The sequence below is a fragment of the Juglans microcarpa x Juglans regia genome, chromosome 4S, assembly GCF_004785595.1.
Source record: "Juglans microcarpa x Juglans regia isolate MS1-56 chromosome 4S, Jm3101_v1.0, whole genome shotgun sequence".
Lineage (NCBI taxonomy): Eukaryota > Viridiplantae > Streptophyta > Magnoliopsida > Fagales > Juglandaceae > Juglans > Juglans microcarpa x Juglans regia.
The window spans coordinates 9048832-9120920 of record NC_054601.1 but is presented as its reverse complement, the minus strand read 5'-3'; the positions used below and the strand labels follow the sequence as shown (position 1 = coordinate 9120920).

The following is a 72089-nucleotide window of genomic DNA, read 5'->3' as shown; positions in this document are numbered from 1 at the left end:
TTGGTCTGCATATTTTTTATTCAAACTTTAGATGAAAGCCAACTCAAGTAACTACATCATATGGAATAATAGTATGGGCAGGATCAGAAAATAGAGCTGAAATTTACTGTGGATATGATTCCTGATAAGTTAATTGATTTACGATATGTGGGTAAAATTGTGTCTTTATGCTGTTCGGATAAATTGCTCATCCTCACCCACTATCATGTGCAGCTTTATCTTTTTGTTTGTTCCTTGGTATTTTCTGGAGAAGCCTGTAATGGAAGTTTCACAGATTCAGTTCAATTTTTGGATATTCTTCTCAAACGCACTTTGTGCTCTAGCTTTGAACTTCTCAATTTTCTTAGTAATTGGTAGAACTGGAGCTGTAACTATCCGTGTTGCGGGAGTATTGAAAGACTGGATACTCATTGCCCTTTCAACTGCTCTATTTCCCGAGTCTATGATCACTAGTCTCAATATAATTGGTTATGCGATAGGTATATCTTTGTTCTGTTATTAGTTTCAACTTTAGGGGCCTGTTTGGGATTGCGTTAAAATCTTAAAAAGTGCTTAAATAGACTTAAAAAGCTCTTTAACAGAAAAATTAGGTTGTTCGGATGTTACATATTAAAGTAACTTTTTTTTTTTTTAATCTCAAATAAGCTGAAAAGTCAAACGTGCTTTTCCGGATAGTCCGGAATGTAGTTCAAATTTTAAAAAGATTGTCAATGGGCAAAAATACCCATACAACTTTCAAATAATTACAACTTTTTAAACTTTTAAGGATATGATCATAATCTTTAAAAAATCAAATGATCGTCATTTCTACATCAGAAAGCACTTTTTTAATTTGTCTTCAAACAAATGTAACATGTTTGAAAGTGCTTTAAACATATAGTTACCAAACAGTATATAACTTTTTAATAATAGAACTTATTACTTAAACTAAAAATTATAAGCCCTAAAGCTATAAACTATATTTCCCACCGCAATCCCAAACATGCACTAAAACTTTCTAGCTGGGACTTAAATTGACAACTATGAAATTAATTTCGTCTTTCTGCAGCTCTCTGTGGTGTCATCATTTATAATTACTTGAAGGTCAGAGATTCTCGTGCATCTCAATTTCCTCCTGAAAGCCTCCCAGATAGAGCAGTAAAGGTTAATATTTATTCTGTGCTACTCTCATAATATTTTTTTTAGTTGATAACTTTCTCTCAATTTTCAAAAAGCATTCCCCAACATCTGAAAATCTGATTTCTGTCGTTACAAGTAACCTTTCGATCTTATGCATTCTTCATGTTATGAAGGTTATTATTAGCACTTTAATCTTAAGCCACCTACCTCCAATTTAGCGTCCACTTTGGATCTGTAGCTATTTGATTGAACTGCTTTTATGTCGGGAAGTTCCTTTAAAAGAGGCAGTTGAAGTTGTGGAACTGCAGTTATTTTATGTTTTGATACAAACTAGGAAAGACCACTAAGAAAGACTTGAAAAAAATCTAAGGAAGATGTAATTCTCTTGTGCCAGTTCTGGAATGATTGCTTATAGTATGCTAAATAATGATCTTATTATGTTCTTATTGTTTCCAAACTTTGCAGGAGTTTAAGATGGAGAGGAAAGAATCTGATGCATATGTCCCCGATGACGTAAACAACAACAACAACAACAACAACGATGGAAGGATTGGATGGAATGCTTCCATTCCCGGTTCAGAAGTGGATGAAGAAGCTACTTTCATTCCTCCCTCGAAACTGTCGCATCTTGGGAGAAGCCAGCTTAGTAGCCATACATCTTAGAAACAGAGGAAGAATAGCAAGGAGCATATAGTAGGCTATACTGATTTAATGTAAAGACTCGGTCTGAGGAAGTAGTCAAGGAGTGATTTATTGGTTGTGTTATGTCATATAGGAGAAAAATGAAGACAGATGGAAGGAAAATGGAGAGTGGACCAGAATGACTCCTTTTTTTCTTGTTTGGTATGGAGGAAAAAGGGAAGGAACAAACATGTGGGATGTGGATTTTCTTTCCAGGTCAACCAAATTTTATTGCCTCGGATGTGGAAATCTAGAGGAAAAATGAAATGAGACAAAGAGAAGATGGGTGCAATGACCATTTTTTCCCCCTGATTAGTTCTTTACTTCGAATATGGGTTAGAGAATACTATTTTGTATACGGACACAGTTTACTTCCGAATTGGGTTGGAGGAAACTTCCTGTGAACATGTGACAATTTCATATTTAAAGTTAAATACAGCTAAACCACAGAGAGAGAGAGAGAGAGAGAGAGAGAGAGAGAGAGAGAGAGAGAGAGTTAAATAATCCTAAAGAATGGAAATGGAAAATTGAAAAAAAAAACCCATGTTGGGATGGAATAAATCAGCCACTAATAACAAGCACTACCATTTAGTCAAACATTTCCAATATAATAGTTTCTTTAGAAGAAAAAGAAGGTAAGGGTTACCATTATTTACCGAACAGTTTTAACTCAATAGATTCTAATTCACCAGAAAATATAGGAAAAAAAAATACAATTCAGAATATAAATGTGTTGTAAAGCCACACACAAACTAACACAATTTTATATAATTTGTTAGATTTATTTTACAATAAAAGTGATTTTATAATCAAATGTACTATTTTATACCACGTCGGTTTGTAGATTTATTTTTGTGAAATTTCTTTGTAGTTAAGTCATTTCTCATATTTTAAATTGTTCATTTCAAATCAATAAGATTTTATTTGTAGATTGTGTCAAAATTTGATTTGCAATCTTAATTAATTTATAAGATAAATTTATTTTATAAACTTATTTATAAATTAAATTCTATCATTTTTCATCTGCAAATATATATATATATATATATAAAATTTTTTAAAACAATCTGCAAAGATGATTTTTTTTTGTATTAATGGCTCTTTAAAGATAATTTGAGTAATAATCATGATTAAGAAGGCAAGGGTTACTGATTATTAACCTAATTACATATTACGAGCGGAAGAAGTGGAGTCTTCGCGTGGGCCCCGCCCATGGAGTATATTGTCTTTGCCCACACCACGGTCCGCACCTCCAAAGTGAAAGACACTTGATAGCAGTTTAGTTTGCACTTTGCAGAAACACCCAGAAACAGAGAGCGCCGATAAACGACAAGAAGAAGAAGAAGAAGAAGAAGAAGAGGCGGTTTATGCTATTTTGTGTGCGGCTCCCTGACCTGTGTTGAGAATGGTCGGAGATGTAAATGGAGGCGGACTCGGTTCAACGCTGTCGTCCCCAGCGTTGGCGGAGGAGCAGTACGTCAAGGCCAAGACGTCTGTGTGGTGGGACATAGAGAATTGCCAAGTTCCCAAGGGCAGCGACGCGTACGCGATTGCCCAGAACATCAGCTCCGCGCTCGCCAAGATGAATTACTGTGGTCCCGTCTCCATCTCCGCCTATGGCGACACCAACGGGATCCCTGTATCTGTCCAACAAGCCCTCTCCAGCACCGGCATCGCCCTCAACCATGTCCCCGCTGGTACTCCTTTCCTTCCCCCACCTTAAAATATGTTGCGTATCCTCTTCCCCCCATTCTGATTCTGATTGTAGGGGAGGACGGTCGTCCTTCAAATTATTTCCGATCTGGATTTTCCGAGTGTCGCATCGACTTTTCATTTCTTTCGACTAATTTTTGTTGTGAGAATTTGGTTTATTTCTGCCTTTTGACTTTCGAGTTCAAAATCAAATACACGCCTGGTTTATTCCGTGCCAATTATGCCAAACTAGCATTTCTGCCTCTTTGTTATCGATTGATGTAGCTACGTGTATACTGGTTTAGCTTTTAACTCCACTTGTTGATCCTTAAATCTCATGTTATGTTAGATTATCGTCTTATCGATGATTCCTTACTGCACATCCAATTCATCTAAGAATAACCCTAGTTTTGCAAATTAAAGCGGAGATTTTGTGTTCGGGCGTGACGATGATCTTGGATTCTTTTCGTTTCAACGATTTTTTATTTTGTGGATAACATTTATAAGAAATTATTTTTTTTTAGCTGTCCTCAATGAAGGTTGAAGTCATAGACGATCAAGTATCTATTATTATTTATGTGAGAACTAATTTTAATTAGGCATCAATTACGTACAGTCTTTTTATTTCTTTCTGGAACTCATTCTCTGTGCAATTATTGTTTTAGAAACTTTGTTTAACTGCACTTCCAACTCTTGCAAACCTGTTGAAAATATATATACTTTCTTGAGTAGCATGTTTAATGAACTAGAAGGTAAGATTGTGATGATGTTTGAATGTGTATTTGTTCTCATTGACACGTCAAGGTATGTTACAGGTGTGAAAGATGCTAGTGACAAGAAGATATTAGTCGATATGCTGTTCTGGGCAGTAGACAACCCTGCCCCTGCAAACTTTATGCTAATTTCGGGAGACAGAGATTTCTCTAATGCGCTCCATCAACTGCGCATGAGGAGGTATAACATACTTCTAGCGCAGCCGCAAAAAGCATCCGCACCCCTGATTGCTGCAGCGAAGACTGTGTGGCTTTGGACTAGCCTCTCTGCCGGAGGACCCCCACTTTCGAGTGGTGAATCATCACAGTTTGCTAATGGTCATCATACCTCTAATCATGAAACATCTCAATACCAAGTTTCTGAACCTATTCAATTAAGCCAACCTATGACATACAGCAATTCTGAAAACCTTTCTTTTGGAAATCAAAGGCCTTCCAGTAGTGAAAGGGTTGGTGATAACAAAAATAAGGGGAGGAATGGTCGAAAAACCATAAATCAATTGAGCATGTCCAGGGCCTCAAGCATGCCAGTTTCAACTCAAGAGAGTAAAAACAATGATTACCCTTACCAACCGGAACATACAGAACCCAACCAGTTTAAGAAAGCCCCACATGAATTCTTTGGTTTCATTGAGCCTGTAGTCTCTGTAAGTCAATCTACTTCAGATTTGTTAACTGGCAGTTCTGAAATCTCAGGGAGTAATAGCATTAATTTCGTAGGTATTGCACAAAATCAATATTCTCTTCCTTCAAGGCCAAACAACCCCCATATGCAACCTCCTTTTGGACTAGAGAATCTGCATCTTGTAAATTCTCATAGTCAGGGTGGTTTTCGCCCAATTCCTCCTAGACCTGATGGCCCCAGGTTTTCAGCTCGACACACAAGTATGCCTGATATGGGTAGTCTAAGTATCCCTGAATCACCTGGATATGTTCAAAATCCTCCTAATTACCAACACCGAAGTGGAGAAGAATTTAGGCCGAACTCTACTGAATCTCCATATCCAGCTCGCGTAAATGTAACACAAAAGGGCCATGGCCCAACATTTCATCGTGATACTATGAGCAACAGGTATCCCCGTGGTTCTGGATATCGACCACCAGCATCTCCTCCTATAAATGGCGTTTCTAGTAATGGTGGCTGGGGATCTCGAGGGCGTTCACCGCCTTCTGAGTATGAGCAAGGCCTTATTGGTGTAATCCTGCTTGCCTTAAACACCCTGAAAATCGAAAAGATTATGCCTACTGAAGCGAATATAACTGACTGCATACGTTGTGGAGATCTGAAACATCGCAATACTGATGTAAAAAAGGCCTTAGATAGCGCGATTGACCAAAATATGGTAGTGAAACAGAACCTAGGTGCAGTGCAGTTGTATGTTGGTAAAAATGAGAAATTATGGAAGTGTGTGAACCCTATCGGTGGTAATCCTATGCAGTACCCAAAAGAAATATGGGATGGTATACAAAATTTTCTTGCTTCCTCAGCTGGCAGATCGGCCATGATGGCTTCTCAATGCAGGTAGAGGTGTTTAATAATTCTGTTGCTACTTTGTTTCCTGGATTAGTAAATTCTAACTGACAAATTATTTGATTTCTGCAGATATGAAGCAGCTTTGACTTTAAGGAAAAACTGCTTAGAAAAGCTTGCTTTGGGTGATGTACTCCAGATATTGAACATGGTCATTTCCTTGAAGAAATGGATTATTACCCATCACTCAGGATGGCAACCGATTACCATTACTCTTGCAGAGTCTAAAAACTGATATAGGTGTCGAAACCGGTGCTTGATTATGTCAAAATCGGTCTTGGCATCCAAAAACTGTCGTTATGATGGCTACAGGTGCAAGTTTATCATCATTTAATTGGACTTAATGACTAGAGGAACACAGGTCACACTCTTGAAAGAACTACAATATCTGAAAAGTTATGGTAGGTGGAACTTTTAGATTGTGGGTTGTGTAGGGTTAGGTTATATGCTTTCAAAGTTTACTTTGCTGAAAACTAGCTGGCATCTACAGAATGAAAACTCCCTTTTGGTAAGGACACCCGTTAAAATATTGCAATTCTCCCACAACCTGGCGGTTATAAGCTGCTCTCTGCACCCTAGTCGTGTTTCTGTTTTTTATAAAGGTTTTCACCCAAGCTACAAGGTCCTTGCCATATATTCTTAATTAGAGATACTCCTTTCTAGGCCTTGTTTCTAAAAGGTAAAGTACTTAAGAAAGGCACAAGGGAAGAGTGTTAAGCTTTTGTTCAAGTACATAAAATTGTAAGCAAGTTTCATAGCCATGGCTGTACAATCTTTGGAGCACGGCCAGTGTGATCAGGTTATGCCGATTATTGTATTTTAGGGGCCCTTGATACAAGTTCTATTGAAGACATGCTGATACCTGTTGAAGAGTCTTGAGCTGGCCATTTCGTTATCTTTGAGGAGTTTAGTTCACTTGACGGACTGGAGGAAAATCTGAAGAGAAAGATAGAAGCAGTCCCATAGATCATCAAAAAGTATATAAGGTATGCTCAATTCAGAGTTTCTTCATGGATGGTGACTCGTTGTATTGATCTTGGAAGTATGAGAAGGGTGCATTGTTTATGCAGACAGACTATTTGCACTTGTCTACAATTTCTGGATCATGGAGGGCACGACGGTTTTAATGCAGTAAAGTACAGCTGGAGCTATATGTATTTTACCTTGAAATTGATTGTATCGATTATTTCTTTGGCAGAGAGAAAATCTGGGAAGAAACGCTGATGCAATCTATTTGAAAATGTATTCTTTTACACTAGTGCTATCTTGTTGGAAATGTTATGCTTTTTCCTCCTTGGTTCCTGTTCATGTTGTGTTCTGCTACATGCAATGAGTTGCCTTATTCCCATGACTGAACATTTATGGGTCATTGGGTATGCTTGAAATTCTATTTTAGTTATTTTCTTGCTGCGGATTTTCTGTCGAGTTCCTATTTCAAAGCATAATTATAGCTCTGATTTGGGAGCATAGTTTGGCTTCCTCCCGAATATATGGAGATTGTAACTCAGGTATAATATTGTAGACTATATTTTATAAGAAAAAGGAAATATGATATATATATATATATATATGCTTATTATATATACATGCACGCCCATTTATTTCTCTGTATTTTGGAATAAAATGAGAAGAGTAATGTTACATACAGTCATGGAGTGCCCAAATGTCACGCAATCGTTTTGAAAAAGAGTAGAGTTTATTATTAAAAATTTGTTTTTTTTTTCATGTGAGTTTTATTTTTATTTACTTTTTTCAAAAGAATTGTACAGAAATTGTGCACTCCACGATTATAAATATTATTTCTCAAATGTGAGAAAGACGTGCATGCCAAACTTCTCTTCTTAAAGGTGGAGTACTGCAAAGTTTTGACATATTTTATGACTTTTTTTATTTGACATTTTTAAAGGTAGATACAATGTGAGAGTCTCGCATACTCTTTAACAAAAAAAAAAAAAAAAAAAATCTATTATTAAAAAAATAATTATTTTAAGTAAATTTTATATTTACTCATTTTTTTTTTAAAAAAAGAGTGCATAAGATTTACACATTCTAAAACTACAAATATCGCTGCTCAATTTGAAAGAATAGAGATGGAGACAATATGATCGCAGTGAGTTGCAAAGAAATCTACATTTTGAGTCTTATCTCTTTTACCTGAGCAAGAGAATTGAAATGTTGAGACTGAGACCTGAATTAAGATATATGGATCTAATTAATGAGAGTTATTCTATTCTTAAATGGTGTGTAAAATATAATATTCAGATTATTTAAATGGTAAGATTTAATTAATAAAATTTAATTTATAAAATTTATCTTTTAAATTAAATTATACTTTGTAAGCATTTTAGTACGTGTGCTCTACACACTCATTTGAGAAGATAATTTTTCGATTCGGAATAGTTTACACGGCTCTAATTGTGGGAGGTCCGAGTGGTGTTTTGTTCTTTTATTTTTTTCATTATTTTGTTTTGAAAAATGATTTATACAATCTTAAGAAAAGTTTTAAAAATTGTTTCGTTTCGGCCGAAATGGTAACCATCACGGCTACGTGGGGCATTTCGTTTTGGATAGAATTCCTGTCATTTCGGTCCATTCCAGTCGAAATGGCTGTTTCTGTCCGAAATAGCATTTTCATAAATTTTGTTAAATTTTCTTTACTTCATTTTTCAGCACCCAATCACAGAAAACACAAATTCAACAACAGTCAATTTTAAAAATTAAAAGTTAGTTAGATGGAGAGAGAATCAGCTTTAAAAATCTTGGAAGACACAGACCATATACAGGACAATTAACAATTATGACATACATACATATATATATATATATATAACAAAATAAATTGTATAGAATAACAGATAAATATAGTAGGCAAACCATGCAACACGTCACTAAATAATTGTGTGTGTGTGTGTGTGTATATATATATATATATATATATATATTTGATATTATTATTGTTAATTCCCATTGAAGTTCAATAGTAAAAAATAGAAGTTCTTGTCATTTAGGTCAGTATTTAAAATTTGAAATTGATAAATTTTGTATCATGAAGATCGAATGGAAAAATGGCTTCTGATTTTTTGCAGGGTTTTATTTCTTATTTTTTTAAAATTTTTTTATTATTTACGGATCATTTGGTGATTTAGGTTGGTGTTATTGTTATTTAGGTCAATACTTTTGGTGATTAATTCTTGTTTAAGTTCAATGGTAAAAAATTGAAATTTTTGTTATTTACGTCAGTTTTTGAATTGATACATTTTGAGCTGATAGTCAGATGATTTTCTATCTTTATGTAGTAGTATAAAAAAAAATGTCTAGTTGTCTATCAGTGTATATATATATATATATATATATATATATATATATATATATATAATTTATTCATATAACGATTATCTTGAAACGTATCGATACCGAAATATTTCGTTTCAGTACCTTAATCAGAATGGTCATTGGAATAGAATTCAAAACTTTGGTTTTAAGGCTTGCATGTCCCGCACACTCCTTTTCAAATATGTGGATAAATTTGAAATTCACAAGAAAAAATTCACACTCTACTATTTTCAAAAGAATTGCATGAGACTTACCCACTTTTAAGACTAATGGTATCTAGCATTGATATTTTGTTTTGAGCACGCCAAGTGGCTTACAAATCTGACTTGATTCACACTCTAAGATTGACGTTATCTAACAAGAAAAAATTCATATTTTATTATTTTTTAAATAGAATATATAAGACTTGCATACTTTAAGCCGGATGGTATTTAGCATTGACCTTTTGTTTTGGGCGCACCAAGTGACATACAAACCCGGCTTAATTCACGCATTGCTAATAATGATTGATATGAACGAGACGAGACGAGACAAAATGAAATGTGATATGAATCAAACGGTCATTTGTTCGATTCAAAAGGAGTTTGCAATTTCAGTGACTATATATAGTCCCTTAACGTCACGCAGACGATAATATTATATTTCCAGCGGGGACTCGCACCTACCCTTCCATCTCAATTTTTTCTTTTTATTATTTGAAAAAAAAAAGAGAAATATTTATACAAGCTCCATAATTTCGCATAAATTTTTGTAAAAAAATAGATCTTATTTTTAAAAAATAAAATAAAAATTATCTTTTTTTAATATAATTTATTAAATTTATTTATTTAAGATTTATATCTAACATCTCCTAATACTTAAAAGTGTGTATCGCCTGATGAACAATAATGAACAGTATGAATAGTAAGGTAAACAGTAATGAACAGTGATAAACAGTATTCTTATTTACGCTTCACTTCGCTTCTCTTCTTTGTCCATCTCTACATCCTCACAGCAATCCTCTTCACAAAATCACCACAAAATACCACAAAAATCATCACAAAATACTACAACAAATCACAAAATCATCGCCTACAATATCTTAATTGAATTATATGTAATGATCAATAAACGGAGAGACCCATTTCGGGAGAGGGAGTTGCGGGGAGACGAGGGCTGCCATGGGGGCTTTGACGGTGGCTTGGGTCCATGGGGGTGGTCGCCGGAGGAAGAGGAGCGGAGGATGTGGTGGAGCTCGTGGTGGCACTGGGGTGGCGCCATGGTGGCCTACGGCGGCAGATCGGGCTTGGGAAGGAGGGACAATCCGTGAAAGAGTGAGAGGGCTTGCAGAGGTGGAGGGCTTGGCTGACTTGGAGGAGCTCGGGGAGGAGCCATGGTGGCCAGGGGAGGCGCTTGGTGGAGCTGGGACCGGCACACAGCAGCGCTGGGGCCGTCGATGGCCTTGAAGCCGTGCAAAACCCATAAATGGGTTTCGTGTGTGCTTGTGGCGAAGGGGAGAAGGAGCTCCCATAACTTGGGTTCCATGGAAGGGGTTCACCGGTGAGAGGGAATGTTGTTGGTGGCGGTGGTGGTGCCAGAGGACGGCTCACGGCGGCGCAGTAACATTAAGCCCGTTTGGGCTATGCTTTGTCGAGGGAGAGAGGAAGAGAGAGCGTGCGAGAGAGAGACTGGTGTGGGGAGGCTCGCCGGAGTGAGGCGGAGCTGGTGGTGCTGGCGGTGAGGTCTGGCGACGCACGGCGGCGCCGGCTGAGCAGTGGAGCAGTTCGGCTACGGTAGGGGCTGCGTACGACGTACAATGGAGAGAGGGAAGAGAGAGAGAGGGCTGGGGAAAAGTGAGGGAGAAATAGAAGGTCTGGATATTTAATCGAGTCCATTCGTTGTAAGATCCTCAAAACGATCTAACGGTAGGAGATTAAAACACTTATTTAAAAATATATAAACATTAACTTAATTAAAAGCACTTAGAGAAATTAAGGTAGAATATTATTTAAACTAACTTTAGTGTATAAAATAATATTCTTCAGCATCAATAAATGATGAAGTCTTATTTAATATATTTAAAATGATAAAACCATTTAATTAATTAAAGTTTTCAACATAATTTAAATCTCATAATATTTTAAATAACTAAAATCATTTTAATAATTAATATTGAAATGATTTCCAACAATTATAATATTTTTGGAGCTTTTCAAGAATATTATAATTGTCGTATTTAAATTCAAACTTAATTCAATAACACTGGAAATATTCTTTATAAATATTTCCAGTACATTTAAAACACTGGACTTGCCTTAGAAGTCACATAATATCTTTTGAAACATGCCATCATAATTCGACACGCATGACGAGGCTCGCAGTCGCTAAATGGAAGGGGCAGACAATTCACATAATCTGTGCCCTCGGGATTTGCTTACGTCATAAAGAAGGAACGTACGTCAGAAAAGAGAAGCGTACGTAAAAAGGAAGGAGTAGGGTATTACATTCTTCCCACTTTAAATAAATTTCGTCCTCGAAATTTGCTTAAGGTTCTAGGGATTTGCTTAGTACTCTAGAAAAAAACACTTTAAAAAACATTTCTTTAATCACTAGATAAAAAGAAAAAAAGGGTGAGAGAGGGAAGATGTGGCTGAGTGGAAGGAGAGAGAGATGGAGAAAGAGAAGCGAGACGAAAAGGAAACTTTTTAGGATTTAAATCTAACCATTCATCATAACTCTCCAAATTTGATCGAATGGTAAAAATTTAAATACTGATTTAAATTAATTTAAAATAGATAATTAACATATAAATATCATATCATAAATAAATTATCAAATTTAATTTATAAAATATTAATCTTTCATCATTAAATAAAACATGAAATTTTGTTAAATATTTTTAAAAAAGTATAACTATATAAATAATTAGAGTTTTAACATAATTTAAATATGATAATATTCTTAATCAACTAAAGAGAATTGTTACAGCTAACGAAAAAGTAGCCCGAAAATATATCCTGAATGTGTATTTCACTTTTTTATTTTTCTTTTCTTTTTTTCATGTATTTTTTTAATTATCATAAACATTTAAAAAAAATAAAAAATTCACAACATCATTAAAAAATACTTCCTTAATCATTAGATAAAAATCTAAAAATAAAAAAATAAAAATTAGGCAAACGTCCCTTAGAGCATTCACATTGGATTAGCTATCTCTAAGTTAAAATTTAGCTAATATGATGACTTTTTGGTTTTTGACTAATGACTCAAAACTCTTACTCCACATTGAATTAGCTATTTCGTTCTCTATAATAATAAAATATTATTATTATTTAAATTTATTTTTAATATAATTTTTTTAATTTCTATAATTTTATTTATTTATTTTTTTTTTCATAATCTCAAACTCTTCCCAACAAATCTCAATAATTATTTTCTTTTTTATTTTCACAACTCTCCCCACAAGCATTTTTAGTTGAGCAACAAGTTGTGCTACTACTATTATCATTTAAACACTACCACTCTTGTTTACAATCCAACAATCTATATTTTCAACACTTACACAAGTGTTGCCCAAAATTTACAGATAAAATAAAATCACAACTGCAAACAAAACTTCTTAAGGCAACTACAAATCAAATCACAAGCTTTACAAACAGATAAAAAGAATTGACAACTCAAAAAGAAGCACTAGTCAACTTATAGTTGCTGACCACTATTGATGTCCATACATAACAGCAGCTCAAGAAGATGCTGCACACACATAACAACAGCTCATAGTTGCTGACCACATTTCTGCCCACATAATAGTAGCTCAAAAATATGATGCACACACATAACAACGACTCATAGTTGTTGACCACTATTACTGCCCACACATAACAACAGCTCAAAAAGATGTTTCATACATAACAACAAATCATAGTTGCTAACCACATACAACAACCAAAAAAATATAACAACATAAGCATATAGTTGCTCCTCAAAATTTACAAAAATTATCACAAAACCAAGAAGTTTCTATCACATATAGTTGTTACCCACAAAATATAACAGCAGCAGTACCCATGAGGCCCACATTACAGCAATACGCAAAATATAACAACAACAGTGCCCACATTACAGCCCAAAATACAACTCTTCCTCTGCACATAATGGCTGCCCAGCCACTAAAACCATCTAAAAAGTGTTCTACTACAATATTAAATAGATAACAACAACGACCCAAAATATAGACAAGAAATGGCTACACACCCCCGAAAGGTTGAGATGGAGATGGAGATGGAGATGTAGATGAAAACCGCCTCTTAGATTCCTCAAAAATTTCTTTTTGAAGATTTTGGAAATACTCTCGCTGCATTGCATTCATACCAGCAAGATCCAATTTCATTATTTTCATATCAGTCCTCCTTTTCTTTTCAGCTACTAATTCAGATCTATCAGAGTTCGCTTTGCTGGCCTCTTGCCTTCTCTCTCGCATGAACATGGCTCTATCCTCGTGCATCTGAGTTAAGGAGGCATGAAATTCAGTGTCCGAAGCTTCTGTAGCCTTCCTCATTCTCTCCCTTTTTTTCCTCAGCCTTCTTGCCTGGAGGTCTCTCAATAATGACCTCAACGTTCTCACCTACTGTGTCATCTCCTATTGGAGTCGAGTCTGCAATAGCTAAACGTTTCCCAGGTGGTTTCCTTCTTGTTGACAACATTGACAAATGTTGCTGCCATTTTGGTTGGTGTCTTAATAGACACCAACAGTGTACCATGGTGTAGCTGGATTTCTCAATCTCTCTATACATGATTTTGGCCTTTTCGATCTAAATATGCCAAGGGAGAATGTGAGAATATAATTTCTCTAAATAATTTGCATATTTGAAACAATTCGAAATTTATACCTTGTCTTGCTCCGTTGCACCACTTGGATGCAATGATTCTACTTGGGCTATAGCAGCACAAAACTTATTTGTGCATTTTTGGATCACCGACCATCGATTGGTCAGTGATACAGCAGAACGTTCTAGATTGCTAGGTTTCTTATACTCATTGTAATAATCCAAAATTCTATCCCACATTTGTGTAGATTTTTGGTCAGTTCCTCGAATAGAATCAATGCTAACGTTGAGCCAACCCGACACGAGGAGGTTGTCCTCCTCTACGGTGAAAGACACACCTCGTGCAGATTTCTTACTAGGTGGTCTTTTTTCACCTTCTAGTCGTGTTGGTTGGAGTACAACATTATCATGATTGCTACTCATTGGAGTGTTGGAGATACCTTGTTCACCACTTTCCAATAGGGTGGTGAAGAAGGGATTTTCATCAAATGTGGCGTCCATCCTTAAAGAGATTGTTATTGTACAAAATCAGACGTATATTATATGTAGATAATGAGTAAAAAGGTAAACATTAATTCAGTGAACAACCAAATCAAATGTAGTCTTGGAAAACAAAGGCAAACATTCAGCTCATGGATACATATAGTTGTTGCCCACATTATCACAGCCTATGTAATCACTAATCTCAAAACACATGCAGTAAGATCACTAATTTAAAAACACATGCAGTAAGATCACTAATCTAAAAACACATGATGTTCATATGAGGGAAAGAAATATATTGATATTTACAACCATTATTTTTATTATTTACTAATCTTTTATGCAAAGAGGAGTCTACATATTTAATGTATTCTAGTGTCTTATCATATCAATGTTTTCATTAGTTTTCCTTTTCTTTAGTGACATTTTTACTGGCAATTTTTGGTACAATACCCTCATTTGCTTTTCCTAACTTTTTATAGTTTCCATACTCATCAGATGTGAATTACTAAGCATATTTTTCTCTTCAGCTATTATATTAATTTTTTGACTACTTTAGCAAGTATGAATGAGATCTCATATTACTTCTTATAATTGATAATAAAAATAAAACAATGTATGTATGATAATATATCATTAGTTCCAAATTCCAACAAAATCAAAAACACAATTAGCTAGTATACGGTGTTGAAATCTGAGAAAAATCCACATTTGCCGTTAGTGCTGAAACATTGCTATATCTAATATCTTCTACTCATAAAGAAAAGTTAATCTGAGCTTTAGCCTTTCGGAATGTCTCTTTGTTACAAAAGAAAATTGAACTCATTCGATATGTAATAATTGTTTTAACTCAAATAATTAGGTAGTCATTTGACCATTGACTTCAATAAGTTTCTTCATGTAACCAAACAAATTCAGCAAATATTTAAAACAATATGCCCCAGGTATTAAGATTCTTGTTAATATCATTTTCTTTATCAGATTTATAAGATTGTAAGATTTATGATCTAGATTAGGATTGTAATAACTACGTTGCAGAGTATATCTTAAGGGCATGTCTTTCTTAACGATTGAATAGCCATCCCCAGAAAATACAAAATAGCCTTCTCAATCCCACCTCCACAGAGAGAGAGAGACAGAGAGAGAGAGTCTTCTTCATAGGACTAAAACCATCATCCTCTTAAAATGACACAAACATGGAATATACCCACAAAAGTGACTTTACATCAACAAAAAAACTGAAATTTACACAACCAAAAACAAATTGCAAGTGAAGCCACACGCAATCTGCTCAGATACTTGGTAAAAATATACCCCAAAAAAAAAAAAGAACAATAAAACCATACAAGAATATAAAATTCATATGATCCAGAACCCTATCTCCAAAAATACAGAATATCCTCCCAAGCCCCAGAATCTCCATCTCTAGTTCAACCAAGAACACGACCACGACCCTTCTTTAATTCACCCAAGAATATGAAACATTAAGAGAAAGACAGTAAGAGAAAACTCACCTGTGAGAAGGGGTTCAATGTGAGCAATGCCAAGGAGGAGCTGGCGACAAGAACGAGCGAGCGATGGAGACGAGCTGGAGAGAAAATCAGACAACAGTTTTTTAAAGAAAAAATGTGGGAGGAAGAAGAAATGTGAACGGTGTGGGGGAAGGAAAGGGAAATGTGAAAGAGAGAGGAGAAATACGTGGGAAAGAAACGGAGTGGAGAGAGAGGAGAAGTGGGTTTGGTGAGAAATATTCATTAAAAAATAAAATGACTGAGCTACAGTTTACTTCATATTTGAAGAATGACTGTAGATAAAAATTGGGATGAAGTTGTTATTACTAATCTAATGCCAGTGAATTTACCCACAAATTCTTCATATTTGACTGAGCCAATGCCAGTGCTCTTAGACGTTACCCTACTGCTAGTAATTTAAAAAAGAGGGATACGAGACATGTGGGGTCCTTGGTTTTCTGCTCTATTTTTTTCGAGGGTCCTCCAATTTTAAGTTTTCTTTACACGTCATAATTGTTGCCGTATCAATTATCAATTATTTTCTCCGTCGTATCATTTTAATGCGTTTAAAAGTTTGGTCTACGTACCATAAATGTGGGTGGGTAACTGATGAGGCATGCGGGGCTTCTGTTTTTCTGATATATGTGAATGGCACAGCTAGTTTGCCCGTCAAAAGTGCTTCTAAAGTGTTTAAATGTCAAGAAAATACGTAAAATTATTAGTTGTAATTTTTTTAAATATTAAAAAAAAAAACTAAAATGCACTAGGGGCATTTTGGGTCTTTTGGGGGAGAGGGGAAGAACAAACATTTTCCTATGTGGATTATGATTTATCGAGAAAAAGAAAAAAAAAATAATAAGGAATGTGGTATTATTAATTTTTTAAAAATAAGGAATGTGATATTCTAAGTAGCCTAAGAGCAGTCTCATTTGCTTATCTAAATGTTCATATTTTTCAAAATATAGGAGAAATTTGGAGAAAACTTATTTTTTCCCCTCCCATCTAGTTCCCTAAATTAGAGATATTTAGAGAATCACTATACATCCCAACTCTTTTGTTTATTCGTTTCTCGCTTTGTTGTCCTACATGATACTTTTTCTCGAGCTCTGGTTGGTATCGACCCTCTCTCGCACCGTTTGTGTCCATCAACAACAGTCCCTCCGAAGGTCTTTGATAGGTAAGTTTTTGTCGTTCTCTCATACACTGACTAGCCTCACACACTTCCAATCTCTCTCATTGGTTTCATATGAGAGAAATCCCAAGTTCGAATCTGTATACTCTATGTGCATTTATGTGTTCCATTGATTCTTTTTTAGCTGAAAATCGAAGAATGTACATTGATATCTCACATGTCTTTGTCTAAGCTTCTCTAGGGTCACCAAGTGAGATTTTGTTAGAGATTTGGAACGAAATTTAGGGAAAATTAGTTATGTGAGCTTCTTTCATTTATACTATATGTAATTTCTGTGATTTTCATACACTCCAATGAAATCTTTGTGCTATGTTTTCTGAGTTGGGTTTTCTGTGGTAACTAGCTTTGACCCACTGCGATTATGTGATTTGACTCACAATGATTATATGATTTGAGCCACTGTGATTCTATGATTTTTCCATATTCGAAGTTGCGATCGGATCTATTCATTAAAAAGAATCGATTCAATACATTTCTTATGTACCCACAGGTGTTATATTGGATTTGAATAAGATTTTTCCAACTGTGATTTTGTGATTTGAGCCACTGTGATTCTATGATTTTTTTCCTACTGTGATTCTATGATTTGAGCCACTGTGATTTTGTGATTTTTCTGTGATTACTGGCTTTGAAGCATTGTGATTATGTGATTTGAATCACTGTGATTCTATGTTATCTGAGTTGGATTTGAGCCATTGATGTGTTGATTTTGTGATTTGAGGAAGTTATTTCTGTAAAATTTGAATTATAAAGGAGTTGTTGATGTGATATTTAGCTTATACATATGTCATTTGTGATTTCTTGATTAATGTTTTGTGTTGCTTGCTTACTTGGTTCTTGTTGTTCATTGGTTATTTCCTTCTTTGTTTGGTTATACCTTTGTCATTTGCAACTTTTGGTGTTGCTTTAGGGCTCTCGTTATACCTTTGTGTAGTGTAAGACTGTGATGATGATTCAATTTTTTATTATAAGTGTAAAATCACAAGTGTTGTGAATGAGGCTCAATCAATTTTTTACTTATCCCCAATTTGTTATATGCCACATAGTGGTCCCTACATAAATGCAACAATGCAATTCAACCCAGTGAGAGAAATAAATACTTAGGACAACTTCAACCTTATTGAATCAGGGGGCTCTTTGTTTGAAATGTGTAGTCTAGGAAATGGCCATGGGTCTTGCATTTTTATGAAGAGTTAGGACTTTGATTTACATAGGAAACACTACAGTTGTAAATTACAGCCTGGAAATCACAACTATAGTAACAAAATCATGGACCCAAATGTAACATGTAACTCAGAGCCAGATAATGGTGAGTGGGTGAAGCTTGAACTGTAGTGTTTCATTTGGATATCTGATTTACGTGTTAGGATAGCTATGAATTTGGAACTTGTCATTTCTGTAGCATTGGGACTCTGATTTACCATTACCATGGTTGTGATTGGTGCTTAGTGTACTTTTTCAGATTCTGTGTTTTTTGGCATTCAATTGGGGTTGTCGTCAATGTTTTGAATACCGTTTTGGGATAGTGCCGGTCAAGGCACTGGAACGAAATATTTCGGTACCGGTACCGTTTCATGTACCGTTTCGGGATAGTCGATATATAAATAAATTATACATATAAATATATTATATTCCAAAATAATAGTCTATATATGAATAAATTATATATAAATACATATATATAAATTATAAATAGTCTAGTCTAAATTGGGGGTAAAAAAATAAGCTTGTAGTTTGAAAAAATGAAAAAAACAAAAAAAAAAAAATTAAAGGCCAAAATATCGGCCAGTACAGGCCAAAATACAAGCCGGTATTTGGGCCGGTACGAAACATATATGGTACTTGTATTTGCCTAATGGCCGGTACGGCAAATACCGGCCGTACCGGCTGATACGGTACGAATTTAAAAACACTGGTTGTTGTTGGGATTGTATATGTAAGTGTAGGGGTTGTGAAGATGGATGTACCCGAGTGTAATACCAGCAGTTGTCGTGAATGCTCATCGATCGGTATGACAAGGTAATCCATATGGCTATCTTTATTGTGAAATTTTCACAAAGGCAATTGGGTTTTGCTGCCATCCTATCTTGTGTCATTTGCTATGTTTGAAATTGTATCATTCTAAGCCTCCATGACATGTAACTATAATATGTTTTGTTATTTGGTTTTGTGCCATCTTGTGCTTCCTTGGTGGTGCTTGGTTGCTTGTGCTACAAAAGAGCTTGGTTTGTTACAGGAGCTGTGAATTTGGAAATTGTCATTTTTACATCATTGAAAATTTACATGGAGTATCACCTCAGAGTTCAATATGTAAAAATGGGTTCAAGTCTGGTTGATTTCTGTTTGATATAGGACATAATACCGCCGAGAGCCAACCAATGAGACGTTGGCCTCGTCAGGAGATGCAACCTGAGGCTGGTAGCAAAAATCCTGTGGCTTCTTCGATGGAATCTACAAGGAAGGAAGGTTGTTATAGATCAGGGCGATAATCAGGGAGCCGTTTTGGGGGTTACGACGGCATTAAAGGAGGCGGTTCCCCAAGACATGCAGACGTTGAATTCCATAAATCTAGCAAATATTATTGAGCGTGAGAATGAAGTTGATAAGGAAACGGATGCTGGTGTCACGCAGGAATTGATGAAGGTGGATGAGGGAATCACGGTCCCTCATGATAGTGTTCAAATGGGCTTCGTAAATAAAGTATAAGTCTCTGCAGTGGGGACTAGAGGCCCTGCTGATGAGCCAACAATCACGGGAATGAAGTCCAGGCAGGCCTGGTTGGGCCAGGGCTAAATAAACCCAATGTACTGGAGGGGCACAAATGGAAAAGGTTGTCCATTCTTAACAAGCAATAGCTTTCAGCTTCAATTTCACCACAACGGACGTTTTCAACTCGCAAACGAAAGGAGTAGGTGGAGGATGATGAAGTTTCGAATCGAGTTTCAAAGAGGAAGGTGGCGTCTATTATCCTCAATGATGACTCGGAGAAGTCTCACGAATTTTCATCGATGGTGGCTGGGTCCTAGCATCGTTGAGAGCCATGAAATGCCTCAGCTGGAATGCCAGTGGGCTTGAGAACCCACGCAACATTCGGGTCCTTCGAGATCTCATCAAGAAGGAAGCTCCCGATGTAGTGTTTCTTCAGGAAACTCGTTTGAAGGTACGTGAATTTGATAGGTGTAAATTTAAGCTTGGTTTTGTCAATTGTTTAGCTGTTGACAGTGAGGGAAGAAGTGGGGGACTTGCAATGTTATGGGGGAGGGATATTAATCTGTCAATTCTGAGTTATTCTAAGTCTCATATGATGCATGTGTGATTGAGGATGGATGTAGAACAATGTAGTTTTTTATAACGGGATTTTATGGTAACCCTGATTCTAGCCAAAGAAATATATCCTGGGATTTAATTCGATCTTTATGAAGAAATGAGGATGATGGGTGGTTGGTTTTTGGATATTTTAATGAAATTCTGTATCATCATGAGAAGTTGGGGGGGAGAGAGATTGCAAAGTCAGATAGAAGATTTTAGACGAGTTGTTGATGAGTGCTTACTTAGGGACATTGGCTTTAGAGGCCCTAAATTTACCTGGTGTAATGGGAGGGAGTCAGAATCAAGAGTGAGTGAATGCTTGGATAGATTCTTTGGAAACGGAATTTGTTCATGGAGGTGTGCCATACTCAAACCATACCCCATTTGCTTGGAAACGGAAGTTGCTCAAGTTGAGAAGAGGAAGGATCGATTGTTCAGATTTGAAGCCATGTGGATTGGTGAACCAGGTTGTGATAACATTGTGAATGATACATGGCATTTTGCTAATGGAAGAAGTATAATAAAAGATTTGATGTTAAGGATTGTGGATTGTGGTAGAAGGCTTCAACTATGGAATTGTGTGGAGTTTGGAAATGTTCAGAGGCAGTTACAGAAGGCCAAAGATCGACTCAAGTTGTTGCAAGACTGTGATCCCATGGGGCTGAGAAGAGAAGAACAGGAAGAGGTTCAAAAATGGTTAGAGAGGGATGAGATTATGTGGAGGTAGAGAGCTAAAGCTTTGTGGTTGAGAGAAGGAGATCAAAATTCAAAGTTTTTCCATACTAAGGCAACTCACAGAAAGAAAAAGAATTCAATTGGAAAGTTGCAGAATGAGGTAGGGGTTTGGAAGGAAGGTGAACACAGAGACCAATTGATTATTGATTACTTCAGGAATATGTTTACAGCAACAACTAGTGAGGAAATTGTGATTTTTTGGGGTCATTGATTGGAAGAGTTACTGATGAGATGAATGCTGATTTAACCAAGCCTTATACTGAAGCTGAGGTGTGTGTGTGTGTGCAGCATTGAAGCAGATGGAACCAACTACAACACCAAGACCCAATGGCATGGCACCTTTGTTCTTTCAAAATTATTGGCCTAACATGGGTAAGTCAGTTTCTACTGTTGTTCTAGAAGTATTGAATACTGGCATTATTCCCACGTCTCTGAATCATACCTTTATTTCTTTGATTCCAAAGAAGAAGAAGAACACTGTGAAGATGGCTGATCTTAGACCAATCAGTCTATGCAATATAATTTATAAATTGATTTCAAAGTTCATTGCTAATAGACTTAAGAAGGTATTTCCATGTATCATTTCAGATTCTCAATATACTTTTGTACCTGGTCAACTCATAACTGACAATGTTTTAGTAGTTTATGAGTTAGTCCATTATTTGAAAATGAAGAGAAAGGGTAAAAAAGGTTATATGTCCCTCAAACTTGATATGAGTAAAGCATATGACCGAGTAGAATGAAGTTTTTTACAGGAAGTTATGAGTATGTTGGGTTTTGAGGAACGGTTGATAGAGTTGATTATGAATTGTATTCAGTCTGCCTCTTTTTCAGTCTTGTTAATGGGGAGCCAAAAGGTCATATATTGCCAAGTAGGGGGATTAGACAAGGTGACCCATTGTCCCCTTATCTCTTCTTGCTAGTTACTGAATGGTTGATTTCTCTTTTGAAAGATGCAGCCAGTCACCATGAGATTTCTGGTATTAAGATTTGCATAAATGCCCCTTGCATTAATCACTTATCTATTTGCGGATGATAACATTATTTTCTGTAAGGCTAATATGGGTGAGAATAGGAAAATACAAGCCTTGTTAGAAAGGTATGAACATGTTTCTGGCCAAAAAATTAACATGGAGAAAACTGCTATGATATTTAGTGGCAATGTTTCAAGGGACAGACAAGAAGAGCTAATGCAGTTATGGGGTGTCTCTGAAGTGCGAAATAATGAGAAGTATTTGGGTCTCCCTCCTGCTGCTGGTCGATCAAAAACAAAGGCCTTCTCTGAGTTGAAACAAAAGGTGTGGGAGAAGCTTCAATGTTGGAAGGAAAATATGTTATCCCAAGGTGGGAGGGAGATATTGCTAAAAGCAGTGGCCCTTTCACTCCCAACTTATTCAATGAGTTGTTTTCTCCTCCCAATTAGTATATGTTCTGAATTGAAAGTCATGATGACGAAGTTTTGGTGGTGCCAAAAGAAGGATGAAAAGAGAATCCATTGCGTTGGAAAAAAATGTGTGAGCAGAAGGGAAAGGAGGACTTGGTTTTAAGGATCTGCATATATTCAACTTGTCTTTATTAGCCAAACAAGGGTGGAGGATTATGCAGGAGACAAATTCTTTGATCCATAGAGTATTCAAGGCAAAATACTTCCTTCATGGAGTGTTCTTAGATGCTGAGTTAGGTAAGAGACCTTCTTTTACCTGGCGAGGCATTTGGAAGGCCAAGAAGTTGATGAGTCAAGAGTGTTCATGGAGGATAGGAGATGGTAAACTAGCTAAGCTCTAGCAAGATTCTTGAATTCGAGGCCATCAGTCTTTGATGAAAGAAGCCATTTTAATTTATGATGAGTTTAAAGAAGCTTCTGTTGACAGTTTAATTGATCCAGTTACTATATGTTGGAACTTCTTCGAGCTCTCTTCAATCCAAGCTTGGTTATAGATATTTTAAAAGTAATGATCTATCCAAATGAGCAACCAGATAAGATGATTTGGTCCCATGAAAGGAGTGAAAAATTTAGTGTGAAAAGTTGCTATAGTTTTTTTATGTTACAATTACAGGGCTGTAGAGGGGAGCGCTCTAATGACAGGCAACAACAATCTATGTGGAAAGCCTTATGGAAAATGAGAGTTCCTAATAAGATAAAGGTATTTGCTTGGAGAGCATGCAAGGAGGTTCTCCCTTCCTAACAAAGTCTTCTTAAAAAATATGTTAATATCGAACGACCCTGTTGTTTTTGCAAACAACAAACTGAAGACATAGCCCATGCTTTATTATACTGCCCTAACATTCATTCAAGTTGGTTTTCATATATTCCTCTCATTCAACAGCTAGGAGTAAACTTACCAATATTGCAAGTAGCTTTGACAGTTTTAAAGTAGGGACAAGAGGGTGAATTAGCCTCTTTCTTTGCTATTGCTTGGAGATTTTGGTGGAGAATAAATCAAACGGTTCATGAGTAGAAAAATATTGCAGTCCAACAGGTCATTGATCATGCTCTGTCTGTTATAAAAGCTTACAATGATCTGAAACATTTGCCCAAGTGGAAAGCTTGAGAGTATTATGATTGGAAGCCCCCACCAATAGGTTGGTTGAAACTAAATGTGGATGGTGCTGTTTTTGGTGAACTTCATAAGGCAGGGGTGGGTGTGGTGCTCAGAGATGATGCTGGTAAGGTGATTTTGGCAACAAGCAAGGTAGAATTTGAAGTGAATAATGCTCAAGCTATTGAAACGTTGGCTATTTTCTGTGCCTTACAGCTGTGTGCTAGTATGGGGATTCATAGATTGATTGTGGAATCAGATTGCTTGATGGCTATCTAAGTGCTCAACAATGAACTTGTTTCTAATGCAATGTTATATCCATTATTGAGTGAAATAAGAAAGTTGTTAAGAGTGTTTGTAGAATGTAAATTTCAACATGTCTATAGAGAAGGTAATCATATTCTTGCCCGATATGCTTGGAACGTTGAGAATATCTCAATGTGGAATGAGTGTTATCCAGACTTTATTTCTCAGGCTGTTTGGCTTGATAAATGTCTGTAAACTCCTTTTATTATTGAAATTTCAGTTTTCCTATAAAAATAAATAATGTTATTGTGGTATTAAAGCATGTCGAAAAACTGCTCATACGAAGAATAACGAGGGGCACAAGTTTTTCTGTTGCCAAAACTATGAGGTACATCATTTGTTGGTAGTCTTGTTTGTTAATATGTGTTAATATTTTTGTTTGCTAATATGTACTGGTCAATTTTACAGGTGGGCATCCTCAGTTGGTATGACTTGGAAATACCAGCATATGGCCAAAAGACAACTAACCGATTAAAAATCAAACTTTAAAAGATACAAGTATCAATGGATATTTAAATCACTCGACATCGACTAGAAATTTTTTCAGAGAGGCGCAAGAGAAAATTGGAGAAAATCAATTTCATTATAGCAATTTTTCTGCCGTGATTAATTGTTTTGAAAATTTCTTAGCAATATTATGGGCACATGTACTGAACTTTTGGGCTTGGTGCAATTTCAGTACTTGTAATTAGAATTGAGACAATATTATAAGCACATGTATTGAGCTTTTAGGACTAGTGTATGGGCAGTTTTAGTACTTGTACGTAGAATTGAGAAAATATTATAGATGTACACATTCTCTTATCATTAAATATTTTAATTGTTTAGAATGAATGGGCAGTTTATGAACACGGGTTTTATCTTCGCGTGTGATAAAAGCATATTTATCTATATGATTCTTTCGAGTGTGCCTCAAGGTTAAATTTTAAATTAATTAGTAGAAATGAAATGTTTAAAAAGAATAATTGGTAGAAAAGAAATGTTTAAAAAAAATTTTAAAAAATATTATTTAAATAATATGAAAAAAAATAAATAACTCATACTGTTGCTTCCTACGTACATGATGAAAACATTGGATTCAGATACCTTTCCGGTACATCCAACTCACCATCAATCGCTTTGCTTTGTTCGGTGGATCTTTTCTTTTTTCTTTTTCTTTTTAGCCTTTTTCGTCGGGTGTCCTCTTGCGAGCCCTTTTGTTGAACTTTGCAGATGGAAGAAGATGCGAGTTCTGCTACCCGTACTGCAGAAAAACTCCTTACCTTCTTTTCCCTACGTGCTGAAGTGGTTGTGCCGCCACGTCATTTTATTATTATTAAAAAAAGAAAAGAAAATACTGAACAAACCGTCTAACCATTTCTCTTTCCTTCAACTTTCAGGTAGAACACAAGAAAAAGAAGGTGCTGCAGCCGTAAAAGAACCAATCGATAAAAAGCTTTCTAGTCTGGAGTTGATATATGGGGGTTTTCATTCTTTGATATTTTCTGTAGATCCTATTTATTTATTTTTTTCAATCGGTATATAACTGATATATTTGGTGCTTTCATTCCTTGTTATATTTGGTAGATCTTTGAAGGTCTTAACAAGCAGCCTTCTTCGCTTTTTGCAAAGAGTTTCGTTATTCATCATCCTCATATATTTACTTTTTTTTTTATTATTCTTTAATTTTTTTAGATTTATTCTTCTTAAACTAATTGAGTTCTTCTACTCATCATCCATACATCACATATTTAATACGAGAAAAAAAATTAAAAAATTATGTATGATGTGAGGTATGAGGATGATTAGTAAACTTTTTCTTTTACAAGAAGTTTTGCTACTCATCATCCATATACCACATATTCTTCCTTTAAGGACTACAATAGATGGACGAAAAAACCTCTAACTTTTTGGTTCAACCGTTTCTAACTTTGCCCCCACCAAGATAAGAAAAGGTATTACACGAGATTAGGGTTTGAGAGATGGGAGAAGATGCGTAAAAACAAATCCTTCGAATGGTCATGTGTTCGTTGATCTTAATCCGATCCATTTATTAAACACGACGAATCTTTCAACCCTAATATACTAACTTCGTGCTGGATTTGTATCGGGTTTGAGAGTTCTATTAAAAAACTAGCAGTCCTTGTAGATTCAAACACAACACATTTTTTCCTAAGATACTTGTGGTTTCACATCTACAGAGGTAATGAACGAAGGGAATATATACTTGCCACTTTCTCACTGTTGGATTCCTTGTCAATTGGTGGTCAAAACCCAACACGTAGACTGACCCACATTGTTAAAATTCGTTTCAAGAGAGATTTGATTCCGCAGCTTGGAAATATAGATATAACAGAGAAGAAAATTAAACAAAATGGGAGACTTTTGTCATCACTATCACCTATTTCGGATGTAATTTTTTGGTGATTTCTGGTTTACATTTTGAACTTATCTTTGAAATAAACCATGAGAAGCAAATAATGAATAGATATACAGCATTCATAAAGCCCAAAAGATACCACTTCAGTTAAGCCGTTAACTTCTCAAAACGCATGAGACAAACAATCATGTCGATTCTCATCAGTCTCGTGAATACTTAAAATGGGCAATGCTCTTTTTACTCTCCAAAGAAAAAATCGAGGTAAGTCGACCCTGGAGAAACTCCACAAACTACAAACTAAATTCTAAAAGAACAAAAAAAAAAAAAAAATCTGAATCCAGTAGAGCTATTGAATCTCCGAAGTAATTGTTTTATTCACAAGAAAAAAGTCTACATAGTTCCAAAAAATCAACCGGAAGATACTACCGGATATCTAGGTGCAAAACTCATCCTCTGTTTCTGTGGGTAAAAAACAAAGCTTTCCCCTTGCAGTGGTTTTTGAAAATTCCAGAGATTTTCTGGAAAAGTTGGGACTAAATATAATTACAATTATCCAAGAAAAGAGAAAGTACAAATCCAAACTTATACAACTGTTTGAATATTATTCATATTAGCCTACGAATTACGAAGCGGTGCAATTAATGGCCAAGCTATGCATAGTTTTTAAGTTTAAACTCATAGTTTCCATAAAAAAAAGTCACAATATTATTAAACAATATTTTCTTAATCACTAAGTAAGAAAAAAAAATTAAAAAAAAATTAAAAAACCCAATCAGGCAAAAAAAATTGCTTTTCTTTGGACTCCTAGCATCACTCTTTTAGAAAATTACTTTTCTTTCTTTCACTTTATTCTCCTCTCTCTCTCTTTTAGAAGAGGCAACCGAATTGTCAAGCGGTGCAATAGTAAACTTTAAGCATGAAGAGGCCACCGAAGTAACCGAAAAAAAAAAACCGAAGTGGCAAGCGGTTTTCTGCATTTCAACAAAGAACCAAAGAAGCATTTATATATATTTTAGAAAGAAAAATGCAAGCGGGCTTCCTTTTTTTTGCCCGATTGGGTTTTTTAATTTTGTTTTAGTATTTTTTTTACTTAGTGATTAAAAAAATATTGTTTAATAATATTGTGATTTTTTTTATTTTTTAAAAATATTTAAAAGTGTTAAAAAATGACGTGAAAAAAAAAACCAAAAAATCTTAAAATTTTTTTTTTCACATATTTTTTTAACACTTTTAAATATTTTAAAAAAATAAAAAATTCACAATATTATTAAATAATATTTTCTTAATCACTAAGTAAAAAAAAAAAAACTAAAAAACCCAATCAGGCAAAAAAAATTGCTTTTCTTTAAACTCCCTGACATCACTCTTTTAGAAAATTGCTTTTCTTTCTTTCACTTTATTTTCCCCTCTCTCTCTCAAATCAAGTTAGGCCAGGCCACTTTTTGCATTCAGCTGTGTTTCGAGTGTGGAGGTGCTGAAGTTTGAAGCAAAATTAAAAATGTAACTCTAACTATCTATCTATGCATTACACATGTAATGTATCAATGTATTACCATTTTATTATAAATTAGTTGGCCAATGTACATGATGTACGTACATAATGCATAGGTTTGAAAATTCCTAAAGATCATTGAGATCATCATTAATGTTGGGAATATTCTTGATTATGGTATTGTATCTATTTTACATTGTTTAAAATTGAACAATCATATATATATATATATATATATATATTTGATATATATATTTTTAATAGTATTGGTAGTGATTATGTATAATGAACTATTTAGATTTATAAAATTCAATATAAATAACGGTCCGCACATTGAGCGGGTTATGGGCTCATTATAAGTTAAATACCGCTAAACCACAGGTCCACATGAAGGCGAGAGAGAGATTTTTTAGGCTTCGTTTGTTTTTTGAAATGAGATGGGATGAGTTGATATTAAAGTTAAAAAGTTGAATAAAATATTATTAGAATATATTTTTTAATATTATTTTTATTTTGGGATTAGAAAAAGTTGAATTATTTATTTTATTTTATGTGAAAATTTAAAAAAATTATAATGATGAGATAAAATGAGATGAGATAAAATGTGAAAATAAATTAATTATTTTCCAATTGCTAATACATGGAGGTTTTGCCTGCAGAGTTAAATAAACCTAAAAAATTGGGAAATGGAAATTAAAAAAAAAAAACAATCCATCTTGGAATGGAATAATTCAGCCACTAAAAAAGGCACTACCATTTAGTCAAACATTTACAATTTTTAACAATATAATAGTTTCTTTAGAAGAAGGCAAGGGTTACTAATATTTGCCGATCGAATTGCAAAGCTTGAATTCCGAACAGCATTAGTGCATGTTTGTGATTCCGGTGAGAAATATAATTTATAATTTTAGAGCTTATAGTTTATAGTTTAAGTAATAAATTTTATTATTAAAAAATTATTTACTGTTTAGTAATCATATATTTAAAACACTTTAAAACATATTACATTTATTTATAAACAAATTAAAAAGTACTTTCTGAAATAGAAATTACTATTATTTGATTTTTAAAAATTATGATCTTATCTTTAAAAATTGTAATTATATAAAATTTATATAGGTATTTTTTTTAATTGACAATCTTTTAAAATTTAAATTACGTTCTGAAATATTCAGAAAAGCACGTTTGAGGAAATGATGATTTTTCTCAAACGTATGTTTTAGCTTATTTGAGTTTGAAAAATATTTTAATGTGTAACACAAACAATCTGATTTTATTATTAAAGAGTTTTTAAGACTATTTAAGCACTTTTTAGGACACCTAACGCAACTCTAAACATGACCTAAATATTAAGTGTATGTTTGAGATTGCGGTAGGAAATATAGCTTATAACTTAAGTAATAAATTTAACTATTAAAAAATTATTTACTGCTTGGTAACCATATATTAGACACTTTCAAATATATTACATTGTTTGGAAACAAATTATAAAAAAAGAAAAAAAAAAGTGCATTTTGAAGTAGAAATGACATAAAAGATCATTTATTTTTTAAATATTATGATCATATCCTATAAATTTTGAAAGTTATAATTATCTAAAAGTTATAAGGATATTTTCGTCCATTGATAACCTTTTAAAAATTGGAACTACGTCTCATATTATTAAAAAAACACATTTGAGGAAAAATATATTAATATTCTATTTAAGCACTTTTCTCAAACGTATTTTTTAACTTATTGAGATTAAAAAGTATTTTAATATGTAATACTCAAACAGTCTATTTTTGCCATCAAAAAGCTTTTAAGGCTAGTTAAACACTTTCTAAAGCTCTTAATACAACCCCAAACAGGCCCTTAGTGTCTCGTTTGCTTTTGGGATGAAACTAAAACTCTCAAAACTTTTCTAAGTTTTATGCCTTAGATTATCTCTCAAAACAAATATCAATTTTTGATCTTATTTTATCTCACTCTGTTTTATCTTTTATTCATTTATTACTGTTTATAAACTATACTATACGAAGTAAAAGAAAAGAGCAACACTACACATCTCAAAAAAAATATCCCGAATAATTATCCCGAAAAGAATATTTTATTTTTTTATTTTCATTTTAATTTTTTTATATATTTTTTTAATCATCATAAATATTTTTAAAAAATAAAAAAATTTACTACGTCATTAAAAAATATTTCTTGAATTACTAAATTAAAAAAAAATCCGGAACAATTTTTGAGTCCGATTTCGGTACCAAAGCCTTTTTCAAAAAAAAAAAAAAAAAACTAATCTGACCCTGACTTGATTGTTGTTTTGTACGGTTAGGAAGAAAGCTGGTAGCTGGTCTGCCGTCTGCCCCTTCGTCCTTGGTTATTACTGTTTTGTACAATTATTATTAGACTATACAGCAACGCCAGAAAATGCCGGAAAACTGTTTTTCATTTGGTGTTACGGTTTATGCAGGGGCTTCAACATATTAACAATATTTATTATAAAAAATTAATAAAATTATTTTTGAGTCTGACTAGTATAAATATTTAAAAAAAATCAAATTAATCTCATTCATCTCTATAAATAAGCACACACTTCATTTTATTTTATCTTATTTCATTATACTCAATTTATCTCAATATTATTTATACATATTTAAAAAAATTTTATTTCATTTCATCTCATTTCTAAAAATAAATAAACCCTACTATCCAGTTTAAACTGATCTCTCGCCCATGAGTTAATAGAGGAGTGTGTTAGAGCACTCCCGTTGGCCACCTTATACAATCATTTAAAATACATCATTAAAATTCAAATTTTTTTTTTATTTTACATATTGATTTTTAGGGCATGTTTAGCATTGTGGTAGAAGTTTTAAAAAGTGTTTAAATAGCCTTAAAAATTATTTAATAGAAAAATTAAATTGTTTAGGTATAACATATTAAATCACTTTTTATCTCAAATAAGCTAAAAATTATGATTGAGAAAAAACATCATTTTGATATTTTTCTTCAAGATTTTTACTATTCATCATTCCACACACCACTCTCATTTTTATTTCTTTTTCTTTTAAAAAAATGTTTTTAGTTTTATTGTTTCTAAACTAATTGGTATCTTCTACTTATTATCCATATACCACACATTTAGTAAGAGAAAAAAATAAAAAATAAAAAAACTAAATGTGGTGTGTGGTATGAGGATGATGAGTATAATTTTTCTTTTCCTCAAACGTGCTTTCATGATAATGCAGAACGTAATTCAAATTTTAAAAAGATTGTCAATGGATGAAAATACTCATACAACTTTAAGATAATTATAACTTTCAAATTTTTAAAATATGGTCATAATCTTTGAAAATTCAAATAATCATCATTTCTACCTCATAAAACACTTTTTTAATTTGTTTTCAAACAAACGTCAAAGTGTTTTAAACATATGGTAACCAAACAACAAATAACTTTTTAGTAAAATTTATTACTTAAGTTATAAATTATAAGCTATATTTTCCACTGCAATCCCAAACATGCACTTACAATATACCATACATAAACTTATCTATTTTTTCTCTAAATTAAATATTATAGTTTTTAATATTTTTTATTCATTTTAAATATTTTCTCTAATTACCAATATTATCCTCATATATTTTGATATTTACAATATCTTCCTATATACAATCTTATATAATTATACCCTGTTCTAAAATTCAATTTAATTTTTATTTTTTGTGTTGAGAATTAAGTCACTGGGATTAAATAAAGGACAATGCTAAGGTCCACACTAAATGTGCACCCCAAATATGCATATTGGTACAAATGAGTTTTTTTTTTTTTCATTTAAATATTTTTTTAAATATCCTTAACCATTAAAAAAATAAAAAAAATAAAAAAATTCACTAACTTCCTTAACCATTAAAAAAAAAGAAATCCTTAGGGCCAATCCGATTGGTTTCCACATTTATACAGTTACACGTATGCCTTCCACCATATCTATCCTAAATCAGTAAACATCAGAAAAACTGATTTCAAACAGAGAAATCCTCGCACCCCTTTCCTCCCTCGTCCCTTGCACAGGCCTTCGTCCCTCGCATCATACCAAATCACAACCCCGAATCGCACCTGCACCCTCGAATCGCACCCCCTGGGTCGAAGCTCAACTCGAAGGAAATCAATCGCACCTCCTTCATTGAAGCTCAACCCGAAGTCGAAGCTCAACATGAGATTGCGGGTTTGCGATGGTTTCACTGTGATTTTGAGCTTATTCTCTATACTTGATGATATGAGATTGTGGGTTTTAGATGATTTTCACTGTGATTTTGAATAGATTATGGTTTGATTGTGGGTTGATTTTAGTTTGATTGGGTTTTGATGTTAAGGAGATGGAGATGATCGACGGAGATAGGGGAAATTGGCGATAGGGATGCATCGGATTGAGATTTTTGAGTCAACATCGGCATCGGATTGAGATGTGTGTCGACGTCGGCATCAGCATTAGCGTCGAACTAAGGGCAGAGAGAGCAGCAAGAAAGAAAAGGTAGAGGATGGTGCAAATGAGGAAGAGAAGGCTAGCACATACAAATTGATTGTCTGTGGTGGAGTGTATTTCTCTTAGAGTATTTTTTCCTACGTAGCTTAAGATGAATGAAGGTTGTTTTTGTGGGAAAACTAACCCGACCGGTGTGAAGCGGTTCACTAAAAAAAATATATGAACGAATATATTTGATAGAATATTTGAAAGTCATGCTATCATTTTCTTTAAATAAAAATCTATGATAATCAAATATGTCATTGGTTCACGTCATAATTCATAAGAGAAGAAAATTTTGACTTCAATGCTTGAAATCCTTATTGAGTAGATGCTTGTAATTGTGGTGGAAAATATAACTTGTAGCTTTAAGACTTATAACTAAAGAATGATAGTTACAGTTATGAGTCTGCAAGTGCCGTGCAATCACTTTAAAAAAAGTAAATATATATGGGATTCACATGAAAAAAAAAATTATTTTTTTACTAGTCGATCACACTCTTTTTCAAAGCAACTGCGCGGCGCTTACGCACTCCATGATTGCATATAGCATTACTCTAACTTATAATTTAATTAATAAGATTTACTATTAAAAATTTATTTATTGTTTAGTAGCCATATATTTAAGGTACTTTCAAACACGTTACGTTTATTTGGAAACAAATTAAAAAATATTTCCTAACGTAGAAATGATGATTATTTGAATTTTTAAATATTATTACTATATCCTTGAAAATTTGAGATTTGTAATTATATGAGAGTTTTGTATGGGTATTCTCGTCTATTAGTCTTTTTAAAATTTAAATTATGTTCGACATTATTTAGAAAAACACGTTTGATGAAAAATACTTTAATATTGAAACATCCAAACTATTTAATTTTTTTACCAAAGAATTTTTAAGACCATTTAATAACTTTTTAAGACTTTTCCGTAATCTCAAACTAGGCTGAGCTTGGGACAAACTCTTTTTCTAGGCTTATTATTTTTTATCACTTATTTATTATTCTACAATATATTTAAAATTTTATTTTTTTAAGTATTTTTTTAATATTCTTAATCATTAAGAAAAAAATTTAAAAAATATAATTTTATTAATAATTACTTTCTTAACTATTAAATAAAAATAAAAATTAAAAAAATAAAGAAATAAAGAGAATAATAAACGGTTAGAATCTGCAAATTTATGGGAAGAATCTGTAAAGGTACCAAACACACGGAAAGAAGAAGAAAAGTAGACAACATCCATTGGAAGAAGAAAAGCACTCTCATCGAGATTTGGGTCCGATTGGGGTAGGATAAAATAGTATTTTTAATAATATTATGAATGTTGAAAAATATAGAAAATGAATGAAAAAAAAAATGCTGATATCGGGGACCATCTCGGGCTTGCACTGTTTTTGGAAGAAACTTTTGATCAATTTTCTTTATATTTTACATGAATATTTATTTTATGACATCCATTGAGGATGCTCTTACTATATATGTGGTAGAGGGAGGCATTTGTATCGATCAAAATCTGAATCAAAAACCTATTTTCTTTTCTATCCTCGTCTTTTTTCTCGAAGTGAGCAATTCTAGTGTATTTTCTCTTCCTGACCCACGTCGAGATTGGTCGGAGATTTAAACGGAGGCGGACTCGGCTCAATGCTGTCGTCCCCAGCGTTGGCGGAGGTGCAGTACGTCAGGGCCAAGACGTCGGTGTGGTGGGACATAGAGAACTGCTCAGTTCCCAAGGGCAGCGACGCGCACGCGATTGCCCAGAACATCAGCTCCGCGCTTGCCAAGATGAATTACTGTGGTCCCGTCTCCATCTACACCTATGGCGACACCAACGGGATCCCTGCATCTGTCCAACAAGCCCTCTCCAGCACCGGCATCGCCCTCAACCACGTCCCAGCCGGTACTCCTTTCCTCCATCCACCTTAAAATATGTTGCGTATCCTCTTCCACCATTCTAATTCTGATTGTGGAGGAGGACGGTCGTCCTTCAAATCATTTACGATCTGGATTTTCCCAGTGTCGCATCGACTTTTCATTTCTCTCGACTAACTTTTGTTGTGAGAATTTGGTTTATTTCTGCTTTTTGAGTTCAAAATCAAATACCCGCCTGGTTTATCCGGTGCCAATTATGTAAAACTTGAGCATTTCTGCCTCTTTGTTATCGATTCTTTTCTTTTTCAACGATTTTTTATTTTGTTGATAACATGTGTAAGAAATTGTTTTTTGATCTTGTGCCCAATGAGGGTTGAAGTCATAGACGATCAAGTATTATTGTTATTTATGTGAAACTAATTTTAATTATTAGGCATCAATTGCGGACGGTAGTGAGATGATATTAGATGATTTTAGATAAAAGTTGAATAAAATATTTTTAAAATATTATTTTTTAATATTATTATTATTCTGAGATTCAAAAAAATTGAATTGTTTATTATATTTTGTATGAAAATTTTAAAAAATTATAATAATGAGATGAGATGAGATGATATGATATGATATGAAACTCTCTGAATCTAAACGAGGCTAGGTAAGATTGTGAATTTGTGACGATGTTTGAATGTGTATTTGTTCTCATTGACACGTCAAGGTATGTTACAGGTGTGAAAGATGCTAGTGACAAGAAGATATTAGTCGATATGCTGTTCTGGGCAGTAGACAACCCTGCCCCTGCAAACTTTATGCTAATTTCGGGAGACAGAGATTTCTCTAATGCGCTCCATCAACTGCGCATGAGGAGGTATAACATACTTCTAGCGCAGCCGCAAAAAGCATCCGCACCCCTGATTGCTGCAGCGAAGACTGTGTGGCTTTGGACTAGCCTCTCTGCCGGAGGACACCCACTTTTGAGTGGTGAATCATCACAGTTCGCTAATGGTCATCATAACTCTACTAGCAGTTCTGAAACCCATTCTTCTGGAAATCAAAGGCCTTCCAGTAGTGCAAGGGCTGGTGATAACAAAAGTAAGGGGAAGAATGGTCGAAAAGCCACAAATCAGTCAAGCACGTCATGGGCCTCAAGCGTGCCAGCTTCAACTCAAGAGAGTAAAAACAATGATTATCCTTACCAACGGGAACGTACAGAACCCAACCAGTTTAAGAAAGCCCCACGTATTGATCCAGTAGTCTCAGTAAATTCTCATAGTCAGGGTGGTTTTCGCCCAAATGCTCCTCCTAGACATGATGGCCCCGGGCTTTTTCCAGTTCGACACACAAGTATGCCTGAATCACCCGGCTATCCTCAAAATCCTCCTCCTAATGGCCATCATCGACGTGGAGAAGAATTTAGGCCTAACTCTACTGAATCTCCATACCCAGCTCGCGTAAATGTAACACAAAAGGGCCATGGCCAGACATTTCATCATCGTGATACTATGAGCAACAGGTATCCTCGCGGACCTGGATATCGACCACCAGCAAACAGATAATGTTCTGTGTGGTTTCTCTATTTTCTGCGAAATAAGAAAGGGGAGAGAGATATGAGAGCAACAAGTCCTCTAGCAGGTAACGGAGGATTATAATGAATGGAATTTCATTTTATTTTATGATGAAATCGGCGTTATGTATACTTTTTGAAAAAACCTTTGACTGGTTGGGCTTATAACCCATTAAAAATAGCCTGTCAATAGTGTTCTGCCATGTACCCTTCTCAAGTTAGTGATGGTGTGACTGCACTTCACCCATTTTTTTTTTTTAAGAGTTGGAGTCACATATTCAGGAATGACCCCTCCCCACTTTTATTAAAAACTCTCACTTATGGTGGAGGAACAACCTTAATTACATCAAAGAATCACCAACAATGTCCCAACAAAACTTAACGTCTAACATACGGAATACCCAACCTATCCGTTCTAATAAGACCCCTAGACCTCCGTAACCCGTACTCCTCACTCAAGAAATCTCAATTCCCACAATTAAAACTAAATTTTGCCAAAAAATCTGCTGTCATATTTGCTTCTTAAATACATGAACAAACTGAATATTAAAGGTAGAAATAATAGACTGAGCTTCCTCTCAAAAATCTCACAAATACTAATAGTTACAGACCCCGAGATGAACCAACCAATAACAACCCTAGAATCCGACTCCACCACCAAATCCCTCAACCCTACTGTTGATATAGACGTAACCCATCTAGTAAAGCACGACACTCAACAATGGTGTTCGTAGCATGCCCATAACAATGTGCAAATCCCCCAAGTACCCGACCATTTGCATTCCGAACAACACCTCCACCACCAGATACATCTGGGTTCCCAATTGAACCCCCATCCACATTAAGCTTAATTTTGACCACTTCCGGCGAAGACCAAGAAATCAATTTTGGCCTTCGCTCAACAACCGGCACCAATGGACAATTAAGCTCACCCAAAACTCGTTTATCAATTGATGTTTATCAATTGAACCCAAACTCTTGAATTTTCACATCAACATGGACAAACTAATGACCAACCCTTTGACTATGCGAATAATTCCCCTCCAATCATATTTCACATCCTCCATACGAGCCGCACATCTAGCTCTCCAAAGAGCCTAGAAATAAGAATAGGAATAATACAACGAAGCCAACGAACTTGTAAGCAATAAGAAGCACGACTCCACCAAATATTAACAACCCCAACCCAAGTCCGCGTAGAAGGTAGATGAATACCAAAAATAGCCGCGAAAAAATCCCAAACCTTCCTTGGACCCTCTCCATCACAAAGAACATGATCCAATGACTCAATCTTATTTGACAAACAATGACATTTAAAGGCAAGAGAAATACCAAGTTGTTGAATAGAATCATCCGCCGGAATGGCATTTTGACGTGCTCTCCAACATAAAAATGACATATTCTTTGGCACATGGTCTTGCCATAGCCACTTCTGCCAATTACAAATAAAACCATGAGATCTAACAAGCTGCCAAGCCGATTTTGTGGAAAAAAGACCATTAGTCAAATGCTTCCAAACCAGCACATCCTTCCCCTCACGAATACGCATTCGTGATTGATGAATTTTCTCTATTATTTCCTCATCCACAATTTGCCACAACCACCCATAATTCCACATAGCCCCATCCCATACTTGCTGAACCTGTAAATTGGGCTCTCCCACAATAGGTAACTGATCAACAATAGGACCATCTCCAAGCCAATTATCAAGCCAAAAATTTAAAGATCCTTCTCTAACCAATCATCTGGAATTGCTAAACATCAAAGGCAAGACTTGCACAACCCCCATTCCAGAATCGGGAACCCTTCGGTACTACCATAGTCGTTTTAAAAATATGCTCATTTCCAACATACTTAGAAGTAAAAAATTCCGACCAAATAGAACCACCACTAATTAATTTACATGTAAACTTTATAAACAAATATTTTTGAATCTCAGAAAGATCCTGAATTCCCCATCCACCCTCCTCAATCGGCAAACAAACGTGGCTCCACGAAACCCACTTACGCTTTTTAACTTCTATGCTCGACCCTCAAAGGAAATTTGCAAAAATTGACTTAAGCTTTGCATATATTCCTTTCACAAATTTAGCACAGACAATAAATGAATAGGCATGCTATTCAGAACATGCTTTATAAGGACAATTTTACCACCGAATGAAAGTAACCTACTCTTCCAACCAGCCAATTTTTTTTTAAATTTCACCAACAAAGGCTCAAACATACGTAAAGTCATCCTCCCTACATATAAGGGCATACCCAAATAAACACATGGCCAAGCACCTTCCACAAACCCCGAGATACGTAGAAGCTGTATTTCTTATCCATAGGAATATTAGAGGAGAAAAAAATAGAAGACTTACTTGGACTCACAAACTGTCGCGATAAGCTTTCATACTTGCTAATCACCCTCATCAAGTTACAAATAGATGCTTTTCCACCATTAGCAAAAATCAAAAGATCATCAGCATTATATCTGGATTCCCCCATTCGGATTAAAATACTTAACTTTCCCCAAAATAAATTCTTTGTGAAGCATCCGCGACAACAACTCTTCAGATAAAATAAATAAATATGGTGAAAGGGGATCCCTTTGGCGAATCCCACGTGACGGCTTAAAAAAACCTTTGGAACTTCCATTCATCATAATTGAAAACATAGGTGAGGAAATAACATTAAAAATCAGCGATCTCCACTTTTCTGAGAAGCCCAACCTGCGCAATACTTCCATAAAAAACCGCCAACTAACTCGGTCGTACGCTTTTGCCATATCAATTTTCATCATGACATTCCCCTCTCTAGTCTTCCGATTCATCCCATATACAAGTTCTTGTGCAATAGACATATTATCAAAAATACTTCTACCACGAATAAAAGCAGCTTGTTCCAACGAGATAATACCTCCAATAATAGGAGCCAGTCTAAAAATCATGATTTTAGTCATGATTTTATAAACAACCGAACACAAGCTAATAGGCCGAAATTGTCCAAACCCCCTTGGTGCATCAACCTTTGGAATCAACACAATATTAGTAGCTCCAAAAAAATTAGATAAAGGAATACCTGCAAAAAACTCCTTCGCCATATCAAATAAATCATTCTTCACTATTTCCCAAGCAAGAATAAAAAAACTTGCCGAGAACCCATCAGGACCGGGGCTACTATCTTGAGGAATTGACCACAATGCCGCTTTGACTTCATCTAATGTGGGTGTAGCACACAAACTAGCATTTTGAACCTCAGAAACCACAGATGTGATAAGACCAAAGATCTCCTCATCCCACTCAACCGAAGAAGCTGTCAATAGATTGTGGAAAAAATTAACCGCCGCTTCATGGACCTTTTCCGCCGACTCCAACACAACCCCTCATCAAGCTCCATATGTTCAATCAACTTATTCTTTTTTTTTTTTTTAACGCGCAAGGAAGCATGAAAAAAACCTGAGTTACCATCACCCTCTGACAACCACTTGATACGAGATTTTTGGCAACCCAAAATCTCCTCACGCTGCAACCATAGAAGATGCCGCTTGCACATCAATAGTTCATTTTCCTGAGACTGAGAAAAATCCGTTCTCACTAAATCTTCCAACTCTACCAACCGAGCCTCAAGATTTTTAATTTCCAGTTCAACTCGCCCAAAAGATTCAATATTCCACTTCCTCAAAATTTTCTTTAAACATTTTAACTTCTGACTCACCCTCACCATAGCACATCCCTCCACCTCTTGGCTCCAACACTCATTCACCAATAGTAAAAAACCTTCATGCGTACCTCACATACGTTAGAAATGAAAATACTTTACGCCACCTCTCCTTTCCCTTGTTAACTGAATCAACATAGGACAATGATCCGATGATGATCGAGGCAAGTACTCCAAAAACACATCTGGAAAAGAATTAAGAAAAGACGAGTTCACCAACGCCTTATCTAGCCTTGCCCAAATCCTTCTCCTCCAAGTCTACCATTACACCAAGAGAATTTCTGACCACCTGACGGAAGCTCAATAAACCCACAGTCTTGAATACAAGCATTAAATTCCGCTTTAGCCCGAGGACCTCGCAACAAACCCCCCACTTTTTCAGAATCACAACGCACAATATTAAAATCACCCCCAACAAAAAATGGCCTTTGACCCGCATCAAGACTTCCTAAGTAATCCCAAAGCTCCTGTCGCTTGATCTGAAAACAGCTCGCATACACAAAAGTAACCAGCACCTGCACACTTCCACACACAAACCACCCAGAAAAACTTGATCAGAAACATAAATTAATTCAAAATCCAAACCAGCTTCCCAAAAAAGCTAGATTTTACCCATACATCAACATTATTTAGAAAATTAGGCAATTGTAACCACCTCGCCCACTATCGACCTTTATTAGCTACAAGAAAAGGTTCTAAAAGAGTCACCACAGAAGGTCTACTTTCATTCAAAATATGTCGAAGCCTACTTTTTGACGAAAGAATTCTCCTAATATTCCATAAAAGAATCTGCATAAGGAATTAAATAAATTTTTTGGACCGAGTTCTCCATCCCAAAACAATCGATGTATCTTTCTTTTTCACACCCCTTAACTTCTTCAAAGGAATATTCAATTCCGAATCTAATTCGAAACATTTACTCTCCAACTCCTCAAATTTATCATCTGGTTCTCCCTCAGATAGAGAACACCATCTATTCATACCACCTACACTCTGCATTACCCCCCAGTAGCCAAACGAGCAAGCTCAAACTCAAGTGCCTCATCTACCACTCTCAACGAGCTTCTTGGAGACAAACATGCACTCTCCAAACACTAAGGAACTGAATTAGTGACTGAATCCTTTTCAGAAATTTGAAACCAACTACCTGAATCTTTACGCCTACCAACTTCTATAGAGTTAGCCGCACCACCACCTTCAACCACATTAATACCCCCATCATCGGCCAACTGAAATTGACTTTTAGTCACCACCTCCCCCCCCCCCCCCCCCAGGACCCACATAAAGAACATCGAATGACTCAGTCTCTAGCAACTGCCTACAAACACTGATACTCTTCAGTATTTCTGCTCGACGTGATTCCGAACAAATTCCTTCATCACCTGCTTCCTTCTTCGAGTTTTCCTCCTGCCTTATATTTAAGGTTTCCTCAGCATCCTTCACCCCAACTCTCTTCCAAGTTTGCTTAACCTTATCTCTAACCCCGTCTACTCCGCTCCAACCCCAGAGTCCATCTGCTTTGGACGTTCTCTCCTATTGCATGTACTCTCTTGATGTCCCTGCTTACGACACAGTGCGCAAAACAGAGGCAACGAATCAAATACTACCTCCTGGTAATGGCTGGTTGTAAGCCCCGGAGCACCCAACCAAAAATACTTCTTCACCGGCTTAGACACATCAATTTCAACACATATTCGCGCTACCTCCGGCCTAGTTACGCATGCTGTTGCATTATCCCTCTTCAAACATTTTCCAAAACCCCCACCAATTGTCCTCAACATCGACTCATGAAAGAAATTTGGTGGCAACCCAGGCAAGGTAACCCAGACCGGAACAAAAGGGGAATCTTCCTCCTCTACAAAATTAGGCGTCCAATGGGTAATGTGATACGGAACCCCCACAAGATCTGAGTTCCCATGGGCCACAACGGATATGAAATCCTCTTCATTTTTCAGCCGAACAAAAATATTTCTGGGATTCTTCAACTGCCCAACAACAGGCATGGAGCGCAAATTCCATCGATTCTTGATGAAACCACGAACGTGATCTAGTGAGGGACGCCTACCCAAGAATTTTAACACCACTAAAAATCTAAAAGGTTCTGCTGATTACTTTATTTCAGTCCTGGAGAAAAGAAAAAACATCTCCCCATTTGCATATCGCGCCTCCCTAAAAGAGATTTCCACCTTAGAAAGCATTTGAGGTCGCACCACAACCACATCCACGAACCCAGAACCAGACGAACCACCCAATCGGATCTCCACCTTCTCCGACGTTTTTTGGTCAGAACCCCCTCTTGTAACCCCCTGCCTCACCACCAAAGTTGTAGGGCCAGCGATAGATGCCATACGAAATCGCCCTCAAAGTCGAGACAAAAAGGGTAAATGTCATTTTATTATATGTTGCATCTTTCCATTCGCCTCATAAAGGAGTTGGGGGATGCACTTCACCCGATTATTTGAACATTCATGTCTAGCATTTGAATTTCCAGGTTCCCTATGGTGTGACCCCCGACTCATCGCCAGGGACACCTTTCACAACGGTGGCAGCGAATTGCACAGCCCCCTCTCGCAACCGTGGCAAGGAGACGGACAACCCTCATCTCGCGACAGATCCAGAAACCTAGTGACATATTCACCGAATGGTTCCATTTTTCTTATTTCTGAGAATTCTTCTTCTTTGATTCTCTCTTCACATCGTTCACTTCTTCAGACTAGAACATTTTCCAGTTTCTTCGATTAAGCAATTGCTTCTCTCTTCAAAATTTTGACTGTGTTATTTCCATCCGAAGAAATAAGCTGATTTTACATACTCGTTGATAATAGACGATTTTGTGGATTAATATTTGGAAGGTTGTACTACTTTTTGTGAGCTTTTACTGAGGTCTTAACATTTTGAAGGTTGGGTTCTGCAGTGAGGATTGGTATGGTAGAATGGATTTGTTGCGGGTATTTTGCCCTAATTTCTTGCTCTGATATTGTGTAATGGAGGACAAAGTTCAAGGTCCAATAGAAGGCATTTAGATGAGTGTGTTAAAGGTTCATTTTTTGTATGGTGTTCAGTACATCGTGCTGGGACCCGTTGTTTCTTATCATACAAAGTTTTGCATTGAACTTGTGCTCTCTTGAGAATTTGTTTGGGTAACTAGTAATTAACGTCGATGCAACGATGTTTTGAAATTCTGTTTTTCACTCGAATCAAGTAGGTTTGGCTGAGATGTTTAATGAAGAAATATCGGTACACCGGACTCATTCAAAGTCATTATAAGTTATTTTTAGACTTTAGTAACTCTTCTATATCCACGAAAGAAACTAGTACTTCTCGGTATAAGTAGAATATGGTTATGTCAAACCACAAACTTGTTGACTATCCACTTTTTACCATCTTTTTTTTTTAGACCCATCAAAGCTTTACATCCAATTTCTGTTTCAGCAGGTTCATGAATTGTTCGTTCTTTTTCTTTTCGATTTACCCATCGAAATCCTTCCCTTGTGCAAACATAGTATACTGCACATAGTTTTTTTTATCATCTTTCGGCAACTGAGTATGATTCGTCCGAATTGTAAAACATTTTCGTCTTGCATATGCCTTATAAAATGTTTGCGCGTCTTCCACATCGTCAAATAACATACCAATGAATGGCTTCAAATGATCACTACTCACATTGACTCCATCTTCAACATTTATACCATCTTCAACATTCACCACATCCACAACATTCACATTACATTGAACGTGTACACTTTCAGCCTCAAGTTTTTCATTATTAAAAGAAGAAATTTGTTCATTCCATACAAAACCATAACATTAAAAAATCATTAATTAAAATATGTGATTAACTAAGCAAGTAAGCATTATTATTAGAACTTGTTTTGTAGCATTAGATTTTCAAATATTGCATTCCAAAAATACCAGGGCAACACCAAGGTCAATATTGTCAGCCATGAACAACTGTGTGGGCGATAGTGGTGCGACGGTGGTGCAAAATCTGTGTAGTTGAGAAGCAAGGGATGGATTCAATGCAAGGTCCAGAGCAACCAATATTTTGAAAGTGATTTCGCAGGTTGTATTCAAAATAATTTCTTACATGTAGTGAGCAGTGATTTTTTGACGAGAATGGGTTGAAATCTGTCAGACCGAGATGGTGGCAGTTGAACTTCCAAAGCTCTTGGGTGGCGGTGCAAATGGATGGAAGAGATGACCGACCCCTTGCAAGGAGCAGTGATTTTCGATTCCGACGGAAGAGATGGCAGGGTCTAGGTGAGATGAGTTTCGAAAGGCAGGGGTTGTGTGATTCGAACGGTAGGGGCTGTGTGACCTAGCTTTCTAATCGTGTATGACTGCATCTATACCCATTTTTTGTGTGATTTCTAACGTGGCTGATGATAATAGGAGGGTTGATTATCTCTAATAAACGGTTGGACAGCTTAGAAGTGACTTTGTTAAAATAAATGTCAAATTTTTGTCCAAATTTAAAGATTTTAAATAGGAAAAACATAAACATATAAAATAAATATTATAAATATTATCTGAAATATTTGTACAAATAAAAATAAATGTGTAAAGCTTCCAATATATATACTTTATTTAAAATTATTAAGTTTAAATAAAAGTAATTTTATAATTTAATATAGAAGTGTTCATCCGGGTTCCGACCTGGGAACCAGGGTATACTCGGACTGAAACCCGGGTCGAAACCCGGATCGGATTGGTCCTGGTCAGACTCGGGCCTGAACCTGGGTGGATCCGAGTTTTTAAAACCTGGAAATCCGGGTTCCGGATTGTATCTGGAATTTTTTTTTTTTTTTTAATAAAACCCTTTAGTAAATATCAACACAAAGATGAAAGAAGGCTTTTTAAACTTAAAAGGCCATCGACTTGACCATCAAGAATTCCAGATACACTAGACTCAAGCTGTGGGGTTTATGGAAATTTCTCTTGGACTCAAACAGAGCATGGATGAGTACATTATTTATACATACAGAGAGTGAAAAGGACGAAGTAAACAAATTTGGGCTTTTTTCCTTTAACTTTCCCAACAACCAAACATATTCATTAAAATAGAGAATCAACGAATCCATAAACAAGTCGATACCCAAAATAGATTAAAAAAAAAAAAAGTTTCCAAACATTCTAAAAAAAAAGGGCCACCAGCAAACAGATGGTCAAAGCATCCATTCACCACCGCACGACCTATCTCAACGACAAACAGATGCGGCAACGACGAAGGAGATGTGGAGAAGGGGTCACAATGGCGGCAGCTAGGGACCTTGGGTTTCTACTTCTGCCACAGCACAATGAGAGAGAGAGAGCGAGAGACTAAAGAGAGATGCGGTGACGGCGAAGGAGATGCGGCGACGGGGTCACGATGGCGATGGCTAGGGACCTAGGGTTTCTGCTCAGCAGCGCAACAAGAGAGAGATAGAGGCTAGAGAGAGAGAGAGAGAGAGAGAGAGAGAGAAGTGAGTCGAAGTGAGTCCGAGGGCGTGGGTTTAACCAAATCAACAGGTTTTTTTTTTAAAGGACCCGGGTACCTGGTTTAAACCAGGTATCCGGGTCCCTAACCCGTACCAAGACCGTATAGGTTTGGGTTTTGCAATCCGGGTTTCAGATCCGTTATGATCCGAGTCGGAACTCGGAACCAGAATATGGTTTTTCGAGTTTCGGATCGGGCCTGGAAAAAACCCAATCTAGATGATCAGTACTAATTTAATACATCATGATAATTTATAAATTTTTTTTTATGATTTTTTTTTTAAGTTTAACATTTCTTTAAAAGTGATAAGGCATTTCTTTATATGTACTGTTTTCTTTATTCATATTGTTGCCGTATCAATAATTTTCTCCGTTGAGTCATTTTGATGCGTTTATAAGTTTGGTCAACGTACCATAAATAAGTGGGTCGGTGGGTAATTGATGGGAATCGTAAACGTAACGCGGGCCTTATGTTTTTTCGACACGTGGATTATGATTTGGAAAACAGTTCTATACCTCCTGCCTCAAAGTTATCGCCATCGCTCGGTCGTTTTAATTTTTTTTAATGATTAAGAAATAACTATTAATAAAAGTTATTTTTTTAAAAATTATGGTGTATATAATTATTTTTTAAAATTATGGTCGTTTAAAATAATTATTAATAAAAATAAGATAGTGGTGTAGTGTATAAAATTTTTTTTAATAAAATTATATATTTTTTTTAATAATTAAAGATGATAAAAAATAATAATAATAAGATTCTAAACACACTAAAGGAAATGCTGTTGGCGGCATCTTAGCATTGCCCTTACTATTTAAAAAAAGAAAAAGAAAAAAGATTGTGGAATTCTAAGCAGCCTAAGGGGTTGCTTTAGGGGTGTAACCGGTCCGGTTCGGTTCGGTTTTGGATAAAATTTAGGATCGAACCGGTATGTACCGGTTTTGTATTTTTCAAAACCGATTACGCATCAGTTATCCTCCTAAACCGGTACTTCCGGTTTTACCGGTTTCCCCTTTTTTTAAAATGTAAGTTTCACAATTTGTTATTAAAAATTTGTTTATAAAAAAAAATTGATTTAAAAACAATTGTTTTATACTTTTATTAATATATTAGACTATATAATAGTATTAATATTAGACTATTGGTATAGTTATAAGTTATATATTAGTATTAGTTATAAACTTTTAGTGATTTAATATTAACATTTTATGTAATAATTTATAAATTATAACAAGAAATTACTTCATATATGAATATATATAATTATATATATTATATATAAAAATTTCACATAAAAATTTATAATTATACATTATATATAAAACTTATATATATTAATATTTAATATATATAAAATATTTTGTATAAAACTTATATATAAAAATATTATTTTTTATTTTTTTTAATCAATCGGTCCGGTCCGGTCCAAAAAATCCTGGAACAGGAACCGGACCGGAACCGGCCGGTTTTTAGATTTTAAAAACCGGTTCCGGACCGGACCAGTTCAAAACCGGTAAAACCGGTCCGGTCTGGTCCGGTCCGAACTGATTTTCCAGTTTTCCGGTTTAAATTTACACTCCTAGGTTGCTTACTCCAGGATGAAAACATTGGATTCAGAATCTCATATATCTAACCGGCAAATCTAATTCACCTCCAAGTCAGCATCCATCACTTTGCTTTGTTCGGTGGATCTTTCTTTTTCTTTTTTTGCCTTTTTGGTCGTGCGCCTTCTTGCCAGCCTTTTGTTTTGTGGTCGAACTTTGCAGATAGAAGAAGATGCCACCAGCTAAGCTTCTCAGATTCTCATAAACACATCAGCAAAAATGCAAACCTACTGAATATGAGTGACAATTCGTTTTGTCGTTTCAGATTGTCTTAATCGAATTCCTACTGAATATGAGTCAAACCTCATTAACTTATTTACTTAAAAAATATATATAAATCCTTCAATCCCAATCTGTTAATTCATGACCCATTTGTGATTTTGACAAAAAATTGACTTTGAAAGTTGGTGCATATGTGTTCGAGTCGTGTCAAATCCACTTCGAGTGGTGTTAGTCAATCTTAATCCGATCCATTTATTAAACACGATAAATCCCTCAACCCTAACCTACTAACTTCATATTGGATTTGTATCAGGTTTTAGAGTTTTAGCCCCGTTTTTATAAAGAAACACTCAACCTATCTCATCATTATAATTTTTTCAAATTCTCATATAAAATATAATAAACAATTCTATTTTTTTCAAATTCTAAAACAGTAATAATATTAAATAACAATATTTTATTCAACTCATTTAAAATCATCTCATCTCATTTCATTATTTAAACGAGCCCTTGTATTAAAAAACTACAGGTCCTAGATTCAAACACCACACATTTTTTCCCTAGTTACTTGTGGTTTCACATCTACAGAGGTAGTGAACGAAGGGAATACTTGCCACTTTCTTTCTCTCTTTTTCCCTGTTCGATTCCTTTTCAATTGGTGGTCAAATCTCAACATGTAGAGTGACCCACATTTTTAAAATTTGTTTCAGGAGAGATTAGATTCAGTAGTTTGGTAATAAAAAGAAAACAAAATGAGACTTGTTATCAATATCTTCCATTTCGGATGTAATTTTTGGTGAGCTCTAGTATAACATTTTGAATTGAGTAATGTTACTCTTCATCCTTGATTTTGTCATCCCGAGTCACTTGCTGAGGCGGCACATTTTTAAGCGGCTGTTTATTTAATTAGTTGACATATAAAACTGTTGATAATGCGTCCCAAATACAATGTGATTGCAGGTGATAAAATCAAGGATGAACATCATTTCTCTTTTAAATATGTCCTTATGTTTCCTTTGGGTTTTATGAACTGGACAACACCAACCCACAGAGAATTCATTGATCTTACAGAAAACAGAAAGCAGCATGATTCCATTCTGAGGCTGGGGATCAAGGAAGAAAAGGATTGTGAGAAGGATATTCCTCCTTTTGCTTTTTATAAGCCCTGAGAAGCAAATAATGAAAAGAAACGATATAACCATTTAATTCCTCTGAAATAATGTTTTGTTAAACATAAAATGATTATCCTCAGAAGTGAAACTGTATCACCTTGCAGCATTTAGTCCCCCGAGTCCAATTGTTCCCAGAATAATAAAGAGAAAAGGGACTCCAATCAGAGCAGGATTTCCTCTTCCCCCCTGTGCCCTTGGAACTCCGGTTCTGACAACTCGTGCATTTGTGACTGATCAAGATAGATGTCGACTCAGAGGATAATTAATAAGACCAGTGAAATTGAAAGAAGAAACGAACAGGAGGAATAGAAGAATATTTTGAGAAATTTACCACTAGCTGAACCTTCTCCTCTTGCACCTGTGGCAGGCATCACATGAAATGTTTAGCTAGCATGTCAAATCAGTTATTACTATTACTAATGCAGTCTTTTTTTTATTCTTTTCCAATCATCATCTCCATAACCTCCCAAGTGTATGTCCACTTTATATTCCTTCCAATAAGGCAATCAGCTTTCCTATCATGGTTTGCAAACTCAGCCAAATTAACTTGCGGATTTTGATTAGACGAAGTACTGTCACTTACTCAGATATATCATATGATTATATACAACCTCACAACTTCTTTAAGACAATTGGACTTGAGATCACTAACATACCAGAGTTTTATGGAAAACAGAGCTATAACCATATATGTTAACCATTAGACTCCACTACTAAAAATAAAGTCCTATCTCATCCCATCCCATCCCATCCCATATCAACATCCAAACACCACAAAGACATACATTTTTTAATTTCAAATCTTCAATTTTTTTATTTAATCATTAAAACTTTCCCAAACTTTCCCAAACTTTCAAACAAAACACAAGACAAAAAAAATTCAACTTTTTCAAATCCCAAACAAAAATAATATTAAAAAATTATATTCTAACAATATTTTAACTTTATAATATTTTTATTCAAATTTTTTTTCTCTCCTTTCATAAAACCCATAAAACATCTTATAACTCATACCATTTCGCTATTATTCACAAACCATTTCACTACTATTCACAAATTTCTCATCTCAACATCCAAATGATGCCATATAGAATTGCTAGCACAAAGGTTGTAGTCATGTAGGGAGGCAAATGATTGAGAGGTGGATCTCTTTTCATCTTTCTTTAACAGGTTGTATTCATGTAGGGTGGCACAAAATGGGATGATAAAATGATTTGGATCGGCAAGTTTGAAGTAAAATCGTACTACAACATGCTACGTAATCACGTCAAGACTAGTTTCCCCTAGAAGCTAATATGGAGAAATAGGGCTCCTCCCAGAGTGGCTTTCATCACATGGAAAGCAGAACTTGGGAAAAATCTTACCATGGACAAAGTGAAGAGATGTGGCATCATAACAGTTAACTGGTGGACCATTTCTTTTGCATCATGAAATTGGTAGCACCCTATAAAGCATATTCTTTGGCTATTTGGGGTTAATAGGGTAATGCCTTCTCGGGTGGTGAAGCTATTGACATGTTGGAATGGCAGTTCCACCACCATCAAGCATACCTGTGCGTAAGATGGTCACATTGTGCCTACTATGGTGTCTATGGAGAGAGAGAACCAGCGTAGTTTTGAGAAATGCAAAAGATCACCGTCGAAGTTAGTCTTTTGTTCGTTTACACCTTGTATCATTGGACAAAGTCCCATTATGGTGCTACTTTTTCTATTCTTAATTTTCAGGAATTTGTAGCTCTTTTCCCTTGTCTTTGTTGAGCGGATTCATGTATACTTCCTGTGAGCAGGGATAACATCCCTTTCCATTATTAATAAAATTTTATCTTATTCATAAAGAAAAAAATCACCATAGAATTGCTCCCTCTCATTGTAAAGGATCTCCTAAATGTGAATGATTCAAAAAATATATACTGATCTAAGGTGATGTGACCTCCTGCAAGATGTACTGCCACATGCTTCTATTATGCTTTCCGCAATGGTACTTTTACAGGAGGTCAGCTAATTAGGCTTCCTTCATAGATGGTGTACTCTAGGGCTGCAAAGGACAGAGCAGCTCGTGAACAGTTCGAGCTCGACTCGTATATACTTGGTTCGAATTCGGTTAATTTAATAAACGAGATGTTCATAAACACTAATATTAGCTCGGCTCATATAAACATCTTATGATAATCTTTCCCGTGACTTTGTATCTTCTGAGCAGGCACCACTCTGTTCTTCCCAATACAAATCTCATCTATTGATTGATAGTGAATAGAATGTGAACTAAGGGCTCCCTTGTGTTTCTCTCTCCTAAATATTTTCTCTCCGTACAATTTTTCCGTTTCCTCTTTTTCTTTTGGTTTTTCTTGCTGCTATTGGGGATTCATTAATGGCTTTTGCTCTGTGTTAAGATTAACGTATCGTGTGAAGCTTTGGGTTTTCGTTGTGGGTTGGATTAGATAGGGAGATGCAATGAGGTTTTCATTGACCAGAAACTTTTCGAGTTCAGGAGGGAAAATGATAGGTGGTGGAAAATCATAGAAAGTAGTCACCGTGTAGTGAAATACATAGCTTTAGATAATGATGCTATGGGGTGGCTGGGTTCTATGGTGAGGGAATGTGCAGTGTTTAGGGGTGCTCATGAGTTTTTAAGAACTCGTAGAAAAGGAGACACGATGTTAATGGTGCGGAAGGGACATAATCATAATGGTAGTTTCCTGTCTCTGTCGGAGTTTGGTCGGGATAAGAGGAGAGGTTTGATTGTTGTGCCGGAAGGGAGGAAGGGGGAGGGGTGGAAAAACTTTGGAGAGACATTAATGGAGCTCCATGCATCCTCTGTTTCGTGCAGGACCAAAGTAGTTCCTGTTGCTCAGGCAGGTAACTTGAAGATGATCAGAGGAGATGGTGGTGTTGCTCCATCGTTGACGACAAGAGGTGCAAGGTCTTACAGTGAGGTGCTTCAGAAGCAGGCAGTGAATCGAGCTGTTAGTGCTGCGGAGTCAGACGCGCCCATTCCAGAAGCTATGCAGAGACGCGAGGGAGAAGACGTGCATAGTCAGTCGCGCCCATACCAGAAGCTGTGCAGAGACGTGTTGGGGCTTAATGAGGAAACTTTTCTAAGGATTCTGGTTCGCTTAGAGGAAAAAGTGGGAGAAGCGTTAGAGGAAATCAGTTATATGAAACGATGCGTCAAGGGTAAGGCAGAGATGAAGTTTGATATGGGCTTAGTAACGGGCCCTAAGAGTGGGCCGTGTAATTCGGGAATGAGGGGCGTCGGGATGGGCCGGGTCACAGGCCAAACAAAGGCCTGGAGGGTTATAACTCGGGCTCCCTCCAAAATATCGGGTCAGGAACCGAGTCTGCTTCCTGGGGTGTCGATATGTGGCTTGCCGACACCTCCACCGGCACAGAAATTTTCGCCGGCCTCTGTCGATCACTTGGGTGGGTCGGTTGAGTTATTCCGACGGGAGGGGATGGAAGATGGTGAGCTAGAGATGGAGCTGGGAGCGATGGAGACTGTGAGTGAGGTTGTAACGTCGTCGTCTCTTGAGGTGGAGCTGGGGGTAGGCAGACGGAGTCGTTCGTGGAGAGTGTAGGCCAAGATGCCATGCAGGTGCTGCCTGTGATGACGGATCTTGGGTTATCGAGAGATGACTCTGGGGTTACAACATTGGAAATGGATGTTTGTAAAGGGAATAAAGTTGGGGAAGATATTGTCATTGAAAAGTTGGTTTCAAGTGATAAACCAATTTCAGTGATTTCAGTGGGGGGCTCGGAACTGTCTTTGTTTTCCAAGGACAGTGTAGGCGAGGAGGGGGCAACGACTCCTCTTTGTACACTTCCTCCCAGTTCTAATTATGGGAGTTGCTTGTCTAATTGGATTTTTAAGAAGGTAGAGGAGCTTCAAGATATTTTTGGGGTTTCTTTTAGAGGTTATGAAGAGCAATTTATGGCCCTTGTAGTGGCTATTGAAGCTAGCCGTTCGAAATCAGCAACAAAACAGGATAGGGAACTTAAACGTTTAACGTGTTCCATTAATTATGATGTTAAGGAAGGGAGTAGCGGTAGGGATAGACCGAAAGGGAGGGGCAAGTTAAGTTTTTTATGAAGCTTAAGATTTTATCTTGGAATATACGGGGACTCAATGATAGTAATAAACGCCTTCGTATCAAATCTTTATTGAGGATGTGGAAGGGTGATGTGGTATGTTTACAAGAAACAAAGTTGAGCCTCATTGATAGAAACATTGTGCGTAGTTTATGGGGATGCTCACATGTGGGTTGGTCTTATTTGGTCTCACTGGGAGCCTCGGGTGGAGTGTTATTAATGTGGGATAAAAGAGTGGTTGAGGCGATCGAGGAGTGTGTTGGTGAGTTCTCAGTTTCGATTTTATTCAAAGATGTGAATGATGGATGGGAATGGGCTTTTGTAGGGTGTTATGGTCCAAATATGGACAGTGAAAGGCGAAGGTTGTGGGAGGAATTGGCGGGTATTTACTCTTTATGGGATGTTCCGTGGTGTATGGGTGGTGATTTCAACTGTACTCGTTTTCCTAGTGAACGTTCAGGGCATCATCGGCATACTAGGGCTATGGAAGAATTCTCTGAGTTCATTTTTGATCTGGACCTTATGGACCTTCCCTTGGTGGGGGGTGAGTACACATGGTCTAATGGCCGGACTTGGTCGAAGTTGGATAGATTCCTTGTCTCTCCGTCATGGGAAGCCCACTATCCAGAAGTAAGTCAAAAAAGGTTACCTCGAGTCAGTTCAGATCATTTTCCCATTCTTTTAGATTGTGGGGGCATTCACAGGGGCCGCCGGTACTTCAAGTTTGAGAACATGTGGCTGATAGCGAATGGGTTTGTAAAGACGGTGAGTGATTGGTGGGCATCGTATCAGTTTAGTGGCACTCCAAGTTTCATTTTAGCAGGTAAGCTTAAGGCTCTAAAACTAGATCTGAAAAAATAAAATTTGAAAGTTTTTGGTCACACAGACAATCAGAAGTCCACTTTGTTGGTGGAATTGCAGGATATAGAGGGTAGGGAATTATTGGGAGATGTCGCGGAGGAGGTATAATTGAGGAAGAGCACGGTTGTGGCAGAGTTGGAGAGGGTATTGTTGTCAGAGGAGATATCGTGGCGGCAAAAATCTAGGGCTCTATGGTTAAAAGAGGGTGATAGGTATACAAAGTTTTTTCACAAAGTGGCTAATTCACATCGTCGTAACAATGCTATTGAGTCACTTCATTCTGGTACTCAGGTGTTATCCTCTCCTCAGGAATTAGAAAATCATGTTGCACATTATTATGAGACTCTTCTCACCGAATCGGCAAATTGGAGGCCGAAGCTTGATGCTTTGTCTTTTGAGGCAATTGATCCGCAATTTGTGAGTGTATTGGAGAGACCGTTTGATGAAGAAAAGATTTTCAAGGTCATCTCTGGTATGGCTAAGGACAAAGCGCCAGGCCCGGATGGTTTCTCAATGGGTTTTTCCCAAACTTGTTGGGATGTAGTGAAAGGTGATGTCTTGCAGGTATGCAGTGAATTCCACGCTTTTCAGAAGTTTGAAAAATCCTTAAATGCGACATTTATTGCTCTCATCCCCAAGAAACACGAGGCCTCAAGTATTGAGGATTTTCGTCCTATAAGTTTGGTTAGTAGTGTTTATAAGATTATTTCGAAAGTTCTTGCTAACCGGCTAAGTCCAGTGTTGGAAAATATTATATCCAAGCCTCAGAATGCTTTTATTCGTGGGAGACATATTATTGATTCGGTGCTCATAGCAAATGAGAGCCTCGATGCTAGATTGAGGGTGGGAAGCCAAGGGATTCTCTGCAAGTTGGACATGAAGAAGGCTTATGATCATGTGAATTGGGAATTCCTCTTGTACATGCTTGAGAGGTGTGGCTTTGGAAATAGGTGGATTTCTTGGATGAGTCATTGTATTTCAACTGCCCGATTTTCAGTTCTAGTTAATGGTACCCCTGCTGGTTTTTTTGATAGCTCGAGGGGTTTGCGACAAGGAGATCCGTTATCTCCTCTTCATTTTGTTATCGTTATGGAGGCATTGAGTAGGATGGTGCAGGCTACTGTTGATGGAGGTTTTTTATCGGGGCTTAAGGTGGGAAATGGCTCTGGTGGCCCATTTTTCATCTCACATCTTCTTTTTGCAGATGTCACTCTGATATTTTGTGAAGCGGATAGCAGTCAGGTCCAAACTCTACGAGCATTGTTACTTTGTTTCGAAACAGTGTCAGGGCTTAAGTTGAACCTTAGCAAATCTGAGATGGTACCGGTGGGTGAGGTTCCTAATATCCGCAGTCTAGCAAGCCTTTTGAATTGCAGGGTGTCCTCACTACCATTGAAATATTTGGGTCTTCCGTTAGGTGCATCTTTCAAGAGTAGGGCTATATGGGATGGGGTGGTGGAGAAGATAGAGAAAATGTTGGCGGGATGAAAAAGGGTGTATTTATCAAAAGGGGAGCGTCTCACTCTTATCAAGAGTACACTCACTAACCTTCCCACGTATTTATTATCTCTTTTTCCTATGCTTGCAGGGGTGGTGAATAAGATTGAAAAACTTTTTAGGGCATTCTTATGGGGAGGCATAGGGGAGGAGAAGAAATTTCACCTGGTTAGTTGGAAGACGGTATGTGCCCCAATTGTGAATAGTGGTTTGGGTGTTTGTAATTTGAGAACCTTTAATAAAGCACTATTGGGGAAATGGCTTTGGAGATATCATCGGGAGGGGGGAGCATTGTAGAAGGAAACTATAGATGCGAGATATGGTGTTGCTTGGACGGATGGTGTTCCAATGAAGTGAGAGGGGGTTATGGAGTGGGGTTATGGAAGTACATAAGGAAGAGGTGGATATGTTTTGAAAATCATATTCGCTTTGTAGCCGGTGAGGGCAACCGAATCAGTTTTTGGCGGGATGTGTGGTGTGGAGATCATGCATTGGAAAGGGTTTTTCCGGCTTTATATCATATTGCAGCTAATAGGGAGGTTTCAGTAGCTGATGTGTGGATATTCTCTCATGGTTTGTATCAGTAGAATATTCTGTTTAATAGGGATTTTCACAATTGGGAACTAGATATGGTTACTGACTTTTTCAGCCTATTACATTTCTCGGGGACTACAAGGGCACAGCACGATAGCTTGAAGTGGAGGTCTAGGGAGCATAAGTTATGTATTGTTAAGGTGTATTATAAACTTTTGATAACACGGGACCATACTCCATTCCCTTGGAAGAACATTTGGAGGTCTCGTGTGCCTTCCAAAGTTGCTTTCTTTGTTTGGAATGCTGCTCTTGGGAAGATCTTGACCACAAACAATTTGAGGAAGAGAGGATGTGTAGTGATGGATTGGTGCTACATGTGCAAAAAGCATGGAGAATCGGTGGATCACCTATTATTACATTGTGAAGTAGCGAGGGTGTTGTGGGATGAGATATTTCGGAGGGTTGGCGTCGCTTGGGTAATGCCTTTGAGGGTGGTGGATTTGATGGGTTGTTGGAGCAAATTGCAGGGCTGTCATCAAGTGGTAGCAGTTTGGAAGATGATTCCGTTGTGTATCATATGGTGCATTTGGATGGAAAGGAATGCGCGTTGTTTTGAAGACAAGGAACGCACAGTGGTGGAGCTGAAGAATTTCTTTCTAAATACCTTATTGCTTTGGTTTTCTACTATTGTTTTAATTGGGGATAATATTCATGACTTCTTGTCTTTAGTTCATCGCTCTTAGAATGTATTTAAGTGTCCTGTGGTATACTTCCTATGTACATGGTTTAGGCCTATTTCATTCATATTAATAAAATTTATCTCTTACGTATAAAAAAAAAAAAAACACTAATATTGGCTCGAATATTAAATGAGCAAAACTCGTATAAACTCGGTTCGACTCAATTTAGGTTTGTGAACAAAGCTCACATAAGCTCGACTTGTTTGAGCTCATTTTCAAGCTCGTAATGTGTTGTATATGTACGTGTTATAATTATTACATATTAGTTGTATTTATATACTTAATTATATATTATTAATATATATATTTTACCTTATTTAATATATTTATTATGTTCCCAAAGTGTTTTAGGATAATTATGTATTATGTAATATAACATTAATGTTATATATTACTTTTCTAATTGTTACATAGATTATAGTCTATTGATATAGTAATAAATGAACGAGTGAATACACATTTACTTGAAACAATTACCAAATTAACTACAATTGATTAACTACAATTTGTATATATAATACACATCATCACATAAGTTGATGGTGTCACCTTTTAATTAAGGAATCATATCATTAACCTTATACACATATGGTTTTCATTATACTAGATAAATGATAACACATATTGTAAATTATACTATTACTTATTATTTATATTTGCATATTATTATATTTTTATAGTGTAATATATGTACATGAACTTATATGTTATAACTATATACTTATATCATATGCTTGTAATACATTAATAAATATAATATTTAATAATGTAAGCTATAATATATTCATAACTTATATTAATAATAATATATTATACAACTAGAACTTTTAATTTATTATGTTATCTATATATTAAATGGCTTAGTTTTAATAAATTTATATTATGTATTATTTTCTTTAATTTATAAGTTAATTTTTTTAAAAAAAAGTTATATCATAAATTTTTTTTAATCAATTTGGTTGAATAGTTAAATGGTTAATTTTTTTTATATTAATCAAAAGATAAGAATTAGAATTAAAAAAAAAAAAAAGAGTTCGAGCTCGAGCTACTCGAGTTCGAGTCGTTTGTTTATTTTTAGTAGAGCTCGAGCCGAATTCAAACAACATTAATGGTTAACGAGCCGAGGTCGAACAAGGATGTTAAGGTCCGATTTGGATAGGCAAAGCATCTCATCTGTATCTCATCTGGGCTGTATGGTCCCAGAGTTTTGCCTATACAAACATAGTATTTGATCTTTAAGTTTTGAAAACATCTACTTAATAAACATTGTAAAACTGACAGTGAATAGTTCAAAACAGTAAATGAACAGTACAACCTGACATGAACAATGCAAAATCTCAAGGATTCGGGTACTCTATAAATACCATGGGAGCCCCACCTTTTTCAAATCCCAAAAAGTCAAAACTATCTCATCTCATCTCACTATCTAAACATATATTTTTTTTACAAACTATCTCATCTCATTCTAACTCAAAAAATTTCACTACTATTTAAAATATCTCATCTCATCTCATTTGAACTATCTATCCAAACCGGGCCTAAGTCTTATTCGAGTTCGAGCCGAGTACGAATAAGTAAATATGCTAATCGAGCTCGAGTACCCTTGTTTGAATTCGGCTCGACTCGGTTTGGTTTTTTTTTTTTTTTTTTTTTTTATATGTCGGGGAACCTCTCCAAGGCAAGGTCCTTCGGACCCACCCTTGCAGAGTAAACCCCAGTCGCATGCACCGCACCCTACCCTCGAAAGTTTCCCTACACAGAACTGGTTAAATCGTTGGCTTTTCACCAGGAGGTGTGGCCCCAAAGGATTGTTTGCACCCATGATGTATTGAACCTTAGACCTTGAAGGGAGTGATACCCCAAGACCAAGACCTTCACCACTTGGGCCAACCCCTTGGTGGTTGGTTTGTTTGCAGCCCTAGCGTACTCTAAGTTGCAAGTTGTAGTGACCAAAGGCAAATTCATTCCATCACTTCCGACACAGACAATTAAGCTTTCTACTGTGAACTTGATCATAGATATACCAAGTATGTTCACCTCCAGAAGATGGTCATAGCGGACTTAGTATGCATATGGCAATTCGTTGCATCTTTAAGCAGCTTATACCATGCTATTGCCACATGCAGCAAATGGGACAATAGGGAACAGAAAAACTTTCTGACCATGATATTTTGCCAACCAAAAAAGTTTAGACTAATTAAGTTACGTATATTGTCTCAGCTTTATCACCTGGATCAAACTCTGCTCTGGTATCTATAGCCAAATCCAGTCCAAAGTCAGCTTTGGCGGAGACAAAGTCAAGGAATCTGACATAAAAACATCAGAAAATTGTTTTTTCAAAAAAAAAAAAGTAAAACAGCTTTTAAAAAAAGCAATTGTAACTGCTTTATTGCAGCAAAATGAATATTTTCACCATGAAATACCAAGGAAGCAACTAAGTTGCATTGAAATTAGTTCTCATGTAGTTAGACATAAGATAAAAACAATAAGAAGCCAGTACCTGCATTGATACAGAAATTCTTTACCATCTTCTGGTTCTAGTCAAACATTACACTCATTTAGATCACGAATCACCTCAGGATGCTACAGCATAGAAAAAATATAAATCTAAATATGGGAAAATAATAAAAATTATGAAATATATACGGTAATTTGTTCTCACACCGTTATGAAATTGGTTGATTGTGGTATGATGGATTGAGAAAGCAAGCAGCCATGCAGAAAGGATGCTAGAATAATGTGTGCAGGGGTGTTCTATCACATTCCAGAAAGGTCCAAAATGACCGCTAGTGAAGTTAGAATATTTCATCTCCTTCCAAAATGTGACATTTAAGATAAGTTTCTTAACTTCTTTACCCTCGTCTGATTTGGCTAATTGAGAAGAATCCATTTGTTTGATAGGAATAATATCTTAACAAAAATGCTTTGGTCCAACAAACATATTCCAAAATTGTCATAGATTCCAAACTATCAATTTATCACTTGAAATTTTTTCAAAGAAACCAGAAAAGAAAAAATAGAAAATGTAAAAAGGATTACTTGGGATATCTTGTTAGAAAGTTTGACTCAAATAAGTGAACAGACAGATATACAACTTTTATTATATAGCTTTTCCTTTGACAGGTCAGCTATGCCAGTAGCATCCACGAGGCAAAAGGAAGAAAAGATATTTAATTCTTACAATGTATTTTCCTGTTTGACACACTGGACTTCCTTTGCAACTGCAAGCTGTCCCACGGCCCCAGAATATCCAGATGGCTTTTTTTTCAGAATCCTTGAATGTATCACCTCAGCAAGGCTAGGGCTAGTTTGGACACTGAGGTATTCTCATATATTCTTTCCCAAATATTACTTAAACACAGAACAATTTTTAATTTCAAATCTCCAACTTTTTCATCAAATCATTATCTAATCATTACAACTTTCCCAAACTTCCAAACAAAGCACCGAAAAAAAAAAACTTTTTAAAATTTCAAAACAAAAATTATATTCAAACAATTTTTTAAATTTATAATATTTTTATTCAACTTTCTCTCTCCTTTCCCAAAACCCAAAAAAAATCTTAACTCAAATCATTTTATTACAATTCACAGATATTTTGAGATATTCTAAATGTCCAAACGAGCCCTAAGCTACAGGTAAAGAAAACTCAAATCTTCAACTTTTTCATTAAATCATTATCTAATCATTACAACTTTCCCAAACTTCCAAACAAAGCACCAAAAAAAAAAAAAACTTTTTAAAATTTCAAAACAAAAATTATATTCAAACAATTTTTTAACTTTATAATATTTTTATTCAACTTTCTCTCTCCTTTCCCAAAACCCAAAAAAACATCTTAACTCAAACCATTTTATTTCTATTCACAGATATTTTGAGATATTCTAAATGTCCAAACGAGCCCTAAGCTACAGGTAAAGAAAACTCAAAACGTGGGTGGATGAATGAAAAAAGACAAAAAAAAGAACCAAACCATAAAATGAATACATAAAATATTAAAGAAAAAAAGCTCAATCAAATTAAGGCCATTTCAACAGCTGAACAGAAACAGCATAAAGTGCCAGTGTTCAGACATGCTTCATTCCAAAATTTTAGAGTGAACTTTCATTAACATCCTGAACTATTATCCCACATTATGAGATTGATAACTGAGAGTGACAAGTTCGTCTAGTAACTTTTTAGTCCATTTGGGAGTTTGCCAACCATGACTTTATTGTACTAATTCATTCTCTTATAAAAGAAGAATTACCGGACAGCAAGCAAGAGTATGCTTCTGAAATCTGCAGCAAATTCACATATTGAAGTAAGTTATTCCATGAATACAGATCAAAGTAATATATTATGTGAATGAAACTACAAGATTTCAGAAATTCATATATCATACAGTAAACGACACTTTCCTCCCATGAATTACTCTCTAATCTTATTATTTACACCCATAAACTTTAATTGATTGCAGTTCAGAACCCACTTTGGAGTTTCAATATAACGGGTAGATTTGCCTTTTAACACAACTTTCCATCTGGATCTTTAACTCCAGTTTCTCATGAAGGGCCAAACTAACAGCCTTGTTTGTGTAACAAAGTATTCTCAAATATTTCTTTCCCAAACATCACTTAAACACAAAACACTTTTTAGTTTCAAATCTTCAACTTTTTCGTCTAATCATTACCTAATCATTATCCAAATACAAAACCCAATACAACTTTCCAAAACTTTCAAACAAAACACAAAAACCAATACAACTTTTTCAAATTTCAAAACAAAATAATATTACAAAATTATATTCAAACAATTTTTTAACTTTATACTATTTTTATTCACTTTTTCATTCTCCTTTCCCAAAACCCAGCAAAACATCTTAAGTCAAACCATTTCACTACTATTCACAAACCATTTTACTACTATTTATAGATATTTTGAGATATTTTAAGTGTCCAAACGGGCCCAGAATCTTCAAACTAGGGTTCAAGTTGCATTGAATTAAAGCTTGTGGGCATAAGTCAGATGAGAGTGAAAGTTCATGGGAACAGTATTATTTGTCCCATATTTTAGCAAACTCTGGCAGTTAAATAATTTTTTTTTTTTTAATGGAAGTAAACAGGTTATTCTGATATGGTTCCAAATTAAACAATTACATAGCAGCAACCCTCATGTTATAATGGTGATACACGTATTCAGGGAATTTGGCTTTTTTTTTTTTTTTTTTTTATGATGAGGAAACCCGGAGACCGAGCACACAGCATATTTTTTACCCGGTATTCCCCAGACTAGTACCTACAGCTCGATCTACTAGCGCTCTCTTCGATCCTTCCAGGTCAAGACCTTTGCTTTACTCTCCCCTATGAACCAACCCTTGGAAGAACTAAAAAGAAAGAAAGAACTCATTATAAAGTAAGCTACCTTGAGGACTATAATAAGCTTTAAGACGGCGGGATCCGTACTTTAACTGCTTCCTCTCCCAGACTCGATCTTAGTCGAAATCTATTGACCTTTTCTTCTTTGAATTCTACCCTTCTCTTTCGAATATGGTTCTCATTCGATCTCTCAAGTGGGAAAGCCTTCTTCTCTAATGTTACGTTTGGGTACCAAGAGTACCTCAAGTACTCTCACTACTATTCTTTATTTTATTATTACTTTTCACCTACTTTTTTACTATTCATTACTTTTTACTTACTATTCATTATTCTATTATTACTTTTTCACTACTATTCACAAACATTCTCAACACTTCTCAAGTATTCTTACTACCCAAACGTAGCCTAAGACTGCTTTCTCATTCCTACTCTTCTACCCCTAGTCTCAATTCTCAACAAGTGAGCGAGACGGCAAGCTAAAAAAATTGAAAAATGAATTCTATATTGTTTCTGATTATTATGTCCTTATCAGATCAAACCCCAAATTCATTTATTTTTCTGGTATACAACCGGATTGGAATATCATAATAATGGTATAAATTGAGTGACTTTTGTTTTGATATTCTTTTCTTCTATAACGCACTCAAGGCCTTTACCACTTGAGTCAACCCGCAGGAGTTTGGCTTTTTTAATGAGGAGCTGATGCTAGAGAAAAGGCTATGGGCAAGATAAAAAATTTTGAATGCTAAATTTATGTTTTACTGGGTAAAACCCTTTTTTATTTAATAAATATTATCTTATTTATTAAAGAAAAAAAGGTGACATGGTGTCTACTTAGGACATTGACTGTAAATATTTTCAGCATCAATGTTTCCTTTAAAAGATTTAATGGGCAGGCAGGAAACCACGCTCTGATCAAGAGCTGGATTTTTCCTACTAGGTAAGATTGAACCTCAACTCAGTGTAGAGAATCTACGTTGATCCTTTTATCACTCACAAACATACAGTATTCCACTTTTCTCCTGTACTAAATATAGGATTGATCAATTCATTGATCACAAGTGATAATCCCAAGCATAAATTAAGTACTGCACAGAAAGTTTTGAGGCGAGTGACCTAGTGATACCCCAAACTATACCTAAATATCTTCAAGCGTGGTTCAATAATCTCAATAAAAGAGCCTACTACATACATGTAACAATAAAACTAACAACGCAAACAAGAAAAAAGTACAAATACCGAAGCTTCCTTATGTATAGGCACTGTATCCTTACCAATTTGAACTTATACTCAGCATGAGGCTTTTCTTGAGCAGGAAAAAGGTCAGGATGAGACTCCCATACCTTCCTTCTGTAAGCGGCTTTAACCTAAAATCATAGCACACCCCAATTGGCCTAATAATCAATCAAATAATAAAAAAAACACTGTGAACCAAAAACCACAATTTGTACATCCCACAAAATCACTATTCAATGTGACCGCCCTCCAGTATGAACCAGAAACTACAACCCAAACTCAGTAATTCAGCTACCGTATCAACTATAACTCAAAATCCGAAATGTGTCGAGCCCAAAAATAGAAACTTGAATCCATAACTGAGTAAAAAGTGATACTTTAATCATAACAATTATCATCAGAAAAATCCCTCGTTAATCGTTATGCAGAACCAAACTTCTCGGTCTGAATTAGATATATATGTCGATTAAATACCTGAGGGAGGGTTGGGCGATAATTGGGAGGGAACCCGAGCAAGGTCCTGGCCTCATCGCCCCGCATTCTGAAACTTCTCAAGGACGTGTCGTCTTCATGTTTCTGGACGCCTTTATATTTTCATTCGATAAATAATATATAATCTATTTACGAATCTCTTTATGACGTAAGAAATTTCCTATAAATAAATTATTATAGAAGTTTATTTGTATTTTGACTTTATTTTTTAACCATAATTTAAAAAAAAAAAAAAAACGAATAGCTTCTAGTAGACCTTGCCAGTTATAGATGGTTCCAAGCAAAATGTGAGAGGTCTCGTTAAAGTCTCAAGAACATAACCAGAATTAATAACTACGCCAATACCAATTATTCTGTTGACAATATTTATAGTCACATCGCAATTAGCTTTAACCCAATGTGGTGGAGGAGGTGCTTCCCAAAGAAGAATGTGAGGCTGTGTAGGATAGATCGGCTGCCTTTAAAGACACTATAGCAGCAAATACATTCATTGATAGCAGTATTGTAAACAGCAGCAGGATGTAGAAAAATTCCTTCAAGCATTTTGTCTTAACCAAATGGATCTAGCAAGAACAACAAAGAAAACAAATTCATGTAGAGATAATCTTTCCTAGGGTTGAAAAAACCGGTGAATCGGAAATTCGGTCCGGTTCTAAATCAGTTTGGTCTAGTACCGATTCTATCTTTTTCAAAACTAGTCGAAATCGGTCCGGTTTCGATTTTCCTTTTTCTGACACCGGACCAGTTCATAAAAATATATATTTTTAATTTTTTATATTATATAAAATATTTTTTATATGATTTTTTATATTATATATAATTTTGATATCTAATATATATAATTATATATAAAATAATCTTGTATTATATGCTAAATTACTAATTAAAATAAATTTAAAATTTAAAATCATATATAAATAACTATATATTATCACTATAGTCTATAATACAATTATAATATATATTATAATATACTATCACTATATTATTATATATTATAATATATATAACATATTATATATACTATGTATATATATATAACCCGACTGAACCGGACCTGTTACACCCTTAATCTTTTCATCATTTGGAAAAAGAGAAAATCTTTCTACAGGTGTCTCCTACAACCTACATATATCGGAAGCCAATGGCAACTCGCCACGTGTGCGGTACATGAAGTTGCGGTAGAGGCGCGCAAATAGGGAATAACCCCTTCATCCTTCTCTAAAGCGAAAAGTAAAACACTCCTCCCTCTCTCTCTCTCTCTCTCTCTCTCTCGATCCCGAAAGGCGAAAACCCTCCCTCTCTTGACAGAACCTTACTCTCTCATAATCTCTGATTTTGAAGGTTACTCTTTGCTCTCTCACTCTTTCTCTCTCGAACCGAAGGGCGAACACCCTCCCTCACGCTGCCTGTCGAGGATCCATCACTCCATCTCCATCTCTCTCCTGCCCTCTCTTGACCCGAGAGTGACCTCCGAGACCTGCAAAAAAGACAACGAGGTAGTGCCACGAAACCTGCAAGAAATACGTTGAGGTAGTGCCATTTGGATTTGGATTTTCATCTTTTCTTCTCTTGACAGTAGATTAGGATTTTATTTTTTCTAATCCCTAATTTTTGGTTGTTTATTTTTGTAGGATTTTTTTACAAATAGATTTCCCACAAAACCCTAACCCTCCCTCGACTCCACCGAAGAATTAAGGTAATTTTCTCCACATTTCGATCTGCAACCCAGCTCATGCTTTGATCTCCTTTTTTTCCAGACAGATTGCCCTTCACCAAGCAAATTTGTAGTATTAAAGTGATGCCAGAATAAAATTGAAGAAACCCTATCTATTGGGAAAAAAGGAAAGGTGGAAGAAGTATTAATATATGTGATTATAGGTGTAAAACTACATGTTCCACTCTGTTTAGAGGTTGGTCTCATGTCCCTTTTGTTAGATAGCATATATTTTGAGGTGTCATTGTCTTATAATGACGTGGGATATGCTTATATTTACTTCCCACAACTTGCTTTATTTATTTATTTATTTTAGAATGTATTGATCCCCTCCACCTTTCAATCCTATCCACTGAGAATTATTATGCTCAATTCTTGCATAGCAAGGGCAGGGGTCCAACCCCACAAATGTTTCCTTATTGTTTTTTTTTTTTTTTTTTTTTTTTTTTTTTTTACGTTTTGAGAAGTTAGTATAAAATTGTTGCAACAATGATTAATGAAGAAAAAATTGAGTTAGTAGAGTATTCATCTAAATGTTGCTTTTATTCAGTATTTGCCACCATTACCAAGAACATTTGTAATGTAGTATCAGCCCATCTGTAATGTGAAATATCCTATCTAAAATTGAATTGAAATACATTTACTATATACTTTAGTGTTTTTTTTATATATTTAATGGTGGCCATAATTTCAATATAAATGGCCATGAAACCAAAGCTAGTATAACTGACGTGTAAAATGCAGTATAACAATGATGCTAGTTCTAGTTCTAGTTCTTTGAGTTCAAGAGCAAAAGATGAAGCTGGGCTGGATAGACCACTTTGCCACTATGGGATTCCATCAAAACTAAGGATTTCTGCCAAAGATACTAGTTTGGCAGATGGTTTTTCAATTGTCAAAACTATAATATGGACAAACAATGCAGGTTTTTCACTGGATTGATTTTAAAATGGAACAAAATAATTGTTGCAAAATGACATTGGATTTAACTCAAAGAAGGAGTGACAAGATCGATTAAGAACGTGTAATGGCCGAAGAAGTAAAATTCAAAACTATGGAAAAGAAGTACAAGGAAACATTAAAAGTTCTATTGTTGTCATGGTTTTGTATTGTTTTGCTTTGTGCTATGATTTTTTTTTATTTGAACGATAATCATGTATACAGATCATAGAATAGTAAAAGTTCTATTCTTGTCATGGGTTTGTATTGTTTTGTATCTATTCTTGATTCCTACAATTGTGTTCTTGTTACATAAACGAAATTGTGATATAAATTCTGAATTGGAGTTCCTATTAAAGCTTTACTTGAATCATACAAACAAGAATTAGCTTTAAAAGTGACTCATACAAACAGGATTTGGGCAGGAGGGTTAGTGGGTTTCTAAATGCGTTGTCATTTTGAATGTATGCTAAATGTGTTGCCCATGTCTCCAAACCATAAAAAATATGGGTTGCATATACTATTGTGGCTTGCAAATTGATGATTCTCCACCACATTCTCCACCACACATGATTTATTAATGTCTCCAAACCGTTTTTCATATCTAATACAATTGTGTTCTTAGTACAAGAACCAAATAGGCGTCTGTTGTGGCCATATATATAAAGCGATTATTATATACTTGGTTAAACTAATGATTATCATCTGTTGTGGCCATATTCACGAAGAGGCTGCCCAAACATTTACGTTCCCCATAAGTGCATGATTTAAGCTCGTGCTTGCAATTTTATTGTTTCTTTGAAGAACATAGAATAAAAAGAAAAACTCCTCCAAAGGACTACCAAAGATGATATAGGAAAGATTATCATAATAACTCCCACCCAAAAGAGTGTATATTTGAAAACAGATTCAACCTCACATTAATAACCATACAGAAAAGTCAACAAATAACTTAGGAAAAGTAGAAACAAATTGATTCTTCATTCATTCTTCCTAATTTAAGTTCTTGGACTTTACATGCCTAATCGGCAAATACAAATACAAATACAAATATTCAAAATAGGCAAAATACAAATACATTAGATGCTCCAAATACATTAAGCCCAGAAATTCAACATCTCCAAATTATGATCACAGACTCCATGGAAACAATGCCTTTATCTCCATAGGCATTTCCTGTAACATTAAAAAAAATCAAATAACTGCCAACAATAAGAGTATCATCATGTTCCATACACAAAAGTTGCATACTCCAACTTAAACACCAACCTCATGTTTCTTGTTCAAAATCTACCCTTTGTGATATGTTGTCATTTACATTTCCAACATCCCTACATGAAAGACAAAAAAAACATAAAAATGAAGTTATTAGATTAAAACACAAACAAAAATTTGGATATTTGTACTATACCCCAATGAAGGATATTTGTTCTTTGTATGACCATCAATCTTACAAATGCTACAACGTATTTTCTTCACCGATTGAGTCTCTCTTAGGATTTTTGCTCTCAAAGATTTTGGTCCTCCTTTCATTGGCACCCGTTGAGGATTTTGTATAGTTTGTGAGAAATTTTATATTACTTGTGATCTTAACACAAAGGAATCGTTACGTGACATGTCTCCGCCTTCTAAATTTTGTTCTTCAATACTATCCATCAAAAGCAACTCATTGTGTACATTGTCCAAGGCAAGAGAAAGGTGGTCAATTTTAAACCTTGATTGTGAGCCAAGTTCTGCAATATCGTAAAAATGCATCATCAAATGGCTTTTTCGCATTATTGGATTTTCTTGTGTTGAAACATGCCCCTCGGGATTTGGTATTTCACGGATAGCTCAACTCTTAGCATTGATAGTCCATCGTTCTAGAACATACTGATATGACAAACAATCTAAGTTTGATTTCTCTGTGAAGACACATAGGATATGCCAACAAAGAATACCCAGAAACTCAAACATATGACATATACATATTGCCTTTGTTTCTTTACAGTCCAAAATCACATAATAAATACATTCGTCCTTGCCTTTAGGTGCCACCTCATACATCTTACTCTCACCCTCTTGCTGAACTTTTGTTGCTTTGTATCATTCGCAATTGAATAGCTCGTCTTGAAAGATATTGAAGGACTTCCTTGTATACACTTTGGCCGCATTTTCTTCAATTTCTCAACATGTTTTCAAAACTGGCTTAGTCGATTTCCTTCTCACATCCATTTCTTTCTCCTTAAAATAGAGTGCATCTAAGACTTTCTCGTACTGATACACAAAGTCACTCACCATCGTACTCAATCGCACATAATTTTTGAAAAATTTATTCATACTCTCGCTCCTTTGCGTGGTTGACATAGTGGCATAGAATGTGGTTCGCAAGTAAGTTGGGACCCACTTCTCCCGTCGGTTGTAAAGATTTTGGAGTCAATCATTACCTACTAGACCATACTTCACTAGTATTAAAACCCATTCCTGCTCGAACTCATCAGATGTTACAATATCATGGATACAATGATGTAACTCTTTTTGAAAGTCTAGAAACTTGTTATAGACATGTGCCAAATATTCTGGAAATTTTTGTAAAATATCCACAAGCACAGCCGGTGAGTTTTATTTGGGAGTACCTTTACAATGGCCTTGGCATAACTTTGTCATTATCAGTAATAATGGTTGAAGGGACACACCCAACCATTGCTTCCTGCCATGCTCTCAGTAACCATATATAGGATTCAGCTGTCTCATTGACTAACAACGCACAACCAAACATTATGGTTTGGTGATGATGATTAACTCTTGAGAACAGTACAAATGACATCTTATAAACATTTGTGAGGTACGTTGCATCAAATGTGACAACATCTCTGAAATATTGATATGCAGACCTTGATCTTGCATCTGTCCAAAAATAACTTCCTATACACCCATTCTCATCAACCTGCATTGAGTACACAAACCTAGGTTCTTTACACTGTCGTTCAAGAAAGTATGCATACAACCTTTGTGCATCTCCCTATTCAAACAATTTTCTTTTTTTATTTTCCCAATAATTTTCGATGTCCTTTCCAATATAACCAATGTTAAAATCACCACATGCTTTTTTGTTTAACACCGACATTATCTTCTTTATCGGTATACCAGACTCATTCAAAGTCTGAATGAGGTTTTTTTGCACGCGTGTCACTCCTCTATGTCCACGAAGCATACTGGTACTTCTTGGTGTGAGTAGCTCATGATTGTGTTGAAGCACGAACTTGTATACTACCCACCTTTCACCATCATTTTTTATACACATGACAGCTTTACACCCAATCTTTGTTTCAGCGGGTTCGAGAATTTGTCTTTCTTTTTGTTTGAGACTTTCACGTCTAAATCCTTCCATTGTACAAATATAGTGTACTCCAATTAATTTTTTGTCCCCTCTCGATAATTGCGTATGGTTTGTCCTCATTGCAAGACATTTTCATCTTGCATATACCTTGTAAAATGTTTGGGCATCCTCAACTTCATCAAATTCCTTCCCAATGAATGGTTTAAAAAGTTCACTACTAGAAGTGGAAATGAAATTGACTCCATCTCCATCTCCCATATTCACTCCATCTCCTAAATTCACGCCATCTCCCATATTCAATCCATCTCCCACATTCACATCACATTGATCATCCACGGTTTCATTCTCAATATTTTCATTTACAACTTGTGGACAGTTTCTAGTCGTTAGTATCTCAACATCATCACCATCTGAACTCCACCCAAAATCCTTCATCCCAACTTAAAACAATGTAATCAATATTAAATCAATCCCTAAAAAAACCACAATATTATCAAATTACTATTCAAACAGCTACATTTCATCAATCCATAGTCTATTCATGAGTTCTCTAAAATTAATTCAATTAGATTTACATAGAAATCTATACATAGATAAACCTTGTGAAGCAGTTCAAGGTAAGAATTCTTGGATTGAAATCTATATTTTGTGTGCGTATCTCTGTGTATACGTGTCTGTGTGTTCATGGATATTAAAGTCTTCTTGTTTTTAATTTGAAGTTGGCAATATCTTAAAATATAGAAACTGGAATGAAGTGATAGATATAGGCATGACACAGATTTTTCATTCTAGATTACAATTGGAAACTAGAGAATAATAAAACACAGACCATGATTTTGACTGGTTCGTTGTTGTGCAGACAGTTAGAAATCAAAGCCAAAAACCTTACAACAAAATACAAACCATTAGAAATTAGGGATTACAAAAAATTAGGAATTACAAAAAATCAGAGATTAGAGAAATTGATACCAGAGGTTCTCCGACGGTGAAGTTGCAATACAGAGTTTCGGAGTCTTAATTCCGGATTCTTGATTTTCTGAGGGAGAGGGAAGGGGAGAGAGAGAGAGAGAGAGATTTTGAAGATCGGTTTAGGGTTTTCGTAAGGGAGAGGGAAGGAGAGAGATCAAAAGAGAGAGAGAGAGAGAGAGATTCTGAAAATCGATTATGGTGTTCGTGAGGGAGAGGGAAGGAGAGAGATTGAGTACACAGAGAGAGAGAGAGAGAGAGAGAGAGAGAGAAAGAGACTCAGGAAGGAGAGAGATTCAATCTGGAGCTAGAGCGAGAAGGGGAGAGAGCAGAGCGATCCCCTGCTATGCATGTTACACGTTTACTGAGGAACACCTACATGGCAACTTCCTATTTGTCTCCAATAACAGGTGCTTATAGGTGTCACCGACCCGAAGAGGAACTGTTGTGAAAAATGACATCAAAGATTGTCACTGTAATAGAGGTTTTTTGAAAAGCCTTGTTAAAAGAATAAGAGAACTTGATGAAAATTTATCAAAAGAATTTATTTTGAATCATGATGTGGAGCAAAAGGGATTTTTATACCCTCCAATAAGAGTTTTCAATTTCTTTTTTCATCATAAGTAAATTTATTCACCTACACGTAATTAAATTTTCATTTTTTTTAAATAAAATTGATGGCTTCGTCATCATATTTCAGCCACCTTCGATTGTGGTTGCCTTCATTATGTAGATTTTTAATAATTATGAGTACTTTTTAATAATTATGAGTACTTTAGTCGTTTATGTGGTAACAGTCACCATTGGCTAGTGATGATTTGAAAACTAATAAGGGATAAGGGCATTGCTAGGGTGTTGCAGCCGCATAGCAGTGACGGCTGGCGTGCTCCCTAAGCTAAATCTCATTTTTTTATTTTTTACATTTTTTTAAACATTTTTAAAAAATAAAAAATATATCAATACGCTAAGAGTTACTTCCATAACCATTAAGGAAAAAAAAAATTAAATATATGAGTGGTCAAAATTAAAGGGCATAATATTATTTTCCTTAGGGTTAATAGTTTTGGACTTCCTATTTTAGAGTTTTGATAATAATACCGTTTGGTTTAGCTTATTTTTAAAATTATACAATTATTAAAAGTCAACTGTGGTTGAAGGTTATTTACCACATCTTGACAAGAGCTGCTCTTGTCCGATCCAACCTCTTGTTGATTTTGGGATGATCACAACCTAACCAATCTTAATACCACCCTCAAGTTTACCTCAGGATGACCTATGACTGTACTATGTCCTCCCTGGGGTTTGCCTCAGGATGATCCATCATCACACACGATCCTCTGTTGAGTCTATCTTGGGATGATTGCATCTTCAGCAGCCCTAGTCTCCCTTCCAGTTTGCCTTGGATCAACTTGCACCCCTGTCTGATCCTCTGTCAAGCTGGTCTCGAGATAACACGCGACCTAATCAGCACTAGTCCTCCGTCAAGGTTGACTTGGTATGAGCCACAAATTTCACTAATCCTCCCACGAGTTTGTCTAAGGCGGATCATGGACTCAGTAGTCCAAGTCCTCCCTCAAATTTACCTCTCAGTGAATTGCGGCTCTGCTCGGTCCTCCTTTTAGTTTTTCTCGGGTCGACATGCAGCTTCGTCCGATCTTCCCTCGAGTCTCCATCGAGATGTTCGTGCCTAAGCAACCCCAGTCCCTCCTTGAGTATGCCTTGAGTTGACTTGTGGTCGTGCTTGGTCGTCTCATGAGTTTGCCTTAGGAAGACCCACGACCTCGCACGATCCATCCTTGAGTTTTCCCATGATGATCGCACCCTAGTCCCCTTTCGTGTTTGTCTCGAAACAAACCACAGCCTCACCCAATCCTTCCTTGAGATTGCTTTAAGACAATCGCAAATTCAACATGCATAATCCCCCCTAAAATTTGCATTTGGATGACATGTGACCTCACTCAATACTCCCTCCTCATGTTTTCCTCAAGACAAACGCATATTCAACGACTTTAGTCCACCCTCAAGTATGCCTCGTAACGTAACGTTACTTATTGAAAGCTTATTTTATAAAAATATTTTTCAATATATCAAAAAATGTTTTCACTTGAAAAATATTTTAACCGAAAAAATGGATTCTTAAATAAAAAAGTAAGTTTAACTAAAAAACTCTCCCTTGAGAGTAATTTTCAGATAATTGAAATTTTGAATTTATTAATATTTATAAAGTTTTTTAGGATTTACTTAACACTTTTTGTCCTCTTAATTGTTAGTTAGTTAATTTTCAGAATTCACTTATTTACACAGATTTTTTAAATTAAATTAATTAAAAAAATTTGTTTGAAACTCGTAATTTAAAGTTTCTTTTTTT

At 35.6% G+C, this 72089-nt stretch overlaps 4 protein-coding genes across 17 annotated transcripts in view; 3 read left to right on the top strand and 1 right to left on the bottom strand.

Annotated features, from left to right (window-relative positions):
• Window positions 1–2205, top strand: part of LOC121263343 (probable sugar phosphate/phosphate translocator At3g17430) — a 7568-nt gene extending 5363 nt beyond the window's left edge. For both annotated transcript variants that reach the window (XM_041166187.1, XM_041166188.1), the window contains exons 8-10: window positions 214–479; window positions 1049–1143; window positions 1585–2205. In XM_041166187.1, coding sequence (XP_041022121.1) covers window positions 214–479; window positions 1049–1143; window positions 1585–1782 — 559 coding nt within the window. In that variant the 3' untranslated portion in view covers window positions 1783–2205. The remainder of the gene's footprint in view (window positions 1–213; window positions 480–1048; window positions 1144–1584) is intronic.
• An 834-nt stretch (window positions 2206–3039) lies between these two features.
• Window positions 3040–7098, top strand: LOC121263342. Its single transcript, XM_041166186.1, has 4 exons — window positions 3040–3497; window positions 4308–4600; window positions 4661–5787; window positions 5869–7098. The coding sequence occupies exons 1-4, from the start codon at window positions 3206–3208 to the stop codon at window positions 6029–6031; spliced, it is 1875 nt and encodes a 624-aa protein (XP_041022120.1). The 5' UTR covers window positions 3040–3205; the 3' UTR covers window positions 6032–7098.
• Window positions 7099–33800: 26702 nt separating this feature from the next.
• On the top strand, window positions 33801–42595 carry LOC121263340. 2 transcript variants are annotated; one of them, XR_005940246.1, is made up of 3 exons: window positions 33963–34269; window positions 34968–35870; window positions 41996–42595. XR_005940246.1 is itself a non-coding variant. In XM_041166177.1 (2 exons), the coding sequence occupies exons 1-2, from the start codon at window positions 34014–34016 to the stop codon at window positions 35792–35794; spliced, it is 1083 nt and encodes a 360-aa protein (XP_041022111.1). In that variant the 5' UTR covers window positions 33801–34013; the 3' UTR covers window positions 35795–36046. The 2 variants fall into 2 exon arrangements, 1 of the variants encoding a protein (XP_041022111.1); XM_041166177.1 differs by lacking the exon at window positions 41996–42595 and having other exon boundaries at window positions 33801–34269; window positions 34968–36046.
• A 4970-nt stretch (window positions 42596–47565) lies between these two features.
• Window positions 47566–62921, bottom strand: LOC121263341 (protein CAJ1). 12 transcript variants are annotated; one of them, XM_041166178.1, is made up of 8 exons: window positions 62763–62921; window positions 62327–62419; window positions 59945–59975; window positions 58196–58232; window positions 57925–58001; window positions 48310–48336; window positions 48076–48208; window positions 47566–47971 (listed from the first exon to the last, which is right to left on the bottom strand). In XM_041166178.1, the coding sequence occupies exons 1-8, from the start codon at window positions 62826–62828 to the stop codon at window positions 47917–47919; spliced, it is 519 nt and encodes a 172-aa protein (XP_041022112.1). In that variant the 5' UTR covers window positions 62829–62921; the 3' UTR covers window positions 47566–47916. The 12 variants fall into 12 exon arrangements, 7 of the variants coding, with proteins under 7 accessions (XP_041022112.1, XP_041022113.1, XP_041022116.1 ...); XR_005940247.1 differs by lacking the exon at window positions 47566–47971 and adding an exon at window positions 49343–49528 and having other exon boundaries at window positions 48070–48208; XR_005940250.1 differs by lacking the exons at window positions 47566–47971; window positions 58196–58232 and adding an exon at window positions 49343–49528 and having other exon boundaries at window positions 48070–48208.
• Window positions 62922–72089: the final 9168 nt, after the last annotated feature.

Excerpts from the sequence above, each read along its gene's own strand:
- LOC121263342 (XM_041166186.1), top strand. The coding sequence starts at position 3,206 with ATGGTCGGAGATGTAAATGGAGGCGGACTCGGTTCAACGCTGTCGTCC. Across the intron at positions 4,601-4,660 it reads ATGGTCATCATACCTCTAAT|AGCAATTCTGAAAACCTTTC; the intron begins CATGAAACATCT and ends CCTATGACATAC. Across the intron at positions 5,788-5,868 it reads ATGATGGCTTCTCAATGCAG|ATATGAAGCAGCTTTGACTT; the intron begins GTAGAGGTGTTT and ends TGATTTCTGCAG.
- LOC121263340 (XM_041166177.1), top strand. The coding sequence starts at position 34,014 with ATGCTGTCGTCCCCAGCGTTGGCGGAGGTGCAGTACGTCAGGGCCAAG. Across the intron at positions 34,270-34,967 it reads CCTCAACCACGTCCCAGCCG|GTGTGAAAGATGCTAGTGAC; the intron begins GTACTCCTTTCC and ends GGTATGTTACAG.
- LOC121263341 (XM_041166178.1), bottom strand. The coding sequence starts at position 62,828 with ATGCGGGGCGATGAGGCCAGGACCTTGCTCGGGTTCCCTCCCAATTAT. Across the intron at positions 48,337-57,924 it reads CAGAGCAGAGTTTGATCCAG|GTGCAAGAGGAGAAGGTTCA; the intron begins GTGATAAAGCTG and ends TGCCTGCCACAG. Across the intron at positions 47,972-48,075 it reads GGGGGACTAAATGCTGCAAG|GGCTTATAAAAAGCAAAAGG; the intron begins GTGATACAGTTT and ends TTTGCTTCTCAG.